The sequence below is a fragment of the Enoplosus armatus genome, chromosome 14, assembly GCF_043641665.1.
Source record: "Enoplosus armatus isolate fEnoArm2 chromosome 14, fEnoArm2.hap1, whole genome shotgun sequence".
In the NCBI taxonomy this organism is placed as follows: Eukaryota; Metazoa; Chordata; class Actinopteri; order Centrarchiformes; family Enoplosidae; genus Enoplosus; species Enoplosus armatus.
Window position 1 is genome coordinate 14348799 of NC_092193.1, and position 72089 is coordinate 14420887.

The window sequence follows — 72089 nt, forward strand, 5'->3', positions numbered from 1 at the left end:
CAAGATGAAAGTGGACCCCTTATTCTATGGTACAACCAGACAAACGCACAGTGTTAAACATCTATCAGTGAAATGAAGGTGGAGTGTTGTTGTTTTGTTTTTTAATTGTGCCTCTTCTTCTGTCCAGTATTTGCAGAGTTTTCCTTCACCTGCATGGTGGGCCTGACTAATGCTTTGGAGCAGGATGGGTTCATCTCTGGCTTCATGGGTTTCTACCTAAAGATGGTAAGAGGACCTAAAGACTATTTCCTAATGATGGTTTGTGTTTCAGAAGTTTAAGTTCATCATGTGATGCCATCTCTTCAGGGTGAGCCTCACCTAAGAGCCGCCTATGCTGTCATGATGTCTTACTGGGAAGGCATTGTTCACTTGGTCCTCTTCCTCGCTATCATCCACCGCATGTTCAAGGGGTAAGCGGTGGCATCGCCATAGCAACTCGTCCGCTGTGTGTTCAGTGTGCCCTCTAATGAAACCCGTTGATTTTCTGTCCACGCAGGAAGTCCTATCGTAGCCTGGGGCTGCTGTGGGCCGGCTCCTCAATCGCCCATCAGATTGTTCTCATCCCAGGAGTGGTCATTGGTGAGAGCTGCCTACGTGAAATGCTTTGCTTCATCACATCTTCAGTGTTGTTTGAGGTTGTTTTCTATTGATGGCGTTCTTGTTTGTGCAGGTAAATATGGGTCTAACATTCGACCGGCCTTCTGGAGAAACGTCCCCTTCTTTTTGGTGCCTTTCTGGGCGGCGTCCCTGCTCTTTAGCAGACCCAGAGAGATGCCAGTCGTCACAGCAGACAAGGTCAGCTTCAGCAGTCGAGACATTTACAAATGTTCTGTGTATCTATGGAGTAGTGGCGTCCAACCATTTTCCTTTTTAGATTGTTTCATTTGAACTATTGTCAAAGGACTAAACGGGTAAAACTGAACGCTATTAATCTTAACAGAAAAAAAGAGATAAAAATGATTAAAGAAACATATGAAAATTAAACAGCATTTTGTGAAGCAGATATTTGTTTTTTTCTTGTTTCCTCACTCTGGTAATAATCTTGCAACCTCCTGTGGAGGTCCCAACCCTCCGGTTGGGAACCTCTGCCTTGTGTTAATTGTATGATGATATCTCAGCCTGACTGATGATGGGTTTTTGCAGCTGACACAGATATTAACCTGTATTTGAGAATGATAAAAATCTTTTTTTACATAAACACAAACTAGGATATAAAAGAGCTGTGATAACGATGTGTCTGGATTAACACGTTTAACAATAGGCTTTATTATGAACGATGACAGTAACAGTAAATATAAGATAATGGAATTTCTTTAACAGTGAACTTAAATGGACATTAAATTATAATAAATAGTAACTAGAAATAAAATCACAAATAAAATAAAACATTTTAAAAACTTAAAAGACCATTTTAAGTAAATGATGTGATTAAATTTACTGAGATTTGTTCTGTGTTGATCAGATTTCCGTGGAACAGAATAAAAGTCTGCTGTCTCGACCTGTCGACCTGCTTCTGTCACTAGTGTTGCTCGGAGCAATGGTCTTCTGTGTTTTCAGAGGCTTTGTGAGTAAAACTACGTGGAAGCCTTTGTATCTGTCCATCATTACTGCATGTGAATGAACTCTGTGCGACATGAGGTCACATGTGCAGCACGGACACTATAACTCGCTCCTCCTGCTGTGCTCCAGGTGGTGCTGGACTGTCCTCTAGACACCTGCTTCACCTACATCTACCAGTACGAGCCCTACCTCAAAGACCCGGTTGGCTTTCCCAGGGTTATGGTCAGTGTGAAGAAACATACACCAACACATTGGATTAAACCAACTATACTGTAAAACTGATCTTTTTGTGCACCTTTACTGCAGATGCTGGTGTATTTGTTCTATGCTCTTCCCCTGCTGACTGTCTTCATCTATGGCCTGAAAACACCTGGATGCAGCTGGATGTTGGACTGGACCATCTTCTTTGCTGGGGCCATGGCTCAGGTAACTGTGGTTATTATGTCTTTGCTGTTATAAATAATCCTTGAAAAAGGAAAATACAGCATCAAGTTGACCTCCTCCTGCTGTGCTCTCAGACCCAGTGGTGCCACATCGGAGCATCTCTGCACTCCCGCACTCCCTTCACGTACAGAGTCCCAGTAGACAAGTGGTGGCCTGTTATCACCCTCAATGTGCTGCTCGCCACTGCGCCGGTCCTGCTGGCCGTGCGCTGCCACACCAACCCCGCTTATTTTATGAAACCTGTTCCCAAGGGACAGACCAACAAGGAGAAGAAGAAAAACTAGACCACACAGCAGCCACGGACTGTCGGGGAATTCTTCACGCTGTGACAAGGCTAATGTTTTCTGGGGACTCTCGTTGACACACAAACTGCATTAAACACAGCATCAATTTTTCAACCTAAAACCCGGAGGAAATCTAAAAACGTTGCTCTCTGAGTCAACTGTGTCAAAATCAGTCACCTCGCGGTGCAGCAGCAGCACTCCCTGCGTGAACTATTGGACCCTGATAAGAAGGCTGCTGATCGAGGTGAGGACTGTGCTCAGTTTGCACAGCTCTTGGGTGATTCATGCAGATTCACAGTTGGTATCTTCTCAAACTGGGACTATTAACCTGGATCATACAGGTTGGCAACTCACTACTGAAGAGTGACAGTCATTATACATCTTTCTATGAAGAAATCTATACCAAAACTCCACAGCTTGAAGTTGATTCAGTCAGTGAAAACTATCACAGCTTTCATTGTTTAAAAACTGTGACTATAAGACGTCTTCATAGGATACAGTGAACGCTTCAAAGGCTGAATAACTACGAGTTGCTGATAAAGGCGATAATAGCAGATGTTACTCAAGCAGAGAATTTGATGGAAGAAAAAGTCCATCTGGTGTTGTTAATGATTGTTTTCTTATTTACTGGTTAATCATTTGGTCTATAAAATATCACAAAATTATGAAAAATGTCCATCACAATTTCCTAAAGCCATTTGAAGTGACATCTTTGAATACTTTGTTTTGTCCAGTTCAGAACCCAAAGATATTCAATTTGCACTGATATATAACAGAGAAAGAGTCCAATCTTCACACGGGAGAAGCTGAAACCAGATATTATTTACTTGATAAATGTCTTACACGAGGAATTGATTATGAGAATAGTTCTATCCTTCAACTCATCGATTCATTGAGTTCTAGTTGTGACTGCAGCTCAGTGTGATTTTCCATGTTTCATGTTCCACTTTATTTTGTACAATAAAAACAAATGGGGCACTGAACTGTGCTTGTTTTTGTATAAGAAATGGGAAACAGATGATTGGAGCCAACCAGGTGTAACAGTGTTTGATTAAATTACAGTCTCATCAACCTTTTCAAGTATTGGCATTATCTGTGTGTCTCAGCTGATGTTAGATTCTGCATTTATTCCCAAACGGAGCAGTTTCCTGTTTTAACAGGACCGTCTCTTCAGATGTCAGTATTGTCTCCTGTTGGTGATGTCATTGTGCCCTGTGTGCTGTGAACTGCAGGCCCAGTAAACTCTGCTGTCAAACTGATAAGAGCTGAACCCTGGATTTAGGCGAGTTGTCTCACAAATGATCACATGACACATCGGTCAGCCCAAACAGTTTTTTTCTCAGATGCCAAAGTGTAATTTTCACATGGTGAATCAAAATTGTCCTCACTGCAGAGGTCAAGTCCTTTGTGTCTTTTTAGGATATTCATAGTAGGTTTTTACGAGAAGGACATAATGTTTGTTTTTTTAGATGCAGTGTTTTGACTTTTAGGCCAAGAAGAATTAAGGAGAAAAGAAGTAATTTTCTCACTAGAATTTAAGCCTGGCAGTGTGAAGACTACTTGTTCAATCAGCATTTTGACTATCGCGCATTAAAAACTATAATAGACCAGTTGAATGAACATCCAGATTAACAGAAAATGTTACAGATTTTGTGCATCTCTTAAAAATGATCTGGGGTTGGAGGGTCTGCTTAGATTTATGACCTTTTTTTATTTCTAAAATCATGGCAAAAAATACCCTTAATAAAGTTTTGCTGAAAAAATACACAATTTAAGTCAACTGTCAAAGATTTATGTTCATTTTTAAGATCGAACTTTGGTATCAGATTAAAATCAAACTAATTCACCTCAAGAAAATGGAATTCATTGTTTGTTTTTTACACTTCTCTGGTAAACACAATCTTTTATGTCCCACTCACCTGGTGGTTCATCCTTCTCTTCCTAAAATATTCTGCTCACAAACACAACAGAGATGAGAAAATTACTTTGTGAACCAAGCAGGATAAAACTATTTCTCGCTGTGTTGACTGCACAACAAAGTCCACACAGCATGACACGACAGAAACAATGTCTCAGCACAACAGCACCGAGGCACTGTAGGATCTATACAAGTAATAAAACGAAACACGAGTCTACAGCCATGCTAACAGCTCTATGTGAGGCTGTAGTGCTTTGAGCTAAATGCTAACTTCATGCTAACATGCTGATGTTTAGCCGGTAATGCAAACCACAAAGGTCAACCTCATGGTGGCGCTAGAGTAAAAGTCAGTAGGTTTCATCCACCGTGAACGTCTCCTTAAAAATGTCATGGCAATCCATCCAATAGTTGGTATTTCAGTCTGGACCGAAGTGGTGGACTGACAGAAGGTGCCATCCCTAAAACAAAAGTACAACTTAGAAGCTGAAAACCAGTTTGTGGTTCGTTGGCTTGAATTAAAAAAAAACATCTGAAATGTTCATTTTATTTTACTTTATTAAGAATGGAATACAACAGCAGGACAAAAAGTCATAAGAACACCAAAAAAGTGGATGACTGATCAAATATCAAAGAGACCAAAGGACAAAAAATTGTGACATTCTACTCATCATGGAAATGTAAATATAGCCGTGCAAAGATCGAAAGTATTTAGCAATTCAGATACAATCAAGTGGTTATCTTGAGAAAGTATTGTATAATCCCATCCACACTGTCTATGTCAATGAGACATATTCATTAGCAGAGAGTGCTTATGGGGATGGGGGGGATCTATTTCATTGGACAAGGTCCAGCTATTGATCAGGGATCAGCCAATAACAAACACCACAATATTTACAATACAGAGATTAGAGGCAATCAAATGATTAATTTTGTTTATTGTTGAGTGCTGGACTTTTTATATTGGTATAGAAAAATGATGTTATATCGGCTCTCGGAAATATAAGTAAAAAAAGAAAGCGTACTCACTAGCAAATGATTCATAATAAATAGTGACATAACACCAAAACATGGCAAATATTAGAAAAAAGCATGTCAGTAGAATAAATCAGACTATTCAGGTGCTCTATGGAAAAAGTAACAACTACAGTACACATACAAAAAGCTGAGGGTTACCAGGGACTGAATGCTATCTTGCATCAATTACATCTGTGCTTTGTAAACAGAATACTAGGATGAGTTGTTAATCATGTCGAACAAGCAAACTTTTACAAAAAAAAAGTGACTCAGCACTTTTTCTCTCTTACATGCATACGCTCACACACACTCACACACTGCTGTCAGTCTGACAGACTGAGGGAGGGCTTTAGTTCATAGACAGGAGGATTCACTGTACTGAGATGTTAGGGGTTAGAGTTAGTGTAGTAACGGTTAGTGTTATAGTTAGTGTTCGCATGGACCTCGGTTAAAGGAAGCAGAGTGGAAACAGAGAGAAGCATCAAAACACCCAAACTCAGGGATAAACTGTAAGAAAACCTTATTCATCAGGAGGAATTAAGCTAAACAGAGCATGGTTAGAAGCAGGGGAGGAAATGGGAGTGATGTGAACTACTGTCTGTCTTTATGGGCCATAGTTAGCACCTAGGCGTTGCGGACGTCGTATCATTTGGTTCAGTAGTAGCTGTGTGCGTCCTCTCTGGCCTTGTGTCCCTCTCCGCCGTGTCTCCGGTGGCTGCGGCGCTCGTGGTGCTGATTGTGGTGGTGGCGTCGGTACCGGTGTGATCGCCGGGCTAAAAGTGGAGGGAAACAAATGGGTTTTACGTTGTACATATGGTGCAGTAGTGCACATCATGTCTATCACCTGGTTCTTTCTTTGCACTCCTCTTTAACATGTTCATTCTGTTCATTTAGGAATATTTTAAGGGACCATAAGTTTGTACTACAGCTTGACTGATGCTGGATTTTCAAGGCTGATGCTGATATGAATAACAGAATTTAAAATCTAATAACAGTAAACTGCAGATACACATTTTGTTTAAAAACATAACTGAAAACGATAAGGATCCATAAAATTTGTTTTTCAAAGAATTGTGACCAAAATATGTAGTGACAAACCTCAAACATATCTTGTTATTTCTGTACTGCAATTTATTGTTGCTAACCAGCCAACATATATCTACAATATCATAATATGAGTTTATATATTCGCGTGGAGGATTTATCTTTATTTGAGTTGATTGTAATTTCAGTGATTTAACTGAATCCTATTTCGCTGCTGCACTCTGGATATGAGCATCAAAAGACCTAAAGACCAGAAATTAGGCTATTGGGAAATATATAACCGGGAAGGCTAACTACAAACAAATCATTATTGACAACAATGACAACCTGACAGGACAGTTCAGGAAAAAATTTAAAGACAAAAATAAACACAAGACATCATTATGGAGCCCCTAAACTGACAAAAGGCAGTAAAAGGTTATCAGATGAGTCAAAAATGTATTACAATTGATTAAAAAACTTAAAATACTTTACTTATTAAATAATACTGTTAGTTAATGTTTACCTTTACATACCTGACAAATGATATAGATATAAAAAACACTCACACTTTGTGCAGATGATCCTGGGTCTCTCCCAGCTGCCGTCGGCCCGGCAACGAGCGGTGGGGATGTGACGCTGGAAGAAGCCTTCGGAGCACTGGTAGCGTACCACCGCGTGGATGTCATAGTGTGACCTCCGTCGACCCACCAAATGGGCATTCTCCACTGCAGGCGGGGTCCCACACAACACTGCCAGAACGATATCATACAGATAAAGGTTGGTGTACACCCAGCATCTAAAATCACATCAATCCAGAGTCGTATATGGTGTGTATGTATGACCTCCCATGATGACCCAGTATAATAGTCTCAACTTCCACTTACAAATACAGCAAAGATACACACATTATAACACTGTCCATATTGTCTGGCAGGTTTGCCTCTAGATGGCAGCCTTGCTGCTGTATCTGAGTGTTGAGGAGAGCTGTGGCGAGGCCAGAAGGAGGTAATGGGTCTCTGCAGTAGACAGGGAGTACAGCCAAACCACAGAGCCATGAGACCACAGCCAGACAAACAAACACTCTCAATCTACTTAATCCTTTTTCTCCCTGTCCTCCTCCATCTTTCTTTTTCCTTCTCTAACTCCTCCTGACCATCCTCTGCTTCTTCAGTGATCCCGTCTTTAGCTTTCTTTGCATCCCACAAGATCTCACCGCTGCATTCACATTCAGGTCGGCTGAGTCAGGTCACAGAGGGAAGGTGTGGGTGAATGTTAGGAAGAAACTGGACCAAGTGGCTCAGAGGAATTTCAGATCATATTTGTGAACAAGGCAGTAACTGGCAATAACTGCAACTACAGTTCTGCTGTGTGGACACGTGTAAGTGACTCCCCAGAGGAGAGAGAGGTGGCAATAAGAGGAAGACTGAGATTGATATTACTCTCAGAAATCAATACAGGTTTGAAACTGGATCAAAACCTTCACTTAAGTTTGTGTTTGTCGTCAATTTTTTTTTTGGGAGCATCTGCTGCAGCTGTGACCTTTAATGGAGACAAAGTGCAAGTGATGTGAAACCAACCACTCTGCGAGAAAGAAACCCTTTCTACATAAAGAGCACGACAACTGATGATCAGCAGTGATGACTAACAGGTGGCCAGCTGGTCAGCGATAACACACAAGCAACCAAATTGTGTGAAGAAGAATTGATTAAGCTTTGATTTGCGGAGAAAGTCATCCTGGACCTGAATGTGTCAAACAGCAAGTTACTGTTTGTTCGCAGTTTTTTGTGTGCTGTTTGGTTACATTATTCAGTCCAGCAGTATTACAGTACCTGTGCCTTTCTTGCAGATGTAGGGCAGGTTGTAGTTGCAGGGCACGTCGTTCCACTTGCCATCCTCATGGGCAATGGTCACCACGCAGTCCTCCCCACCGGCAAAGAAGTTATCTGGCTGGCTCTCCCTCCAGTTCTCATAAACCTGCACAACAGCGAGCAACAGAGTTCAGCTGCATTTGCTTTCATTTGTCACACTGGGAATCTCCAATCTCTCTCTCCAAAGATGAACACTGTTACTTTCAGATGAATGCCATTTGTAAGATTAGACATGAGGTTTTTTCTCACACACAAAAGAGGGACACACTTTTAATTAAAATGATAAAAATGAACAACTTTAAAGGTCCTGAAAACATATTTCCTCAATCAGTTTCTTACTATGAGCAATAGGCTCCTTTATGAATACCACATTTTCTGCCAAAGTTAGAACAGTTTTGGCTAATTCACGAGGGATTTCTTTGTGTTTTTATCTGGGCTCTTCTCACTGGTTTGAAGTGGGCGGGGCTCAGCTGGAAAAGGTGATGTCACATACATCTGCCCACCAATCAGGATTTAGCAGCATTTGAATCAAAATCTGATGCCAGTTGTGGGGGCGTCTGCTTATATCACATCTGATCAAACCATAACCCACACAGTCCTGATGAAGCAGACTATCTTTTAGTTTTTGAGTGTTAAACTTTTAATCAGTAGCTGAGATGGATGTTTTTTTTAAACTTTAGTTTGAAGCTTTCACATTTTTGCATGAATGTTATCAACCAAAACGTAAGATTTGAAGGTTTTCAGGGGCTTTAAAATGAGGAGTTGACAGCACAATTCAAAACTGATCACCGACCAGATCGTTGCTGTCGGTCCACTGAAAGTCCTCCTCCACTGTGCGGTCATTCAGTCCGATCCAGGCGTTGTCATGACCCAGACCTGTAAAAAAACAACATTACAACATGTTCCTCTGACTTAATTACTTAAGTACTTTTGTATAAACTCTAATATCCACACAAACTCTCACTGAAACATATCTCAAGACTACCTGTTCATCCATTTATTCCACCATCTTTTACTCATTTCATTTGTGCATAATTTTGTAAGTTATATTAACTATATGACAGAATAAAACCAAATCAAATCAACAGAAATACACACAAACCATTGATAAACTCCTGCTCCGTAGCAGAGATGATGCTACTGAGATGGGCACTGTGCTCTCTGCAGTCTTTCTCTGCATCCTCCCAGGTGTGTCTGTGGGTGAAGTACCTGTGGGACAAACGCAGTAAAAGTGGATATGAAAAGACACATTTTATATATTATGCAGCCAGACAGGTTTAAATGGTACAGAGCGCTGCAGTAAGTATGTCACAGATAACTCCAGGGTATGAGAGAGTAATGCAGATAGATGAGGCACCTGTGGTTGCAGGAAAATATACCGTGACTCCATCTATTTTAACAGCACAGCCTTCATCCTTCCTACCTGTAGCAGTGGCCATGGAACTTCCTCCAACCGTGCTCGCAACCTTCTATGTCTGTAAAGATGAAGAGAAAGAAAGAGGGGAAATGAGAGAAGCTAAAATAATTGCTTTAGGGGCACATAAGAGCGTAGTTAAGTGCAGGAACACCAAGTAAGATAAAATAGTCTGTATATGATGGGAGGAGATGGGAAGGTTTTTTTTACCGAGCGTTCCATCTTATTTGGCAAATAAAGACTAAAATATATGACTTTGGCATCTTAAGAGGCTAAGTACATGAACTGTAATTATACAGGCTCGTTTTCAATTCACAGCACATGTGGCCCTCTCTCTGCTCTATTAGTATTCATTAATAACACCAAGGCCTGTGGATTCATTTATAACTGCAAAGGTTAGATATTCATTAATTCTCATTACTACGAGTGCACGGCACACGCACACACACACACTCTCATACAAGGAGGACAGATCTGGAGCTGAAGGTGGCTGAAACCAGTGAGGTGATGAATCAGTGCTTGTTTGTGCACATGGGTTTGAGTGTGTGGTGTGGGGGGGTAATTAGTGCCACCTACCACACAGATATACATGTGACTCTTGCCTCATGCTCATGAGACTAGATTGCCTCCGTTTTGTTGTATTGTGGACTGCAGACTCCGTGTTTGCGGGTTGATTGCTGCCATGTATCTCTTCGATTACCAAACAATAATCCAGATTAATCCTTATTTCGATATCAAATCGCCTGCATCAAACTATTTTACACCCGGTCAGTTCATTGCTAGCTTAGCCTGGTTTATATTTAGCAACAAAACCATCCGCCTACTTGTTTTTCCTGGCTTGTTTCTCTGCCCACCAGCCATCGTTTCGACTGTTTACTTATTACCTCACTTATTTACTTTACTTAGCTAATTAATAACTTATAAAGACATTACACCTTGGCAACTCTCAGCAAGACAGCAAATAAGCACATTTCCCAAAGTGTGAAACTATTCCTTTAAATATCATCTTAACATCCATTTGTTTTCTTTGGCTTTTTCTTGATTTTATACATTTTTATTTTGTGGGTTGTCCACTTACTTCTGCTTGTTTTATATACTGTATATTGTCTTTTTTTTATCTCCCTCTTTCCTATTTTCTTTATCCTAACAAACTCTTTATCCTCTGTTTTGAAAACGCTGTAGATGCTTATCTTATGCTGCATAATTTAGAACCATACTAGTTTTTACCTTGGCGACAATTACTATTTCTGGGGTTTATGTAAAAAAAAAAACAAAACCCTGGTATTATCAACAAATGTTTATACGTAAAGGTACCCTGTGGAGTTTATGACCACTAGTAGTGCTATTGAGGTTTATTTTATGCTTATGCACACACACACATCACAAGTTTCACACTGTTTTGCTGATCAATAGACGGCGGCAGTAACACACAAAGAAGCAATGCACCAAAAAAAAGCATGGAAGAAGAAGGTTGCAAGCCAGAAAACATGGGTATAAACAATGTAGGATTGCAATACATTCAACACAGTTTGTTTGACCTTCAGAATACCTCAAGAACAGTGAATGTAAACAACACCTGTTTGTTTGTTAACAGGAAAACTCCACAGGGCACCTTTAAATATAGATAATCTATATTTAAATAACTATAAAAATACAGTTACAGCAATAATCTCCAACCACAAAAAGAGTATTACTATCACACCAAACACATCACAACTGTGTTTATCTACCATGTAGTCCACCACACACATATGGGAATGTGTGCATGTATGTAGGATGCTGACTGAAAACCGTGCAAATACTATCTGATGCTTGGAAAACAGCGTGTACATTGTTGAGCCTGCAGGCGTTTCAGTCAGTATCTGTCACCCTGTAGCCCTGTGACGCACACAGATACACTGTCTGATAGCTGCTGAGAGAAGCGTCTTTGTGATATTGTGTCATGACATATAGCTGTAACAGATGCTGCACACTGATCAAGATTACTTCCACCAGCACAGTTTGCAACAGACCTTTTAATGCTGGTATGAAATGTCTGGGACTCTTAAAAAGTTCACCACTGTGGCAGCACACACAACAATGTGCTGAATTTGTTGGTCCAATAACATTTTATATCAAAGAATGCATGATAGTTCCCCTCACATAGCTTGGAGCAATCTGTTCTGTATATCTATCTATTTGTATGTGTGCAGTTTTCTCACTCTCACCTTTCTCACATGTGTCTCCTCCATAGCTGGGCAGGCAAAGGCAGAGGAATGAATCAATCTTGTCAATACAAGTACCTCCGTTTTCACATGGCTCCGACTGGCAGTCATCAACGTCTGTGAGGACGAAAAAAAACCCAGTAAGGACGGGCGGCTTGCAGATCTCGTTAGGGTTCAAATTCAAAGGGTGTCTTCTGCTTGCAGAGATGTTGTTTGTAAAGAAAGAAAAACTGTGTGGGCGTTTACTGCCATTCAAGCACTGACACAAGATGAGCTGGTCATTAGTCCTGTTTTAGACAGTGAAATGTGTCCATGAGTACAGTATCATAATTCAAACAGGGTGTGAGGAGAACACAGATAGTCTAATCCCCTTTACATTCCTTATTTGTCCTCATTCTCTCTCAGAGGAAGACACAAAGCCTTTCAAGTGTTATAACATCCTTCTTTATGCATTTAAGGTTGACTTGATGTATGTCTAATCTCCTCTTTTGTCTCTTGTTCATTGTCTCCATTTACAAAAGTCTGCATGTTGCATTGCTTTTTCCTTTAAAGCTGTAAAGACATACATTTGGTGGACTAGACAGCAGAGTGTGTGACTTGAGGACCTGGGTTCAAGCCCACATTTTCGCCATCCACCCTGCTGAAGAGGCCTTAAGCAACAACAGATACCCTACAAGCTCCAGGGCTGCTGTGCTAACTGTGCTCTCTAACCTCTCTGTGGAAAAAAATGCAAGCAGAAGGAACATTTCTCTACGGGGATCAATAAAGTATCACTTTATCGTTGTAAATGGAGGGCATGTAATCCTCTTTCACCACTGTGGGGGTTTTCGGACCCAGAATAACAGATATACCCCAGGACTGCAGAAATCTATTAAAACTCACAGCGAGAGTGCAAAGAGAAAGCTACTTATAAGTTCAAACTTGCCCCAAAGTATTTCCTCAGATCTTAACGGTTACTTAGTTCCAAGCAAAAAGCTCAACACTGAAAAAGGTCAGTGGCTGTGAAGAGCTAAATGTGTCAGACGGATCAAAGTAGAATGACCTTTAGCCTTAAAGGAGACTTTCATTTCAGACTGTGAAGGTTGGATTCATCTTCAATCTGGACGAAATTGTGGTCTATCAATAAAGTATGTTGCAGGGTGTGAAACTAAGTCAGATTGTCGTTGAATCTTTTTTTAAAATCCAATTTTCTCAGCTTTACCTTTAGTTTTCGCCGCGGCTTCATGTTTAAGGTTTGATCTAACTTTAATCTGACAGCAGAGGCTGTTTATCTGTTTATTAAAAATGGCAGCTCTTTAAAGATGAATGAAGGAAAGTGAGGCTGTTTTTTGAGGACAGATACAAGAACTGAAACCAGAGGTTTATGCTAATGTGTTTTCTTGTATGATTTCTTATTCTTCCAACAGGCTTGAAGTTGTGATCAATCAAACAATGTTGTTTGTAATATCAAATAGCAATTTGAGAGTTTTTCAAATGTCACTTATTGAAGAAATTACATTCTTTGCCCGGGTAGAATTTGGGAACGTCTTACAAGAATGTATCAAGAGTGAAATCAAACACAAACTTAGTTATTTTAAACACAATTGTACTAAACTCAGATTGTCACTTATTAGAGATTAAAATGAAACTGAGTGGGTACAACTCAGCCATGAGCTTTGATTCAAATTGTGAAACAATCTCCAAATGTTTAGCCATCAGAAAATGCATCTGAAAATCACACATTAGTGTGTTTAGCCAAAATGTCCAGAGGCTTGATTTCCTGCAAAGCGAGGATTCTGTATTATAACGCCAGAGTAACCACATGTTTCTGGAGGAGCCATTTTCTTCAGTGTTGAAAAACAAATAAATACATGTGAAAAACATGCAAGTGAAATAAATGTGAAATTCCCCCAAGCTAAATATGACTGGTGTGACCATGAATGACCTCTAGATGTGGAAGTTCACAGTTAAACACACACCACCAACTTCCTCTCCCCATTAAAATCAGCCCAGCTCTTTGTTGTTCAGTATAAAAAGTCTGATCCCCTCGTCCCTCATCCATTATGCAGAGGGGAAGCTACTCCTCAGAGAGATAATACTGCAAATTCTGCAAATCCATAACAAAGCCTCCCAGCATACCCACGCATCAGCTGCTGGCTGTCAGTTTGATTGTCTGTCTGTCCATCCTTCTGCCTTTCTGTGACACCGAACAGACAAAACTTGGCACTCAGTAAGTATTAAGGTGTTCACAGCCCGAATGGGTTAGCGAATAAAGGTAAGTATTTTACTGTGGTTCATATATTCATAAAGTGATCACTTTCTTGAGGAATTGCTGCCTAATGAGCTAAGCCTATGTTGAGGAACAAATTAGGACCCTCAAGGCAGATTAATACCTGCGTGTCAAAGTGTCACAGTACCTCTGCACAGGTGTCTGCATCGGGACGTAGAGCAAAAATGTCTCTGTATTAGGGGCACAGTTTGGTTTTAAAGTTGGAGGTAGGTATGGATGGATAAAATCTTCAATCACAGGTATGTAATATCTATTGTCTATTGGATAATCCAGTGAATTAAATTCCCGGTATTCATCACATTAATGTAAAAATCCTATTTAAAGCAGGTCTGCTCATGCCAACCACAGACATGAAGGATAGTTATTTCCATATAAACAGTGGCAAAATTACAGTTGACACATTTTGTCTCATATTTAACAATGTGAACCTTAATGTGGGTGGACAAAATAAGACTAGTTTGAGTCAGAATACACTGTATTATATATGAACTGAAACGAACATTAACCCAAATTTGAAATGTTTATACCAATTCAAAGTCCCTGCACACTCACACAGGTGTTTTCAGTTATTCAGATTTGACCTCTGCTGTACCTGAGCTATATGATGTCACCAAACGACATGTGGCCCTTTTTCACAGCAGACATTTTAACTTGTCACAGTAGGAACAGCACAAGTGTTATTAATAATATTAATAATGTCTTGTGTGAAAAAGGCCTATCCAGCGCAGTCATGGTCTAATCAGGCGAGGTAAGTGAAAACACTTGAGTGGAAGTGTCATGGCTGTGTAGTGCTTTTAAATGATTTAGATAAGACATTGCAGTGGAAGTGGAATGAAAGCCTGTGGGTGGAGTTTTGTTAGTGGTATACTTTGCTGCAAACCATGGCTGCGTTTCATTTGTCCATGCCAGTGTGACGCTTGTTATGTGGTGGCAAGGACGGGGAAACCCACTTAAATGCAGTCGCCAAATGGTTAATATCATTCCATTCAGGCTGAGGACCTTAGCTGTATGTCACGCAGTACTCCTCTCTCTCCCCTCATTTCTTCTCTGGCTCTACATGATCAACTATCCAATAAAAGACGCAAATGCCAAAAAAAAAAAGGAGTGCAAGCGACTCACATTTTGGAGCGCAACCAATAACCAAAGTTCAGCTGGTTGTCTGCAGATGTTTATTGTTACCTTGAAGAGACAGGATCACATCTGGCTCCCACATACCACTACAGCACAATACAGATGCATCTCTATGCAGGAGCATAATTCAGACCTGACCTCACCACACTACAGCCAAACAGAAACAAGAAAAACAAAAGGGAAATCAGCAGAAAGAAAGAGAGAGGAAATTACATGTAGATAAGGAATAATTGATCAGGAAGATTTTGAATCTAGATACTGTCTGTCCCTCTTTGTCTTTCAGTTCCTGCAGGTCACAGCTGGTTTTGTGCAACATGGCAGCCTGTTGGCCCTGATCCTGTCCCTCCTGTAGTAAAATGTTCTTATCTCTAACCTCTAAAGGTGTAATCACAAACAACAGTGATCAGCACCTCTCAGCCATCTTTGTACCTGCACAAGGAGGCATTGTTTTATCTACGGTGAGTTGCTCCTTGTGTCAGCAGCATATCACAAAATCCTATGAATGGATTTCTTAGAAGTTCGGTGGGCATGAAGGCCTTCGGGGGAGGAACAATTGATTTGTTTTCGAATCTAGGATTTCCGCCGTTTAACGATTGTTTTCTTTGCCATGACGAAACTAAGAGAGGCCTTGACTTGATTCCAAAACCTTCAGGTATTTTTGCAGTGCAAATAAATCAATTCAGCTTAAAACTTCAAGTGACTGTAAGTAGATAATTTTTTTTCTGTACTACCTGACACTCCTGTACTTCAGCCAAGAAAAAAAAAAACATGGCAGTGAAAGCTACCAGTAGTTTGACCTTGAGGAAGCATCTCCATACTCTGACAGTCCTTTGACCCCAGCCTCCATTCAGCCTCCTCTCAATGTGACAAACAGCTTGGCCTTTGACCTGCCAATTGTTGCTGAAGAGCCTTACATCAGTATGTACAGACTGACGCAGGGCTGACTTTCATATGCCACTGTGTGGATGCATGCATGTGTGTGTGCGTTTGTGTGGGATGTGTGTGTGTGTGTGTGTGTGTGTGTGTGTGTGTGTGTGTGTGTGTGTGTGCATCACTCACCAATCTCACAGTTCTCCCCAGCGTATCCTTGTGGGCAGTAGCAGCTGTAGCCCGTTCCCTGAGGAAGGCACTTTCCTCCGTGCAGACATGGGTTTGTCACGCAGGGCTCCACCTCGACTAACAGAGACAGACGGATGGGGTGGAGGGGGAATTTAGGGATTTACAAATAAAGGAGTTAATTAGAGATACTGTGAAAGAGATTTTTTCTCTGTTTGGAAATGTGATTTATTTTGGAAAGGATAAAACAGGTGTATCTAAGCTCACCGGCTGAATAAAGCTTAAAATATTCATTTCCATGGTGATCCTCTAAAGTTAAAATGAAAAAGCAACAAAAAAAAGAAAAACCATTTCCCAATTTCCCTCACCACTGCTCGGATTTGGGTAAAAATAAAATCTATGTATGACTCAGAAAAAAAACATGGCACCCTAATTTTCCAACATCACAGTTCAGCCAAAACCAGCGGTTACAACACACGCATATCCATTTCACACTCTGTCTCTTTTCAAAGGGATCAGAAGCCAGAGAGCCTCAACCTCGCCATCCACTCACAGCCACAGTTGTCATGGTTACCATATGGAAAGCGAGGCCTTGGCTCACTCCACCGAGCGTAGTGGGCAGCGTGAGAACTTCAGACATTAGCCATCTTCAACAGAAATGAGCAGACCTCCCGCTGAGCGCCTCGGCCCCGCCATTCACCCCTTAAATGTGTGCGTGTGTGTGGTCTCCTTCCACAATTACAAATTTCCATATCAATTGACACACTACCACGTGTTTCTCCCCTGAGCCGCTCATTATAGCAACTTAAGGTCTTTGAAAACCACCACTCATTCATCCTGGCCGCAAAAGCTCGGCTGTGGGAGTCTTTGTTCTGCCAGCTCTCTTTGACACTGAGGACTGCTTAGGAGGGGGTGGTGTATGAGGTTGACAGTGTGTGTGTGTGTGTGTGTGTGTGTGTGTGTGTGTAGGTTTGTGTGTTTGTGTTTACACGATACAATGAGCGAAAATCAATACCATGGCTATGATTAGCCTTGAGGCTGATCCTGTCCAATAACTAACCAGAAGCAGACATCTCAAGCTCACATCCTCTGAATTATCATCATGCCGGCTGCTGCGTGGGGCAAAATAATCGAAAGGGGGACAAAGAAAAAAGACTGAGGGTTTTCAATCAGAGCAAGATTTCTCAATAGCGTCAGCTCTATAGATTTATGTTAAGTTTTTGTGAGCAAATCCTCTGCTCATGGTTTGAATTCTGCTGAAGTCAGGAGCTAAAACCAGCCATGCATTTCATTTAATGTACATCAGTCCGGGCCAAAGCGCACTTGCACCCTCTGCATCAGTCAAGGTCATGGTACGCCTTGACAAATATCAACTGTTATGACAAGCAGATTTACTACTGTATGTGTGTGTGTGTGTGCCCGTGTGTGTGTGAAAGATAAACCCTGTGCGATTGGTCGTTCATTAAAGCGAGTGGTGCAGAAAAATCAATAGGCTGTAGAAGAAGCTGACAGAGTGGACTGTCCCTCGCTCTGCACAGCGGCCGACACCACCGGCACAAACAACAACAATAAGCTGGCAACAGCAAAATCCAGCTAATAAGTTTACAGAGATAGGACAGTAAGGGGATAATACTTTGCAGCGGCAACGCTGGGATACCTCAAAGTATTAATCCACACATCGCACATAGCCCTTGCTTCGAGTAATCACAGCCACAGACACAGTGGAAATATGGTTTACTTTGGAAATATGATTTTCGGATAAGCTCTCTAGACCTCACAGACGGCGTTGGCATTTCTGTGAAGGCAGGAGAGCACGGAGAAGAAGGTGGAAACAAAAAACTGGCTGCAATTTAAATGTTACAAAAAAGATGGTGTGATAAAAATCTGTATAAAAACATCAGACAATGGAAAGAAAGCTGATGGCATTGTGTGTTTGCGCACTGAGCGTGCATCCTCGTGTGTCTGCATGTGTGTGTTTATGTATGAGAACAATGTGTTTTTGCTACTGAAGGTCCTTGAATTCAATCTGAGGCTTCTCTTTTTTCCTTTCTTTCTCATTGATTGAACTGACTGATGAAGTGCTCCGTGATCCAGTCAGGAGAGAAAATACTGACCACCACCATGAAACCCAAACCGCCGGGGACTGAACTGGAGCAGAGCGCATCCACTTCTTCTGTTTGTGTAGCAAAGATATCACTGTGTGTTTATGGCCTTCTGCCTGCGTGACTCCAGGGTCTCAGTCAATCAATCAATCCTCATACTGTACACCAGCAGCCCAGATGGTTGCCCTTGGCTTCTTGTCGATACAGTTTACAGCTGTTTTCCATCCGCAGACTCCTCACACCCCTAGCAGGCAGCTCAGCTATGACTGCCACAGACATGAGCCGCTTTCAAATGGAGCAAAATAAATCACCATAGAAATGTGTGATAGCATGATGCCCATGGGGCTTTCAAACGCTGGGGATGTTTCCTGTATGAGCTCTCATTATCAAGCGAAAAATAAGTAGTAAACCAGGTGGCCAGCCAGGAGCGCCACTGAGATACACCATGCTGCAGACTTAATCAACAGATTGCGTATGGTGGCAGGAATGTGGTCTCTGTGCCTCTGGTGGGAATAAAAGGCATGCAGTCAGGGAATGTACACACTTTTTTGAATAAATATGCCACTGGCGAGGTCAGGGGATTAAATGAAAAGGCAATCTTAGAGGATAGTTGTATTTTTTTACAAACTGGGTCTTATTTTCGGTCTTCATTTCTGTGGGTTATGATAACTGCATGTGTATTTACCAAAGTAATTCCTGAGACATGCAGGCACAACTAAGAGCGACACAAACAGTCAGAGGATCAGACTATAGACAGTTAAATGATCAGATTATAAACAGTTTTTGGCAAGTTACTTGAATCAATTAGTCATAATTTATTACTCATTGAAAAAATAATTCCATTACTTTACTAATTACTCAACGACTGAAGTAATTATTACATTACTCGCCACATTACTTTCTGTTACTCAGCTTCATCACAGATGCTTTTAGACAACATTACAAAGCCTTATGGTGGGTTATATGCCGGACCGTTTCGTGGCCGGTTGCAGTGACTTCCTGCAGTCTCAGCTGGGTGCCTAGCAACTGCTCTCAGCCAAGCAACAGTGTAAAACTGTAAATTATCGTTTCTACGCTTGGGTTTCAAGATATAACGTGTTAATTAGTGAGCTTTAGAGGTGCTAATAGGCAGATTTTGTTACCTTCGGACTGAGCAGGCTAGCCGTTTCCCCCTGTTTCCAGTCTTTGTGCTAAGCTAACCAGCTACTTACTTTAGCAACACATTTGATGAGCAGACACGACAGTGGTATCATCTAACTAAAGCGAATAAACATAGGTTCACACACCCTCAGACTCTTTTCTGAATGTAGGCTAATCAGTGCTTAATATTAGCAGGCCAGCTGAGAAGACACAACATATACATTTGGTCCCCTAGGAATAAAGCACACAGACAAAATATCAACGTCCATCAAACTCCTGGTAAGACAGGAAAAAAGGGACCACCTCAAAATGTTAATGATGTATTGGTAAGTGTAATGTAATCACTGAACTGTTTTCCTCTTCCAAATTTGGTTAACCCTGGGGTTTGTTTAAAACCTGTATGATCATCTGACTGCTCGTGTTTCCTGCCCCATCAGACTTCCTTTTAGAGATGTTGCAGCATTCACAGATCTCAGCAATTGACTTGATGAATACAATCTTACTATTCCCAATAGAAATGATGGTCAAAAGTACAAAAATAAGACACAATTTGTAATTAATCATAATCATCCTTTAAGGCCATCAAATGAAAATATTGCTTTAGTGGAATAATATCAAAATCGTGGAGTTTACCAACAGGATGATGAAACATCTGAAAACAGACATGCAATGCTAACCTGTTGGGCTGAGAGTTATGGTGCTGATGTTGACTCCTCCTCTGTTGCTCTCCTCCTCCATGTTGCCAGGTAACAGGGCCCCCGAGCCCACAGCGTGTGACCAAGCGGGCTCCTCCTCATCTGGAGGTCCCGACAGTAATGGAGGATAATCCATAGAGCTGTTCAAAACAGCTTTCTCCACTGGAACCCAGTTAAGAGGTGTCAGGGGGTTAGTGGAGCTGTCCTGGTTGTCTGAGTGAGGAGATGGAGTGGGGTCTCCTGATCCGACTGTTTGAGATGGGGATTGGGAAGGGGGTGAGGGTGAGAGGGATGAGGTTTGGGAATTGGATGGAGGTGAGGTAGTGGATGGAGATGGGGAGGAGGAAGATGGAAGAGACGGAGATGGGGAGGGAGATTGGGATTCAAACAGGGATGGAGACGGGGACATGGACGCTGTGACAGACGGCAACGGTGGTGGAGATGAGGAGAGGGACTGGTGTGGATCTGGTGAGATTGACGGCGACAGGGTTTCTACTGGTGAGGTGGACGGGGATTCAGTCGTAGATAAGTCGGTGCTTTCCGACCCAGTTGTGGTCATCACCGTCAGCTCCACAGGACTAGCAGAGGTAGTGGTTGTGGTGGTAGTGGTGGACTGTCCCTTCCTGTGACCCCTCTCTCTGGATCTTTCTCTGGATCTTTCTCTTGGTTTACTTGTTCCAACTGGTCGGCGTGAAACTTGAATCTCCCCCTTCGCTTCCACGCCGGTGATTTCTCCACTCCCTTCGTCCTCTCCTTTCCCCTTATCCTCTCCTCTCCCCTTCTCTTCTCCTCTGCCCCTGTCCTCCCCTCGGTTCTTCTTCCCCCTTCCTCTGCCTCCTCTACCACTGGCTCTAGAGGTCACCGTCTCCTCCCGCTTGTTGCCCGGCCGGGTAGTGGTCTCCGCTTCAACGCGGATCCAGGTTTCTCCGCCAGCCGTGGTGATTTCAGGTGCAGAGCTGGAGGTGGTGGACATGTGCATCTCTGAATCCTCCCGGCTCTTGGTGCTCTCTGTAGTCATATACTTACTGGAGGCAGCCAGAGTAGATGCCAGACGAGTGGGTGATTCTTCACTAGCTGGAGTTGAGTTTTCCCCCGAGGGACTGCTGAACCATGAACTTTTCCAAGAAAACAAACCTGCGGAGGGCACAAAACAAACAAAATGAAAAGAACTGGGGGGAGTCAGGAGCACAATTATTGCAGACAGAGAGAATAGTGCAAAAGATGGAGCCAAGAGTGACAAAGTAAAAATCATCTTATGGATTCTCTCTGCTTTGCAGAGGGAGACAAAACAAACACTTCTAAGCTGTCTGAGCAGACCGTCAGCTGTTTTTCTCTATCACTGTACCAGCACCGTCGCCAGCAAGCAAACTTACTTGAAGAAATACGTTTAAAGAAAATGTCTGAACAGTGCTGAACATTTCCCTCCACAGTATGTTAAATATTAGTGCCACATGGATAAATATAACCAGGGAACACGGTACATAAGGAGGGAGGAGAGACTGATGAAAACTATGTTATTATACTTACAAAGGCAGTGAGACAGGTGAGCTGTGTTGAATTATTTGCCAATTAACACAGGTTGTAGCCCCTTCATGCTACACACATATACAAATATTTTGTGTATAAGACTTTGGTTTATAGTGGGAATGTGCAAAAGGTAGTGGTATTCAATTTGTAAACATTTCTACCATCTATGACCTGAACGCAGCATCAGGCAACAGTTGAACTCTGCTTCATTCATGTTACTGCCATCTGAAGCTCACTAACAGATACTAGTGATACAATTTTAAATACATGTGTCATGTCATGTTCACATTTAAAGCACGAATAAACCCATGAAGACATGGGTTATGGTCTAAGACCTCTCTGGACACACATACAGACAAAAACACACACACACACATATACACAGTCAGGCCAAGCAGAGTGAAACTACAGACCACCGCAGCCCCACATATTGCCTCAGAATTGAATCAACAACTCTGTAATACAGTTTCAACAAACACTGAGCAGAGATGCCTGCCATTTGGAAACCACTTTTATCCGCGGCCAGCACATAAAGACCTGTAAACCTGCTGGACCCCTGAGTCATGGGAAAGAGGAGTACAGGTTGATGAGTTGGATTTAACTCTTCATCTGCCTGCGTCCATGTTTGAAGGAAACCTGATGTTTCCAACCCACAATACCTGAGCCTCACTGTTAATAATGGGCATCCAGCTCCAGGGAGCCATTTGGAGACATGGTTTCTTTGCATTGAAATATAGTAACAATATCCCACTACATATGCAATAGTTTAGGAAGCCACAGGACACCTACAGTCACAAAAACAATAAATTATAAAAAAGCTTCATCTGAATCCCTGTGAGATGACAAAATTAGACTTTTTAATAAATGTCAATGCCATTTGGTAAAAAGTGCTTCCCAAATTCCTGCAATTAATGAAAGGCAAATATGCAAATTATTTCTCATAAAGCTGAATACATAAATGTCAGTGTTTACCACTAGCGTTTATTTGTGTTACCATTTCTTTTTGTTTAATTGAAACAGACCTAGAACTTATCTAATTATAATTTTAATTCATTTTTAAGGCATGATTGCTTGTATGGCAGGTTTTCTGGCTGCTCAGTACCCATAAGACCTTGTACACATATGCTTTTACTATTTCATTTTATGTTTTTAATTATCAAATAATCACTGTAATATTTCCCATGGAAGTCAGTGACAAGTCAAAGTTAAAAGAACAGAATCTACCTACATTGTATCCAGATGTGAGGGAGGTCATTGGCCACAGCTGGAGCTCGTCACACCTGGTGTCAATCACAGCTCGTCAGTGGCGATACAGGAGCTCCAGCTTGAGCTACTGTGGCTTCAGTTCGTCTCCAGACTTCAAGACTTGAAGCTGGACACACTCTACTCACCACACGCTGGGCCTTCAAGGCCTCTGCTCTCCCAGTTTTACTCCTTATTAGTTCTGTGTTTCTCTAATGAACCTCATTCCAGAGGCTTCTTTGTACTGTAATTAATGTAACATCATGTTGTGTTGCCCAACCGATGTTTCCCCGACATCACAGACCTGAGCCAATTAGTGAACAGAAATATGTTCATAATACTGTACATGCTCTTAAACATACACTGCCATCAAACCTTGTGGTTGCTTTATAACTCAAATCCTGTGGCTGTGTCCTTATTCCATACGACATACTGTGATAACTGTAACATGTACTGTGTTATGTCAACACAGGGAATGTTACCAAATGGAGTATACTCAAAGACGTAAGTTGGCGCGCTAAATTGTGCTGTTGATGGACACTGTTCCACAATGCACACAGGAACTGATTACGGATGAACTAAATTAAAGTATTAAAGAGTTTCCACATTTTACACTCTCTTTTCACCATTTTTCCTCTGTTATTCCCTTTACAGAAAGGGACATAGGCACCGTCAGGGGTTAGATTCCAGATGATAGGCCATGTTAGCTCACACATTGGAAACAGTACAAATCTACTCACCAGGTGATGTATTTGAGCCCTCATCTGTATTTTTCGTGGCCGTCTCCTCTTCCCCTGCCCGTCCACTTGGTGTTTGAGTTCCTTCCTCATCAGTCCCCGCCAGGTAGTTCCAAGGCTTCCAAATGGACTTGACAATCTTTGAGATCGCCTAAAATGACGTTAAAAAAAAACGTATCTGGTTCAGTGATGCTGCTTCAGTTTTTTTGTTTTTTTTTCAAAATAAAAAGCTTAAACCCAAATCAACCTTCTTCTCAGCAGGAGTAGGGTGGACTGGCGGTCGGAGAAACTCCTCTGAGTCGGGGCCAGGCTCCAGTGTCTCTCCCCAGTCGAAGAAGCTCTGTCCTGGGATAAGTTGGAGGGTCACGAATGACCCTGAAGACTCTGAGGACCACGGGTCTGAGGCTGAGGACACAATCAGTTGGATTATTATCACAGATCCTCACTGTTCTGTGATCAATATTCATAATTAATTCAATATTAGAAATCAGCCTTACAAGTGCTGTGAAGGGAGGCCTCCTCTTCTAGGTCAACCAACCCTGTCCAGTTTGAAGGTTTGACATCACTGCCATCGGAGGACCCTGCAAAGATGTATTTGAAAAAAAAAACATATCTTAAATTTGTGTTTACTGATTGGATGGTTGACTCGCTGATTAATCAGCTGGTTCATGCTGCCACAGATCTGCTAATCGTAGACAAATGTACCTCTGCTAGTGGTGGTTTGAAGTGTAGTCAGGTCGGGACTGTTTGTCCCTGTGGAGTCAGCATCACTTGAGCCTGAGAGGTAGCTCCAGGGCTTCCACAGGGAGCTGTAGATCTGAGAGATGGAGCCCGAATTCTTCACTTTACCTAGGAGACAAGTCGGAGAGATTTGCTGCTCACATTGCAAAGGATTTTGGCCAGTTTGTCTCAAAGCTTTACTGTGTTTTCACTTTGCAGAAATTGGCCAATATCAGTCGACAAATAGAACAAAAGCTGAGCGTCAAGATATTTAACTTCAACACATCCTGTCCTCTTTGTCTCTCTCTCTCTCCCACTGCTTCTGTCAATCCAGCGGCTTCACAGATACATGACGGTGGGAAAGACAATATGGATCAGTGTTGCCATAGCTACAACAGTGGCAATGACATTTATTGTCATTGTCACAACATTAAGAGCACTCAGTGCTTCCACAGCAACACCAACACTTCTATTAGGAGTGACACGGCTGTAATATCGATATATATTCATCAATCTTTGTAGTCATTCGATCTGCACCTTTCAGTTTAATACTGCTGTAAAACCGTTATTTCATATGATTGTAAAACATTATTGAGAGAATGCTGTAGATTCACCGTATTCATGTTCAGTGCTGTCTAATCAATAATGACTTAACTCTTATGGTAATAATACCTCTGTAGCAGTAAGCATCATATAGTGCTGTGCTGTTGTCAACAGTGCTGTTGGGTGTGACGGTGCGGACTCCCAGCTGGCTCCCACCACAGTCCGGGCGAGGCCAAGTCACCGGGTAGCGGACGCTGCCATCAGACAACCAGCCTGGGGCGCAGCTGTCCAGGCCGGCCCTCCAGGCCAGATAAAGCTGCCCCACTGTGGCCAGCTGCCCCCCGAGGGACACACAGCGGTCTGAGGCCGAGGACAGAGACAGCCTGCCTGGGACTGAGGAGTGAAACACCTCACCTGGAGGAGGGAGACATGAGACAGGTCTCAGCTAGCATGAGACACCTGGGGTGAATACTGTAACTTTATGTGAAGGCTTTGAAATCACACATGATATTGTCTGATTTTATGGTACTTAAAGGATGAGTCTGGTGATATTCTATATGTTTGTTATTCTCAACAAATCTCATCCGTCAAAACTTTCTGACTTCACTACCCTGTCTGTGGCCTCAGCCCCAAGCCCATTGGTTGCCAGTGAAGACATATATTTTCTAAAAACAGGTCTCAAATGTATAGTTTCTCAGAGTCTCAGTAATTTTCTAAAAAAGCTGGACACTGCAGTTTTTAGCAAACATTACTCAAACAGGTGTAATTGGTGTATTTGTTGGGGACTATTTACAGCCGTGGATTACTACACATTTGTTGTAATAGCAAGGGCTTTTTTGTCTTTTCACTGAATTTATTGAAAGTTAGAAAAAGACTTACAAAAAAAAAGAAAAGAATATTGTCAGACTTATTGTTTTTCATGTTGTAGCAGAATATGATGCAAACACTGTGACAGGTTTTGATGTCTTTTGTTGTGTCTGTGTGTGTCTGTGGGTGTGTGTGTGTGTGTGTGTGTGTGCATGCATGTGTACCATCCAGTTCTTTTGCAAAACAGTACACATCAAACAGCTCTTTCGGGTCCCTCTTCCCATAATTCCTCACTCCAGCAGAGTACTCTTTGTGTCCATAGCAACCAAGCTCTGGCAACTGGACAGAATAGCTGTGGAGACAACCATGTGGGAGTCATAAATGGGAATGAACCTCTTTTTTATTAATCACAGGAAATAAGTAGCACTGTCTTTCGGACATTTCACAGTATGAACATTATCTCACATATCGCAACATTTATTTTCATTAAGACTTTAAATGTCAGTTTAAGAATGCATTGTATTTGCATTCTCTTTTAAAGGGCAATCAGATTAGAATAAATTAAAATACAATTAACAGCAAAGAAACAACAGCGGTAAAAAGAAGAACTGAAGCAGATGAGGTGACAAAACAAGAACTGAATATTAATTGAGACAACAGATGATCCAAGAAGAGAGGGAACAAACAGTACAAAAACAAAACAAATGTCTTCATATTAGAGAAGTAGCAGGCATATTAAACAATATAGCAGTCTTCAATATAGATCTGAAATGAGCAGTTGATTAATCGGTTAGTCAATTGACAATTTTGATAATTGATTATCTACTATTACTATCTTACTATTAATGTTATTACCATCTAATAACCATCTACCAACTAAGGTATAGTTTGACATTTTGTGAAATATACTCATTCGCTTTCCTTGTTGAGAGTTAGATGAGAAGATCATGTTTGTACGGTCAATAGCTAGCTTAGCATAAAGACTGGAATCAGGGGGAAACGGCTAGCCTGGCTCTGCCTACTGGTACCTCTAAAGCTTACTAACACATTACATCTTGTTTGTTTAATCGGTACAAAAACTGAAGTATGAAAACGAAAGAGGCAGTCTAGCCGTTTCCTCCTGATTCCAGTCTTTATGCTAAGCTAAACTGAGTGGCGTCTAGCCTCATATTTAGCATACAGAAAGAGTTGAATTCATCTTTTCATCTAACTCTCAGCAAGAAAGCAAATAAGTGTGTTTCCCAAAATGTTGAACTATTCAGCAAAAAAGTCTATAATTCACAGATTCCAGCTTTCCAAATGCAAAGCTTTCTTTGTCTTCTATGATAGCAAACTATTTATCCATAGGTTTTGGACCAGCTGTCCAGCAAAACAAGCAATTTAAATAAGAAAAGCTGTACTCTAATCAATCTAGTCACTAATCAATGAATTGAGAAAAGAATGCAGATTAATCGATAATAAATATCATCGTTAGTTGCAACCTTGCTTCAAAGCACAGCAGGACTCACTGCAACTAGCGGGCAACACTCGAAGGTTGTGACAAGCAGAAGGAAGCTATTGAACATCTCCTCACCGGACGGTCTGATCATCCAGCCAGCCGGCTGCACAGCTGGCGAAGCCGTCATAGTACGCTGCCCACAGCTGGGCCGGAGTCGCCATCTGAGCCGAGATTTCCTGGCAGGCCCGCTGAGCGTCGGTAAATGAGAGGGCGTAGCGGGCGCTGAGAGCCTGGTAGTGAAACACCACACCTACACGGGCAGACACAGAGGCAGGTGGTGAAATGTTTGTGAATTTGTTTGAGAGACATCCCAACACATCCAAGTTTAAAATCAATGAATCAGTAGGATGTACTCAATAAACATGTTATTGTGGCCACAAACAGATCAATCAAACTCTCTGTGAGTTTTAGATGATTATTTCACAGATGAACACACAGAAAAATTATCATTGGTATTCAGTCCAAATACTTTAATTAAAAGACTGACACAATTACTCAAGTGGAAAACTAGATAACAAAAACAACACAAACACATAGAGCAGTAAGCTACAATAATTAAGTCAGTCATTATGACATTGATATGGTGAATCAATGGTATTAATGTTTAATTAAATAAATAAGCTGAAAGGGGTCTGGCAGTGCTCTTGTTTTAAAGCTGCCCTTATCTGTCTTACATTAGCAAAACAAGCCTGGAATGCAATAAAACCCAAAAATCAATTAAATTAGAAGAAGAATTTTAAAGCCTGTTGTGTTACTGCTGCTCAGTCTGTCAGCAGCGTTTCTGCTTAGTTCAAATGTTTCCTTTAGAGGAGTTGTGGCACTAAACTTTTCTCACAATGAAATCTCTAACCAAGGCTGCTGCACTTACCGGAGACCACCAGGGGTACAGTGTCTCTCTCATAGTCGTTACCCATGACAACCTGACAGTGGTAAGTGCCTGAGTCGTTGGTACGGAGACTGGAGATCTCCATGGTAGCATTCAGAGGATTGGCAGTGTATCCTGGCAGCATGACGCGTCCGCTGAAAGCCTTATTCACCTTGATTACATCACCTTTGGCACAGAAAGAGAGGTTGCTTCATTAAAAGTGTCTGCAGATTTTAGAGATAAAAAATAAACTTATAAGGGGATCTAGATGGAGAGATGGAGTTCAAGGTCCCGGCCTCTTAATATTAGTGATTGGGTCCTACATGAACACACAAGTGTCTCCCAAAGTTAGAACAGTTTTGGTTACTTCCCATGAAAGACTTTTGTATTTGTGTCTTTTTCTTTACTTTTCCCAATGGTTGGAAGTGGGCGGGGCTCAGTTGGATCAACGTGATGTCATGTATTTCTGTGGACCAATCAGGATTTAGCACGTCGCTTCCCAATCAAAATCTTACAGTTGTGAGGTTGTTTGCATCTGTTTCAAGGCCAATCAATCAAATGTGATCGAACCACCACCCACACAGTTCTGACAAAGCAGATAAGCTCAGTTTTTGAGAGTTAAACTCCTAATAAATAACAAATATACAAATATACATTTTATAGCTGCTTGTAAAAAGAATTAAAAATCAACTTTTCAGGGACTTTAAAATAGGATCAAGAATTTCATTCAGTTTGAGTGGTTTAGTTTAAAGTAATAAACTGCAGACTAACTCCAATAAATGAATTCCAACTGCACACGGCCTAGACTTGGCTTTGTGTTTGCTGTTCGGTGCTGAGCAGGTGTAGTGTACAGTTGGTTTTTAGAGCTTTTTCACTGAAAACAGCTGCCTGCTGCTTCTGAAAACCAGGTTGATGAGAGCAGTGAGAGTGAACCAAAACAGTAACGTTGCGAGCCATAAGACCAAAACAATGAACTAAAAGACGCTAAGACTTTAAAGAGGCCCCAAATAGATGAATTCAATCTGCACCTTGCATTGACTTGCTAAAATCCTTCCACTTAGGGAGGTTTATAGCGTTTACAAGTACACTGGTAAACCTCTACTAAGAAGGTTTATCTAATTTTAATTCCAGGAGCTGCTGTTGTCAGCTTGTCAAGTACTTTGTCATTGCTGTACTTGTGGAGCCTTCAGATTAATTCATTAAACACTCTGAGCTGAGCAGAACTGCAGAGTCGGGTGATAATTGTCTGTGAATGAGCCCTTTCACAAACACAGTCATTTGATCCAGTGTTAATATAAAGATATTGATTATTGCACCTTTAAGTGCACTCTCTAAGTGTTTGTACGAATGTTATAGGACTGGGTAAAGTAGAGTAATGTAGGTCCTAATCAACAGCTAAACCAGGTCATCTTGTCTTCATTGTACCTTTAGCAGAAAGCACAATCTGCTCCAGAGGAGCAGCTTTTCCTCCTGCTGGTAGCCTGACGTGAGTCCACAGGAGCTGGGGAGGCTGGCTGGAGGAGCTGGTCTGGAGGGTGAAGACACAGCGGAGGACGGCTTTGCCTGCCAGCGTTTGTTGTACTGTAGGATGGATGATCCTACGCATGTTCACTATGGAGGAGGCTGCACCTGAGAGTGCGAACAAGACAACAGAACATAATTAGATTATGCAATTGAATATGTTGGACAAGGGAGGAAAACAATTGACAGAAAAAACACGGTAAATATATTTCCTGTAATGATGACTCACCAGATGTATTGCATGCTGTATGTCTACTTTGTCACGGGATCAGCAGAAAAATGACGGACATGAATAAGTCTGCTGTTCGATTAGAGGGTAAATGCCGTACAGTATTCTCCACTAAGCAACAGAGGACTGCAGCTTCTAACCGAGGTGTCTGCTAACAAGACCTCAGGGAATCATTAGCAATCTCACACTCATATTTCCACACAAGAACGAGGAACTTGTTTTATCATTCCAGCAAAGGAACGTAATAAGGATCCCAGGCACTTACACACAATAATATACACACAGACATGAGTAGAAAAACACACAATGGCTCACAGGCTCCAACTTTATTATCTAAATTTCTATGTATTCCTTTTATTTCTAACCTATGTTTTCTCCCTCTGTGTTCACATCAATGAGTCCAACTGTCACTCAAACTAGTTCATTTATAGTTATTTCACGCAAGAGAAGCATCAATGTAAAGGCAATGTCACTATATGTTCATGGTTCTGCAGAGTGATATCAGCAATTCACTCTGTCTGGTTGCCATGACATACAGGTTCAATGTAACCATGACAACAGGATCACCTGTACAGACATTATCCTCCAACCAACCAAATCCTCTATACACTTGGTATGTAACATACCAAGCAAGATTATTTTATTATATTTCATTTAATAACCATAAAGGTTCATGTCCTTGCATATAGTGTAATGACAACTGAGCTATCGCCATGACAGCTTATGACCGCTAATGAAAATTGTAACATGGACTGTAGGGTGTGAGAGTCTCTGTCAACATACCAACACAAAGGCAGAAGACATAATTACAAAGCTTCAATAAGCTTAAAACAAATTTGCTCAGGGATTTTTGAGTTTGTTTTCTTTTCTGGCCCTCTCCATTCAGATTTTCACTGTTAGTCAAACGCACCAAAGAAATTGTAGAAAACTAATATGAGCGTAACAAGAGAACCTGTGTAAAAAAACAAAAAACAAAGCCTCATTTGAAATATTGCACATGGTGGAATTGAATCCCCAAAAGATATTTCCATCTGCATTTAGATTGGACGGCTTTCACAAGCTGAGCCCCCTGAGAGCATCTCTCCGTGCTGAAGAACGCCCCCGCTGCCTTCCCCCCAAATCAGATGTAATCACAGAATCACAAATACCAGGGAAAAAAGCATGGGAGCCAGAAGAGAGCGGGAATGAGAGAGGGATGGAGGAAGAAGGTAAAAGAGAGGGAAAACTGGAGAGGAAGATGGAGGAAAAAAGGAAGTCTAAGAAACTGAAAGGAGGAAATTGAGAGACTTTGGATGACAAGTGTAGCCTGTAGCATGGTGGTGACAGATGGGACAAAAGAAAAACAGCCTAAAAAGAGGAAGAGAAAGCTGGAAGTGACATGAAAGGACACTCTCTATCATTAACAGATGCCATCTCTACTCCTGTCAGTCCTCCACCAGAGTCCAACGAGCTGTTTGGATTACAGATAAACTGCAAAAGAGGGACGACATCAGTGGTTCTCAGACTGAGTCTGTAAACTGTGCTGGCTAATTGAATTTGATCACTTCATACATTTTGTTGTATTATTCTTGCCCAAAAACATATAATGGCATACTAACAGATACTACAAATTATACTTGTATGTATTTAAAAGGCTGAGTATGAATGTTTACTTCCACAGCTTTTAACTGCATCTCATAATCTTCCTTGTTGGTTTGCTCAGTTGTTAAATTGTTGAAAAGCAAAACAAATGAAATATTTCTTTCTCAAGTGAAATAATCAATATTGTTCCACCGGTTATGCGGTTCAAATCTCTAGGAAAAGCTAGTATACTGTATTTGAAATACTCATGGATTTGGCTTGCAGTCATTTCTATATCCACTTATCCTTTTCAGGGTCACATGGGGCTGGATTCTATCCCAGCATGCTTTAGGTGAGGGGCAAAGTGTACTGCATGGACAGATTGCCAGTCACAAGGCTGAGTGGTCAACATTTTAAAGGAATAGTCTGACATTTTGGGAAATGCGCTTTTTTTCTTTCTAGGACTAGGTGAGATGAGAAAATCGATACCACTCTCATGTCTGTGCGTTAGATATTAGCTGAAGTCAGCAGCCAGTTAGTTTAGCATAGCATAAAGACTGGAAACAAGGGGAAACAGCTAGCCTTGCTCTGGCCAATTCATATTTATTGTACAGACATGAGAGTGGTGTCTATATTGTTGTGTAACTCTCTGCAAGAAAGCGAATAAACGTATTTCCCAAAATGTGAAACTTCTCCTTTAAGAACAAATATGAACATCATCAGGCTGATAAGATGATCCAGAGGCTCCTCTTGCACTGTATCTCCTGCAGGTTTACTGACACATTCAGGTGATACTTATCAACTCATAACAGAAATTTCTAGCAATCTGCCACAGAGTTGTGATACCATTACCGAGAATTGCCAAGGTCAAAACATTTTTAAATCCTAAACAAAGAGCTTTAAACTCTGTCAGTACAGAGAAGTTTGATATACGGTATTTATCATTAATCTGATACACTGTTTGCCAGCTATCCATCATCACAACTCATACGGTAAACCGTTATCCAGATGTCCCAGTTTTGTATGTTGTGGTATTTTGTTGACTGCTTGAGGGCAACGTTGTGGTGATGAACTTGGAAGATTACTGGCTCAAAAGTGAAGTAATTCAAAATATAAATGTTTTCACAACAACTTAAAACATGAGAATGATGTCTAGTCTTGTATTTGAGAGCAAGAGCAGGTTCCAATCCCGCTGTGAATTTTAGTAGATCCTGCAGATCCAGTTGTTTACTTTTGGATCCTGGATTGTGCAACAAAAACATGATTGAATGTGCAGTGATAACTTTCTGATGTCAGAGCGCAATGACTACTAACGTAATGTTTTAATTTTGGAAATGAGCGGTGCAGTTTCTCCTTTTAATGAAAATCCAGGCTGACCAGCTACCACCATGCATGCCAATTGCATGGAAAGTAATTAAGGAGAGGAACTTATCTTTACTACAGGCAACCTGCGATACTATCCACCAGAGACCAGCGGCTCTGAGATGTTTTGTCTTTTTGTTCCATAATTGTGAATTTTATGCATCGTTGTAATGGAACAGATGGTCGACTAAACTTGCATAAATGGGTTTGGAGTTGTTCCAGCTCAATCCTATCGAGCATGTCTGAAAACATCCTCAGCATGTCAGCTCTCACTTACAACACTCAAATTAGTACAGACCTGCCGTGTGTATTTATGCCTATGGAAAAATGTGTGTGAGAACTAATTTTTTTTTTCTTCTGTGTTCTGGTCCAGCTGTTCCTCCTCTCTTACATCTTTCTTTTCATCTGTTTTCTGTCCCTTCTCTTTTGCTCTTGTGTGCTGACATTATCTGTTGCCATTGACTGCCTTTTCTGTAGGTCAGAAACTGCTGGTTGATTTCTGCAGCGCTTTAAGGAAACAAAGAGTTAAGGTAGGAGACATAGAGAACTTACCCATGCCTAAATAGAGCAGCAGCATCCGAGCAAAGAGGATCTGCCGCCCAGCTGCACTCTGAGTGAGCGCCATCCTGGACCTGCAGAGAGAGAGTGGAGAAATCAGAATCAGTCATAAGTACATACATAGTCGTATATGCATAAATTATGCATTATTTTTTATGTATTGTAAATATGTGTTTATCTTTCGGTTTAAGTTTCTCCATATTTGACAGTTATTAGTGTCTCCATCTTCCCAAATGTAAACATATAATCATCATAAAGCATTTCTTCATCCATGACACAATAAGATGATGCAATTGTGCATGCATCTGTGTTGTCACCCAACGCATTAACGCGCTTAAGACAAACTGTTTTTGTACAAACATGAAGAAACAATGATATGAATCAAACTACATGCCATTAAACCATTACAAAACTCACCAAAAAGTATTCTGGTCTTCCCATCATCAAACCTACAGTCGTGTACAGTACCTTAGCTAATGTCCTGAATTAGATGTAACTGAGGTTGTCTATAAACTTGTATGCTTTAAAGTTTCACTGAACCCCAAATATCTCCTGGTGTTAGACCACTGACTTGCATCGTAGCTCACTGCTCACTGAATGAGAGGCAGATTATAAAGTGCTATATAAATGCAGTCCATTTTCCTGTCAGGTGAAACAGTTTCAAAGTGATTGTCATGTTTGAACAGATGAAGGGCAGCTTGCTCCTGTGTGTGCCTGAAAAGCTGTTTGGTTTATAAAACCTTTTCAGAGTTAATTAGACCAACTCAAATCCATGGCAACTGTCATAGAAAACAAAGCTGTGTTTCTTAGTTACTAAAAGCTAACAAAATTGGAGGAAGTTTGGAATTAAATGTTCGTTTTCACCCTCTTCTAACTGATGTTCAACACACGTCATTCAAGAGCTGTCTGCCAGTAGCCGGTATGTGTGAAGCAACCACAGGTGTTAAAGCTGCAGCATGAAATCTTACTGACACAAAAACTAATGCTGACCTTCACAAGGTTTTTGAATAGGCAAATTACTCATACTTTATTTAGTTTTTCCTCTCATCTATTGTCGTTGCAATGACTTCCCTGCACTGTGTCCTCCCCTATAAAATAAAATACACAAATTGCCTTGAACACTGAATCCTTGAAAAGCCAATCTCAGGCAAATGGGGTGATTTAGTAGCATGCTCGCAGCATCACAGACAGGGACAGATAATGTATGATATCCATTTTATTTATTGGTGTTATAGTGTAATAATAAATAAACAATATTGCATCTGTAAGGGCACTTTAAGGCCCAGACACAGTTCACTGGAGCTTATATTGAATGCTTTCCATTTAGCAGATGCCTTTGTCCACAGCAATTTGCATTTTTCACCCAAGACACACTCTACAACCAGAGCTACAGCTGCCCATATAACTAATACCAATATCATTATCCAGTACCGGTCTCATAATTGGTTAAAAGAGGCCATCAGACATTGTTAAGTCTGATTTGATCTCATGCCACACACAGAGTGATAAATCTTACTCCAAAACTAAAAGATTGGATTAACTTTTTAGTATACTGCAGTGAAAAAAGTGACTCTGGTGCATTCCCACTGCACAACATAAAGGAAATCCTACTACACATCAGAAATGAGCTGCTGACTTTGCCAGAGGATTTGGCTCGGGCCCGAAGCTTCTCAGCTCAATGGAAAGACGCCTGAAACAGAGCTTTATGGCGCCGCACTGGTATGAAATGAAGATGAAGTGGAGAATATGCTGTTTGAAGAAACCACAGCTTTGTTTAACAATGCTGATTTCAAGGAGAGTTAAGCTACATAAATAATTCTAACTCATTCATTTACTTGAGGATTAAAAAATGGTTCTTTGTATATATAAAGGTTCTAGGTATCATTTGAAGATTTTGAAATAGTTTGAGCAGAAATTAGTCCGACATGTCTAGACTTCAGTTACATAAAGTAAATAATTTATCCAGAAAAGCAAAAGACTTCTTTGCATACACCAAGGTAACAGCAACTCATGCCAACAGCATCCCTGATGCTCAGAAAGAAGATTATGCAACACCAGTTCAACCCTTTATAAATTACAGGAATAATGGCCACTCTCTTCTCTGACCATGTGAAAGCTCAGTAAAACCTTCAACCGTATAAAACTGGAGCGTGTGAGGCAAAGAAAAACATTCCTCTCAGATAGTAAAAGCACTCTGTGACATCTGCCAAACTATACTGTCATTAAACAACAATTTGTTGGGCGATTTTTAATGGTGGGCAACCAAGTTGGTCTCTGGACTCTTGAAAAATGGGGATCCTGGTGCAGGTGGGACCCCGCTGTGCCACACACTTTGAGGCATCCCATCTCTAAAGGTGGGTTAGGACCTTGTGATGGGCTGTGACAGATTGGGGTCGAGCCGTTGGACTCTTTGCATGTTGAAGGCCAGAACCATTGGTTGAGCTAGCTGGGTGGGTGACAAGAGATTTCTTAAGGCTTGGAGAGGGTCATGACACCGAGGAGTTTGCCCAGTCTTGTAAGCGGAGAGCATTAGAGAGTGTTGTATTGGAGGGCCTGGGACTGGCAGGGGCCCAACAGCCACTATCCACAGCAACAGAATACAGAGTGCAGCCTATGGACATCTCTATGGATGCTATACAACATACAACAGTGTGCCTATAGACAGCTGCCTTTCAAAGTTTTACCAGAGGGGATTTACAACATACAGTGCACCGGTCATCCAATCACACCAGCTGCATACTAACCAGCAGCACCTTTTGTTTAGGACGAGACATCAGATGTCGTGAACGCCTCCCTCTAAATCGCCCCTCTTCACTTTCACAGGCACAGTTGTGTCTTGAGGAGAAAAGAGCCAGAAGTCTCTAAAATGCTTCAGTGGACTTCAATGTGGATGTCCATCCGACACATTTTCACGATGTCGTCTGAATAGGACGCATTCTCGGCTCATTGTGAGAGCCAGCGAGCGGAGTGACAGAGATCCAAAGAGAGCTAAGAGACAAGGCTGGCAGACCTACATTACAGCTCAGCACTAAGCTGTCAATCTGCTGGAGCAGGAGACCAACTGGCCGCATGATCGGCATGACGCAGGCAAGACGGGCCCCTCGACCCAAATCTCCCTCAGTGGTGGGAAAATTGCTTGAAGGAAAAACGTGAAAAGTGTGGAATACATCATGCGAGCTGCTGCTGTGGTTACAGGATAAATCATGTTTGTGAGCACAGCACGACAGCTTTATGCTTACAATGCCTCCATCATGCTACACTGAAGTGTGTCTGTGTGTGTGTGTGTGTGTGTGTGTGTGTGTGTGTGTGTGTGTGTGTGTGTTTCCAGACTGCAAAGGTTTACTTAATCAGGCCAGGTTGGGTCCCATGTTGATTCATGACACACACACACACACACACACACACATATGCCGCTGTAATGGTACAGCTACTATACAGCCCCACATCAAACCTCAGACAAGGTAGGTCACTGAATCTCACCTTCTGCATTCATGTTGAACAAACATGCAGTAAAACACACACACCAACACAAGCACACACACTGGCAGCTGGCATCTCTGTTAGACAACAAATAAACTTCATGTATTATAGTTTGTGAATCATGTAATGCAGTTTACATAGATACAAGTGGCAGATTTACTCTTTAGTACTTTAGTACCACATTTACTTTAGTAATTTTTGAAATAACAGCTCCTGGATTTCAGACAGAGAAGCAGACTTCTCACTTTTAACAGGCGACTGTTGATTTCCCTGGCTAACTTTATACGCATGAGTTGGGTGAAACTCATTTTAAACAGGAAGGGTCATATATATGCATTTGATGGTTACAGAACATATATTATGCTAAAAGCAGCATTTAGCATTCTTGGCAAAAAGTCAGCATCCTCACCAGCTGATGATACATATAGAAACAAATGAAAGAGGAGCATTGTTTTTGTATTATAGTAGAGCTAGTTAGCTCTAGTATAGTACAGTGTTATGATAAAAATGAAATTTAAATGTAAATAAAATAACCCTGTTTGGATGCTTACTATAGAAAAACAAGCAACACAGAGGTTATATGTAAGTTTTGTTGTTTCATATACAAGTGAAAATCATCTGAAGATGAGGGCAAATCAATGACTTGTAATCAATGTAGCGCTATCTCCTGTAATAGGTTTATAGCTGTGAAACAACCCAAACAAAAAAGCAGAGCAGGACAAAGCAGCTAACGTTAGCCTAAACTCCATTATAGTAGCATTTTGGTTTCCACACAGTAGATGTGTCGGTCCTGAACAGGGCTTTTTGTAACATAACCTGTAACCCCACAGAATAATGCAGTCAGCTAATAATATGGTCTTTGGACTATGCTTGCTTGTGTGTTGGTTTTGGAAACTCTTGAGATCTTGTTTATATGCAATATTTTTCTTTCTATAGTCAAAAAGAAGAAAATAAAATAATGTTGTCTCTCTGTTTGGTATTTGACAGAATATCGCTCTCCACCCAACAGAGAAGAGCTCAAGCTTTTGCCCCTCTGGGAAATGAATTTCTGATAGAGGAAAAAATCCAAGAGTTTCTCTTTTTATTTTTACAGGAAGTTCCAAAACCTTTCTTGGGCAACAGCATGATGACGAGAACAAGCAGCAGAATTAGTATTTAAAAATATAACATAGCTTGAGAGGAAAGGCTGAGGACTTCAGATAAATCTGAAACAGAGCCGGTTTTACAGTAAAGAGTCAAACTGTCAGTCTTGTTTCCCCCTTCTGGGATCTGACAGGAGAGGGTGATTTCTCTCCTTCCCTTTTTCTTTAACCATGTCTCGCAAAACTATTACCTCCAGAGAGTGGTGGAATAACAGCAGAATAACAGCTTCAGATGAGTGACAGACAAAGTGGTGAGCTGGAAGACGAAGAAGATGAAGAAAGAGGAATGAAAGGAAGGTCATTTTATCACCGTTGTGACAATACTACACTGCCATGATGAAAGCTCTTCAGAAAAGCTGCGTTGGAAGCTCTATAATTCTGCTTAATTTGCTGTTTGCTGAGAAAAAGGCTGCAGTCGGTCCATCCTGAATAGATTTGTGGCTGAAATTTGAACTCCCGTGTTCTTACACAGAAGCAATTTTCACTCATGAAGAAGAAAATACAGTGGTAGCATGTTGCAGTGGTGATTTGGTGCCATAAAAGAGACATTAAACCAGAGTGCATGAACGTGAATTGCTCAAGAAATGAAAAGTAGAAGGAGAGTGAGCTGAGCTGAATCAGGTATTCACTTCCTGCTCCCTTCATGCATCATGCACACTCTCTCTCTCACAAACACACATACCCTTTGTGTTCGGTGTGCCTGTGTGGTGACTAATCACACTCAAAGCAACTAATGACTCATGCAGTTCTGGCCTGGGCTTCAGATGGAGAGAGGACTCTGGAAAGCTGCTGGTCCATCCGATTCAAGATTACACACTCCTTCCTCTCACACTGACACCATTGATCTCACTGGGCGTGGGGACAGAGGTTATTTAAACTGGCTTGATAGCGCTTAGGAGAAGCCAAGCTAAGATTTGGCTAGATGTGTGTGCAGTAAAGCGCAGAGAGGAGGCAATTTAGATCACTCTGAAGAATCCTTGACTGACATGTCTGAGAGACAGAGAGGGGTAACTCTTTGCAGTAACTGTAACTAGGGTAGTTACAACTTTTCTGTTCTTTTCCTTAATTATTTAGTATTGAACAGGTTCCCGAGAGGAAATGATACAATTTTTTATATCATCAATCGGTGCATACCTGTGAGAGATTGACAGCTCTTATAACATCCATCTGTTTCCAACCTTCCTGTAGAGCTATTCAGCTGCTGAGGAGTTGCACTCAACAGACCTGCAGCAGATCTGATCTCAGACATGCTCATTTTCTCTCTCCACCTCTTCATGCTCAGCCTCTTTCTGGCAACCTCGTATGTGTGTTTTTGTTGTGTGTGCAAAAGCTGTAAGATTCAGTATATGTCATCCAGCTGCGAGTTGGACAAAAACATCTATTTAAATGCATTTGATTAACATATTAGGGAGATGTGCTGTTTGTAGGTGTGCACATAAATGTGTGAGAACAGAGTATTGAAACAGCTTTTAGAGGAAATAGAAACCAGGGAGCGCCAGACAGCAGCCTTGGTGTAATCAATCATTGCTCATTTCTGTAATGCATCAAAAAGGATCAAATCACACCGACATCAATTGATTTGTTACTACTGAATCTTTTACTGGAAGAGGAAAAGTGTTATTATTTTACTTAAAGAGCGACTTCAGGGAAAAAAACAAGTGGATTTGTAGAAAGTCTGTAAATAGTGAGTGAGTCTGTATGAATTTGTCCTTGGAGTGATTTTATCCAAAGCACTCTGAGGTGGGCCATTTCTGCCAGGAAAAATAAAAACAGTTGAAAATTAACATTGATTAAAAAAAAGAAAACTAAATTATTAAATACTACATTTTGAGGTACTAGAATTTGGACTTATTACTGTATTCCACTATGTATTTGTTTTTCTTTTCCAATCAGAAATATACTTTTATATATGTAGGTTTTCATGTCATGTTAAAACAGCTCAGGAAAACCAAAAAGAAACAGTGTCCTTTTAAACTAACTAATCATATTTTATGTGAAGAACTTTGCACATTAATTTTAAATCAAATCATTAACTAAATCCAAAGAAATCCCTTTTAAACCTGCATTAATTGGCCAATTGGGGGCATAACTATGACATATTATCACTTTATAACTTGATATAGCGAATGTTTTAGCAAATGGTCACTAATTTACACATCCAGCAGACACAGGGCAACATTAGTGTTCATTTGGAGTAGTGTGTCTTTCGCTGCTAAATGCTCCACTGTGTACTCCAGTTAGTCGCTAACTTTGTCTGTCTGTCGTTTGGTGCTGGAAAGGTAGCGTACAGTGGGTTTTAAGAGCTTTTTCACTGAAAAAGACATCTGCCTGCTGCCTGCTTGGAACAAAGCTGATGAGAGTGAACCAAAACAGTAAAGTCGTGGGACATAAAACCAAAACAATGAGCTTGGGGGGGATGCTAAAGCACTCGGATTATGATTCTCTGTGGGTTCATCACTATTTACACCCCCTTTCACATCCATTGTTGTTTAAAGCTTTAAAGAATCAGTTCCATTGAAACTATGAGGTTCAGATGTATTGTAGGTAAAATGTTTGCATAAGTAAATAGCAATACTGAAGGGGATAATGATTTTTAGGGTCAGAGGTCAAATATATGTAGCTAGGGACCATCTAAGTAGCCACTACACCAGCTGTGCCTAAAAGACACCAGAGGTCAAAGGTGAAGGTGCTGAGGTTAGCTCTTGGTAACAAAGTCAATAAAGGATCAGGTGCATGAGACGCAGCCGTCATCTTGAGTATATTAATCTATGGCTCCACACACACACACACACACACACTTACTGGGTTGTGAGAGCTACCTTAAAACAGGCCACCACAGTACAACCACATTTCCATCCACAGGGAAAGGTGGTCAGAAAAGCAGAGTGTCTGTGAAATGAAACATAATAATAGACACAAACACAGATGCTGGTGGGACTTCATCCAAGAATTCCTCATCTTTAATGATGTGCTGAGTCTGTGGAATATCAACTAGGTGAGGCAAGAAGAAACAGAAAGCTCTGTCCTTCAGGTGTTTATCACCAGTGCCCGGAGAGGCAGACGCTAACTCCTCATCTTCACATCAGCAGTTAACAATAACAACAAAGAAGTGCTGAGTGCACATATAAAAAAAAAACATATCAAAAAGTAGCTCAACTGCAGTGACTATTAGCTATCTCTTTGAAAGTGACTAATCATGCTAATCCTTTCTACGTTGCAGAGGCTGATAAAACTTCAGTGCTGCCTTCAAGAGCTCCTCCTCAGCCAAGTGTAAAGCCAAACATTTGTCTTCCACCAGTCACTACCTTAGAGGAGAGCCCCTGGCCAAAGACAAAGAGAGGGACCTTTCTCTTTGTGTGGGTGAGCTGTTCAGCTGTGGTCTCATCTACGCTTGTAATGATTGGCCTGGTGGGCTGCTTTAGTCCCTCCCAGGCTACAGACTGAAGTTGATTGATGGATTGGTTTGTCCAATCCTCTTTTTTGGGGGGGTTTGGTGGCTGGGGACTGACTCTGTGAGAGGGCTCCAGGGAGAAAGGGAGACGGAGTTCGACATCACCTCCCCAACCAGCAGCTCCAAGCAGAACTATTCGCTGCTCTTTTTCTATTTGGACAAATGTTTGTGGTCGGATCATTGGGCTCTGAGATTTGGGAGCTGTCCAGTGCTGAAAACGTGGACAGCTTTAGCTCCAGTCACTGTGAAGTCATTGTTAGTCTAAAGCCTATTCCCCTTCTGGCTGTAAACGGACCGCAAAGTTCAAAGAGATCATAAAATTCCCACTTAAGTTCACAGTCTTGTTCACAGTTGGATTGGCTGTTTATGAATTATTGCTAGGACAAAAAAAAGAAGAAAGAATTTATTTGCAGCAACATTACCCATCACACTCTGATCCAAACAAAGTCAACACATTTTCAGGGCAGAATAACCATAAAGCAACAAGCCTGTGGCTGACTCCGAGGTGAAGCTTATTTTGATCGAGTGCTGGGTGCTGATTTGCATTTATATGGTGCTATTATGTTAACTATTAGCACTGTAGTGGGGGAGAATAGACCCCATAATCAAGTGAAAGTAAAAAAGTGACACATCGGAGTGGGCACTTTCATTCCATAGAGAACAATACTGAAATACACCATGAGCAAGACTTGTGAAATACATTTATACCAGCAGCCTGGAGGAAAAAACTGCTCACTTATGACCAGCAGGGATGAACTATCTGCTTTATTTCTACAGCACTTCAGGGGTGCAACTAATGACTATTTTCATCATCGATTAGTCTATGAAATGTCAGAAAATGGTGAAGAATGCCCACCACAATTTTCTCAGCCCAAGGAGACGTCTTTAAATCGTTTGTTTTGTTTGACCAGCAGCCCAAAACACAAAAGGTATTCAATTTACAATTATATAAAACAGAGAAAAGCAGCAAAACATCATCTTAGAGAATCTGCCAGCAAATGTTGGCCATTTCTGCTCGAAAACTAACCATGCTGATTCATTACTTTTCTGTCGATCGACTAATCGATTAATCTACTGAGTGTTTCAGCTCTAATCTGCGGACTATTTTCCTCATTTAACTGGTTCAGTCTGGTGTATAAAATGCTAGAAAATTGTGAAAAACATGTCCAACCAAAACTAATAAAACAAAAGCTTCAAATCATCACAACAAAGAGAAACAAGGGAATGTTTGGCGATTATTTTTCTGTCGATCGACTAATCGATAAATTGACTCATTGTCTCACTTCTACAGTATTTCATCTATCTAAAAGCATCAAGCGTTACTCCTTCTCCATCTTCCACTGATGCAAAGTGACTCCAGGCTCAGGCTCAGAGCCAGACGTGATAAACAATACTGAGGCTGATTGAGTGCAAAGTGTGCAGCAACAGACAGCGAGGCAGCTGAACTGAGCTCGTACTCTATTTTAGAATCGGACCTTTTTCTCCCCCACAACACCGCTCTCTGATCGCTCTGCTCGTATGAGTGCAGTCACCTACATGCACACATGAGCACACACAAACATACACAGTGTGCGTGCCCCGGCACACACACTTACACACACAGAATGAAAAATGCATGCTGTAAACTTTCAGCTGGGTCTCTTAGCCTCATTCCTCACTATTCTTCCTCTCTCCTCATCCCACAGGCACTTCTCTCCTCCTCTGTTATCTCACACACACACACACACACACACACATTTTCCTCAGCTCGGGCTCGTCTTTAGCGTGGCGTTGCCTAGTTAACCACGTCCTGCTTTATGGCACTGACACACAGCTGGTGGTGGGCGCTCTAACAAGGCCAAAGAAGAAAAGACTTGGACTCCTCCAGACTGGAGTGGTGAATGGGAAACAGAATGGGCTTTATTGGGCTGCAGGGGCTCTCATATCTCAGACAAAACAGCTCATTTGTCAAGGTGACCCAAACTGTTCTCCTCCTTCACTGTGATTTGTACATGCCAGTGTTTGTTTACAGAGCAGGAAGTCATCAACAGAAGACTTTCAAACATCCTTTCACCCATTTTACCCTCATTTGGTTGTTTCTTGTATTCATTTTATATTTTCAGGAGCAAAGCAAAGTTAGTTTACAAGGCGCAGAGATATGTGGGACTTGCAAAGATAAAACACTGTGTGAAGCAGTGATCACTGATAAATCCGGTTTCTATACATAACAGCGTATTTGATGTCATGCCCAGGTGCTCTGGAGGTGGACCAACATAAGATCTGATCCTGGCAGTTATTCAGCACATGTTGTTTGTTCACCAAAGGACTCTGATTTACATAATAGATTTCACAAACACCTGTTCAAGTGTTCAGATCTGCTTCCACAATCACATCACTGAACAGAAGGCATCGTCCCCTTTGATTTCTTTTAACTGTGTCGTCTGTAAATGAAGATTTGGAAGATGTATGTGTGTGTGTGTGTGTGTGTGTGTAAACCAAAGCATAAAGTTCTCATGAAGACAAGATCTCCTGAGATGAAACCATGTAAAGGACACACTAACAAGGTTACTTGGTGAGTTGATGATTTATGCATGCCTCTACATGGGTCGTAAATATAGACCAACATTAAAAGCTTTGACCTGTAAATAATTAAAGATATCCCAAACGGGATTTGTGTGGGTCTCAAAAGCTGAGACGGGAAACACTTATAACCCACACACATACCTGCATATGCATATAATTAAAATAGTGCAGGGCTGTGCAATGTGAAAATAATAGTAATAACAATTTCCATAAATTGCAAGCTCCGTTTTTGCTCCAGTTCAACCTAAAGTGCTTTTTTTATGTTGCAGCCAAGAAATTCAAACACTTGAAATCGTCCTCCAGCAGCTGAGCGGGCTCAGGCGCCTCCTGCCACCCGGTGACTTGAGATATCACACGCTGACCAAATGACTGATTTCATGAGGCATGCACGCGAAGCGGATTATTCACGCGCTTTCACTCTTACCTTTTTCTGACAAAAACGAGATGCGTCTCAGCGGTGCAATCCTCAGGAATGTGAGCGAAAGCTTTGCGCCTCCGTGCAGGTGCTCTCCAAAGCTCCCAGAGGGTGCAGAGACGGCAAGCGACGAAACAAGGGTGAAACAGCACTTTGCAGAGGAGACCAGGGTGAGTGTGTGCACAAGCGCTCCGCGTCCTGGACTTTCCGCTCCTTCTCCAGCGTTATATCCTCTCCTCACTGAGCAGCAGCCTGTGCGCCGTTCATCCTCTCACATTTGATATCTAGAGGTGCACACACACACACGCGCGCGCGCACAACAGCAAGGTGCTCCCTCCGTCCGTCCCCCTCCTCGCCAGCAGCTACGCTGAGGGAGAGAAGCAAGATCAGTTTGAACAAAGAGGCAAGCGGTGACAGGCAGACGGCTCCAGCGCCCCCATCCAAAGAGGGGGAGACGAGGGTGGTGGTGTGGGTGGGAGGGGGGAGGGTGGTGGGGTGTAAGAGAGAGAGAGAGAGAGAGAGAGAGAGAGAGAGGTGGGGGTGCACTTTATATGAGCATAATCCGATTCCTGCATAAACCTCAAAGGTTGATCCGGTGTCTGTGAATTCAATTAAAATTTACCCATGAGCTTACAATGACAGTCTGACCACCAGCTAACCCCCCCGTGTCACATCCTCGTGTCCTCTATTTCCACACATGTCCACACACCTCCCTGTGAACCAGCCCCACTCCTGTAATCACACATAACCCTCAGGCCTTCTGTTTTAATGAGGCAAAAAATAAAGATCATACTGTATCCTTCCAATTAACGCGTGCAGGAGTCACATTTGACTGATGCTGAAGCAGAATTAATTGTAACAACTGCTGAGTGGAAAAACACAGCTGCCTCAGATGCACCCCACAACCTGGCAACAGCCAACATCTCATCACTGCAGCGGGGTCAATACAGACCCAACAGGCATCAGTCTTCATGAGCACATTATAAAGAGAGTTTGTTGCGGCTGGAAGCTCTGACCAAGATCCCTCCGACCGCAGGTTCAGCTCCTACACTGATTTCTCTCAATGATAATGTGAGTAGAAGAGCAGCACACTCTCTCTTTGTTATTCATCATCCTGAAGGTCTGCTGTCTGTTGCTCCGTGCTCAAGATGGGTTTGAATTATGCATCTTCCCTCGTGTAATGGAGGCAGGAGTTGGTTTTGGAATCTTAGCAGAGCCACTAATCATGGGAATCACAAATATCTTTATTAATGGAAAATAGTTCATTTAATTCATTCAAATAGTATGTTTATTTGGAGAATTGGGGCCTTTTAGAGAGAGAGAATAAAAGGTGAAATGTTTAATTCAAACTTTAGATACTAAGTGATGAAGCTGGTTTTTGAACTTAATGCAACTTTTACTCACACAACCCTCCTGTGGGTCATTCATTAGAAACCTAATGAAGGGGGGGGGGGCAGAGTACACCCTGGACAGGTCTTCTTCAAACCAGCATATGTTTATTTCAAATTCTAGCTGACATCTCAAAGTTTCTGTAGGTACCAGGCTGGATTTTGCACAAGACATCTAAAAAAGAATAAATACGAGGGTGTTTTCACATGTGAGCAGTTCCCTGAGGCCTCTGCAGTAAAACTTTCAGAGTTTAGTGCTTCTGCGCCTCCTTCCACTGCTCCTCTCGCTGTGTTCTGAGGGAATCGGAGATGCAATAAGCAACAGATGAATCCCCCACTGACCTGTTTGTCTCTGTTTTCCACATCACTCTCACAGCGCCGATGAGGGCCCCGTCAACAAACTTGTCATGTAAACGTGTCTGGTTGTAAAATAAACACAAAGACTGGATCGGGAGCATCAGTGGTGGGCCTTAACCGCTGCTACTGTTTCTGATCCTGTTAGTTTCTGTGTCTTTGGGTGAGCCAGTGACTGCAATTTGCATATATTTCCTCCTTTTGTCTCCCAAAAGTATTACAAAACACGCTATGGTGTTATGATGCCAACAAAACCAAAGCCAAGAACTAACGTTTGCAACAGGATTAGAGACAAATGCAGCTCTGTTTACACACTAAAGACAATTAAATATGAGGAATATTCTAAATTAATGTTTTTTGTGTGACAAAGAATAACACATAAACACCAAGAGAGCAAGATGAGGTATTTAGATGGTTGAATGAACTAACATTTATAGCTAGCTCAGGCCTTGTTTTCACAAATAGCGTGTCTCGTCGAGTCACTCAGTACAGCAGCCGCTCTCCTCTAGATTTATGTGCTGACAAAAAGAAAAGGCTTTTGCGTTAACCAGCGGTGCACTTCTCATATCTGCACTTCAGTGTCAGCCCTGCCGACAACAACCAGAGGGTCAGGCAATGTCCATGAATATCTGTAATATTTATGTCATACAACCACAAACTGTAAGTCTACACTGTTCAATAACTGTAATGGACTGGATCAATACTTGTTATTGGAAACTCCCATACCTCTGTGGACTGCGAACAGATCAGTGCCACAGCGGACAGACAATCTGCCCTCAGCTTCAATTCCAGAGGATCAATTTCCGGCTGAATTATAACAAGTCTTTCCCCATACAGTCGACCTTGTTTATCACCCTCCCTCCTCCAGTCAACTCCTCGCTGTTAGAACTACGAGTACCCACAAACACACAGTAAAAAAGATGTGTCATATTTCTGTAGGTGTCTGCAGTTTATAAAAGAAACACTGCATCATCTTTCAAACCAGAGTGTTTCAGCAAAGCTTCTATGCATTAAAATGTAAAAACATAACAGGCTTCAGGAAATACCACTGCCAACACATTTTAAGAATGTTTTAACATCCAGTTTTACCCTTGTTTCTCCTTAAAACTGCTCTAATTCTTATTTTAATATTAAAAATAGATGAAAAGACTAAGTGTACTCTGATGAACCCACAGGCTCTGCAGTGCCCCTCAGCTCTATGGAGCTTGTTAACGTCTTTCAGCTCATTGTTTTGGTTCTTACGGTCACTGCAAGTGGCAGACAGGCAAAGTTAGTGACATTTAGCGACATTTAGAAGCTAAAGAACCTTCCCTCCAGAGTTGGTGGAGCCCAAAACAAAGCTAAAACAAGAGCAAATGTTGTATTTACATTGATCGCATGGAACACAACTAAAATGAATGCTAATGTTGCTCCATGTCTGCTGGATGTGGGTAACACATTCACCATTACAACTGACACACCTGAACATATACAGTGGCTCATCCAAACCAAATAATGCACAATGTGTAAACAAGATGGACTCCAACTACAACTAAATACAAAGCAAAACTTAATAAACCCAAATCCCCCCCATGACATGGCAGCACATGGTCTAGCCTGATGAGCTGGCTCCAGGATTTAAGAGTCTTCGGCCCTCGGCCACACCTTTTGCTCCACCAGGAAGGAACCTCCCCCAACAACCAGGTAGAGACAAATGGTTAATGTAAAGAATTACAAATCAAACAAACTGTGATATTAATCGTTTGTGTTGTTGACCGCAAATGAAATGAAGGTACGAATGAGGTGAGAGAGTTTGAACTGGGGTCTTATTACCATGTGTGGCCATCACAGAGTGACTTATTTAAAGTTGCAGCAGATCAGTCTATTGACAAAATATTCTAAATTATGAGTATGAGGAAGTGAAAGTGGATATCTGAGAAAACGTTGGATTACACAGTTTCACAGCACATACATGTACTGCACATGCTCTGCACATAGTCACCAGTTCATGCACACACATACACGTGCAAGGAGTCTTGGCTCAGCCTTAATGTGAGCTGTGACTTTTAGAAATGTCAGGCGCCTCGCCAAACAGACAAACAATGTCAATCACTCTCCAGCAAGGGAGCAGCCATCCACGCACAATGGAGAACACACAATACACAAGGGAGGTAGGATGAGGACGACGACACAAAAAACGACTTCTGGAAAGCTATTATGGCATCTTAACAGGAGCTAAATAACACTGCCAAGTAACGCACGCTGCCCTCGGTAGGAGACAGGGAGCGTAATGAGGCTTTCAGTAGCGTCATGATTTCTCCTCGCTGGTAGAGATTGTGTGGTGTGTTTAGGTTCATGTGTTTGCTTATTATTTGCTGGGCAGACTCATTCGTCACAGGTTTGTTTTCATGGTGATGCTGTTAATGTGAAGAGATCAAACAGAGCACTCTGACCAAGCCTCATAAAAAGAGGGGAAAACAGGATATGTCCCAGTAGAGATAAGTCTAAACTAAACTGGATTTTGTAAACTGCCAGTGTTTGTGCTGATAAAACAGTTTTTTCAGACTCTGTTTAGCCAACATGCTGCGTTTAAGTGTTTCCGAGCCAAGAGGCCCCATCTGGGTGGCAGCAGGGCAGTCATGGAGGAAGTCAGGGAGACGTGGCGGGCACCGATGATAACCACATGGAATACTTCCACACTGTCTAACCACAGGCCGAATACTTAATGTTTGCTTTGGCCTCGTGTTTCCTTCGCTGTGTGTAAGATTTATGGAACCACGTAGATTGTCATTACAGGCAGAAATTAATTTTTTTTCATCTGTGGTGGCTGCACAGTAGAAGTTTTTCCTTATAAGGTTTGAAGCTTTGCTCTGGGTTACTGGAAAGGCCGGCTTTTATTTCAGTGAATACGTGGAACGTTTGCTGTGAAACTTTGTTGTGAAAGTTAAAAAATTAACTCAAGGTCTGCCAAAGTTTACTTACAAAACTAATGACATTCTCAGCTGTACTTTGCTACTTAGCAACACTAAACTAATATGGTGAACATGGTAAACATTATACCTGCTTAATATCAGCATGTTAGCATTGTCATTGTGAGCATGTTAGCATTAGCTCAAACCACTGCTGAGCCACAGCGTCACAGAGCAGCTAGCATGTCTGCAGACTCTTGGTCCTCTCTGACTTCAGTTAACTTCACACCTTTCACTCAATCAGACCTCTTTGAGCCTTGATCATCTTGTTGCTGTCAATCTGTTCCTTTCGTTGCTGCTGTCTGCTGTCATTTCAGCGTCTGATCGATGCGATCCACCTCCACTTTCATCATGACCAGCTGTCCAATGTTGTCTTTGAGTGAACTCATAGGAATCCAGATCGCTTCTATCCAGATCTCTTTCTCTCTGTTCTTCACCACCGTCAGTGTGTTGACTCCATCGCAGGGGATATTCCTGTATGGCTTATGGCATGAAAACTCACATAAAATTATGTCACAATAACCTTAAGTCTCTGCACTTATCTGTTTTAACACTGTGCCAAATAAATACATTTAAGCCCTTCCTTGAATTAGTCCCTCACGGCCATTGCAATGGTTTACTTGTCATCACATGACATAGTATGTTTGTGACCTAAGTACCAACCTGTAAGTGAACAGACGGCTGAAGAAAGAGCAAGGAGGCAGAGACCATTTGAAAAATATTAGTAATCAAAGAGAAAGGAGGTCTTGGCAGCCTGGAAGAGAGTAATTGTGAAGTAAAAAAGATCATACACAGCAGGAAAGGGACAATTAGCAAACAAGAGAACAAAAGAAGCTACAAACTCCCAAATCAGAAATAGTTTTATAGTGATAATAAAAAGCTCCATTCTGTGACAGAATGGGACTATTTTTTTCTTTTGAATGTATTGTTCAGTTTCAGAGTTGGTTTGTTTGTGCATGTGCACATCTGTGCTTTGTCTTACAGTTTGGTGGATGTGTGAGGGCTTTTAATTTTAGACTGCATGACAGCTTTAACGCCCCAACCCCCCCCCCCCCCCCAACAACACAAACACACACACACACACACACACACACACACACACACACACACGTAAGCACACACAGAAAAGAAAAAACCCCAACCTTTTACATGCTCAATTAAGCACTGATCTACCTTGGCAGTTAAAATTCAGGTCATGTGTGGAGGAGCAGCTGTGTGTGTGTGTGTGTGTGTGTGTGTGTGTGTGTGTGTGTGTGTGTGTGTGTGTTGTGTGCCCGTGTCTTTGTATGTAATTGTGTACATTCTCAAGCACGATTGCGGTGTGTAAGTGTGACTGAAATTATGTGTGTGTGTGTGTGAGTCTCTAATGAGCTCTCCTGTGTAGCATCTGTGGTCTGTGTCACACTCAGCCTTCGTCCTCCTCCTCCTCCTCCTGCTTTCATCAGGTATCTGTGGCAGTCGCTCTCTTCACAGCAGCAGATTGAAAAAAACAACAACAGAGCTTTGAAAACAAGAAGCTCTGCTGTCAAAGCTTTCGGCTATTACACGATCCTTCACACACATGAATGTATAGAGAGAGAGAAACAAACACACACCACAGGTTTATTATGTTGATTAACATCTTCACAGGTATACAACAACTCTTACATATTGTCTACTCTGCCTTAACTCTGCTGAAACTCTTCCTTGCTCTACTCTACTGGGACTGTACACAGCTGTACTCTTCTCCGCTTTACAGTAATAACTCTACTTGCTCTTTTCTGCTCTGCTCTATTCTAAAAAGCTTTTAAATCCACTTTTCTCTCCTCTACTCTTCTCTTTTCTATTCTACAGTACTTTGCTGTAACTCTACTCAAATCAACTATTAACTCTACAAAAGAAAAAATGCAGTTTATTACAACTTGGGTAACTTTAGCTGAGCTATATTGATTTTGATGATATTGTTTCACCAATGTAGATGCTGAGATATGAGAACGCGGCTGCAGCGTTGCTAAAAATAGGTCGAACGGGGCAACAAGCATGAGTGATCAGAAAACAAAGGCCACTCAACCACAGCTTACAGACCAACTTCCAGGTTCAACTTTGACCGAATATACGTTCCGTGGGTGTGAGTGTGAGTGTTCACGTTTTTCCTGTGCAATGAGGGATCATGAGCAACATTATGGGTCCGTTCACTTTTACCTGCACTTAAAGTGGTAGCTAATCTGGCAAAACTGTTGACTTTCATTTGACTCTGCTTTAAAGTAGCACTTCAACGATTTAGAATTGCACTTCCAAAAAGTTGAGGAACTCACAAGAGACATATTTGAAAGAAGAAAAGATAAAATCGAAAAAACAAAACAAATCATACATTAGCTTTCTGATTTAGAAAAGGTCTCTGAGCGTCTGGTAGCCAAATAGTTGAGATGCATACCATGTAACGGCAACATCCTCGCCCTTTCACTCTCCTTGCATTTCCTGTCTGTATCTCTACTATCTCTATCAAATAAAAATGCAATAAATACATACAGCCAGTTATTAGGTACACCTAGCTAAAACTAATGCAGTCTAATACAACTAAATGAAGGTTATAATTTTTTGTTGAAACTCTTTTAGAGATATCTTTATTCAACTTCATGGTCATTTTGGAGAATGTAGCTCAGTGTTGAAATGTATTGCATTATACTGAGAGGTGTTTGTTACTTTGACCACCCCACTTCAATCAATAAGTGTAAGCTAAGGGCACACTACTTTATTCTGCTGTAACCCCACTTCACTCTGTTCTCCTCTACTCATCACTACTTCTCTCTCCTGTAATTCAGCTATTTTCTATCGTAACTCCACACGGTAATAGAAATTGTAACGTAATGAAAGACTGAAACGAGTTGGTGAACTCTTTATTACTTCATTGCTGCAGGTAAGACTTGCCCTAGTTGGCCTGATAATAGTGTGTTTCAGTCGTATTGCCTCACTCTGCCTCTGTGACACTGTGGGGAATCTGACTAAATGATCACGTTGATCTGCAGACTCACTCCTCAACCTACTTTTACTCCAGTTTTAACCCCATTTCATCATCCAGGTCTTCTGTCTGTGTGTTGTTTTTTCCAGCCTCATTCTGTTTTAAACGCAAGTTACTAAAAAACATGCTCCACATTCTCTCTGTGCCGACTGATGACGCCTCAGTATGTTCAAGGTCTCTATTTCATAACAGAGTAAACACACCTCTCATGAAGCCTTTCATAATGCACCGTCCCTGTCTGTTATCTGCCTTCTCTCTGCTGCTTCCTGTTGAAATGGAAAACATGCACCTTAGCTACTTCCAATCACTGTAAACACAGAATGCCTTGCACAGAAATGCATGTAATAGAGGGTGAAAAAGCAAATCAGATAAAATTATAATAAAGGCCATAACAGATTGCTTCTAGAGACTAAACTATCCTGCATAGCGGACCTATCCACATCAGGATTAATGCTGAAATAAATGGGATTTAAAGGACAATTTCACAGTATTTAGCAGTGAGAAATAAGGCACCTTCTATAGAAATGTTTTGTAATAACAAAAAAGCTTCATGAAGAAGCTTTAAAACTGTTTTGTTAGTGATGTTGATTATATTTTTTCACAAACCTGTAAATTAACTCAGAAAACATAAATGAACTCTCTCTCTCTCTCTCTCTCTCCAGCTCTCTCTTTCACACACACACACCCACGTTTAACGCCTCTAATGAAAATGCCCATCTGTTTGTTTTTCCTAATTACAACACATTTGGCTTGTCAGAACATTAACACAGCGTGAATCCAACATATTTTTTAAAGCACATAACTCGCCTGGAAATATTGTGCATCTTGAAGGCACGCGGCTGCTAAAGTGCCAATTAGTTCTGTACAATCCCATATACCGGCTCTAGCTACACAGTCACGTTGATGTAACAGGAAATCTGTGAGCGTCCTTAAAGGAAACGTTCAACATTCAGGGAAATAACGCTCAGTCGCTGCCTGGCCCAGAGTTAGATGGAGACTGTCTTCTTGTCTCCCAAGAAGAACGACAAGCCAACAGCTCTAACCCTAACTCTAACCCCTAACCCTTATGTAGCTATATTACTGTAACCATGACGACTTAGCTCCCCTAACTTTAGTCGTCTTAACCCAAACCATAATCTATCCCTCAACCTAACCAGGTCATTTTTGTGCCTAAACCTAACCAAACCTTAACCATGGTTTCGTCACATCATAAAACAAATTTATTTTTCAACTGTGATTGTGATGCATGACGTATTTTGTGTTTAATTTGGAGGACTTGTTGATAATGAGAAGATTGATACCACTTTCATGTTTGTACAGTAAATATGAAGCTTTACCGCGAGCAGCAGGTTAGCTTACAGTAGCACAAAGACAAGGGGAACAGCTAGTCTGGCTGTGTCCAAAGGTAACCAAATCCACCTACCAGCACCTCTAAAGCTCACTAATCAACACGTTATATCTCATTTGTTTATCCGTGCAGTGTGTACAAATTGAATTTGCCTTTTTACCGGGGGTTATGTGTTTCAGCTTTGTTGCCAGGCAACAAGCAGAGACACCAGGAAGTTACTGCTCAGAGTAAAGATATGGTTTGGCCCGTAACCCCCCATAAAACAGCAAGATGTCGTTTTTACGTTTTGGTTTTAGATATAGAATAATTCCAGAGCTTCAAAGGAGCTGGTAGGTGGGTTTTGTTATCTTTGGACAGAGCCAGAGGCTGCACGTAATGTTAGTGGTACTAAATTTCCCAAAATACAGCTGCTTGCAGACGAAGAGCTGAGGATGAGTGATTAGAGAATAAGTGATGCTGTTATTCAAATCCTCCATCCCTCACACACACACACACACACAAACACACACACACACACACACACACACACACACACACACACACACACACACACACACACACACACACACACACACACACACACAATTAATTCTAAAATTTGCCCTTCATGCCTCATTGTCATGCTGAGGAACCTGGTCGTCCTTCTTTTGTCCACTAGACTCTTAACATCTTTCTCCTCTGTCTCTGCTGTGTTGTTGCTGTCTGTCTGTCTGGTGAGGGGGACGTGTTGTGTGAGGATTATGCAGACAGGTCTGTAAATCCTTCAGTAGCAGAAATATCTCTGTTTCACACTGCTGCAAATCACAGCACCATCGTATCGTCCTTGAACGCTCAGATACCTTAAAGCAAAACAACAGTACATTCACCTTTATTTTCCCCCAGATTTTATTGATTTTTAGGTTTAAGGCTGGCATACCTACAGACACACACATACACACCTGGCCAGCTGGCTAACAATCCCATTGATCCCTGGTCTTTAACCTCCTGGGTAAAAAGGTCAATCTAATTGAAACCTCAGCAGAGCCTCAGGAGGGCTGAACTGTGCTGAACTGTGACATTCACTGAGTCCAGACACCAGGTCGCCTCCTTGTGCCCCCTTGTTTCTTCCCCTCCGCAGCACTAATGGTCTCCTCACTGCAATGCAAGCACTGTTTCTCACACCCACAGCTCCCTTTTCTTGCTCTCTGCTGTCACTTCTGCGCTAATAAATGTTTGGAGGAACTTTCTTGAAGGACACCAAGTTGCTGCTGCTCATCCTCGGAGCTCCAGTAAATTACACCTCAGCATTAGTTTGACTCAGGTGACAGACAGAGAGCGATGAGCAAGGCTTCTCAAGCTTTTGTAACACCTGAAGACTGAATTAAATATGGGAAGTAACCTTGAGAAATTTCTGGTATGCAGCCCAGTTGTTAAAGGTGAAATTCTTTGTTGTTGCTGTGTTTTAAAATTATTTTCTGTCCATTCACATGACATTCGACAAAACTTCAGATAAGGGAACAAGAAGAGGGAAAAATATTCAGGATGATGTAGTAACAGCTCAGATAGTGATGTTTTAGGGCCATCTAGTGGAGATAATTGGTGTCACATGATACGTGATACTCTAAACCAGTGGTTCTCAAACTTATTCTGTCACTCTCCCTTCAGATGCCGAAAGACGTCCATGCCCCCCAGTTTGAGAATCACTGCTCTGAGCCACCAAGCAAACTTTTCTGCATATTGTCAAAGTGGAAGTTACAAAGTGCTTCACAGGAAGGAGGAAAGAGGAAAGAAGGAGATAAAAAGACAATGTACATTAAAAAGGAGGATTAAGGGCACAACCAACCAAATAAAAGTTATAAAACAAAGAGAAAACCGAAGAAAACATGCAGTTTTTCATTCCTGGATCAAATATGTACATATGATTGATAAAGAACAAGACGTGATTATGAACTTTAGTTGGTCTTTAGAAAAAGCACCAGAATAAAAATGAGATGTTGTGTCATATCAACAAAGCAATGAATAGATATGACATATTTAATTTTAATTGTTGAATGTGTTTTCAGTATACAATAACATGCCAGTTTTTTTGCTTTTATTCAATGGTGGTAGTGCAATTCAGTGCAAATGTAAGTATTTCCATAGTACTTTGTACTTTTGCATTAGTTACTTGTTATTTTGCAGATTCAGATTGATAATTCAAAATGTAATCAACAAATACATTAGGATGTATTATTATAGATTTTTTTTTAAATCACAAGCTACCCTGCAAGAAATGTACACATTAATACATCGATAATTATAATCCAATAATATGATCAGAATCAGAATCAGAAATACTTTATAGATCCCGGGGAGAAATTGTACAGTACCCATTCAAGAGTAGAAAGTAGCATAAATTTAGAACTAAAGTATGTGCAAAATATAAAAATAAGAAATGGAAAATAAAAATATACACATTTGCAATATCTAAGTGAAAAATAAAAGTAAAAAATATACACAATAACAATGTATATGTACATATATGTATATATATGTATATATGTAAGTATATATGTATATGTATGTGTAAATATTGTACTGTTGTGTATGACTATATATGTATTGCACTGAAACGTTGAAAGAATAAATAATAGTGAGGTAGTATGTGTAGAAGCAGGTCCAGATTTCCAGTCTCTTTCTTCTGAGTGTCTGACACTCAGAGGGAGGAGTTGAACAGTTTGATGGCCACAGGCAGGAATGACTTCCTTTGGCGCTCAGTTGTACATTTGGGAGGAATGAGTCTCCCACTGAACATTATTCTGAAATAGGCCAATCGGCATAGTGAGTACTTTTTGTATAAGTATATTTTGATGCTAATACTTTTGCACTTTTACTTAAGTAAAATTTAAGTAAAATCTGAGTATTTCTCCCACCACTGCCAACGGAATACAAAGTAGTTTACATTGTCTCCACCTTGACCAACTACACCAATAACATGCTACTTAAACATTAAGGCACCAGCTAAATTAATATCATTATATAGTGGCCATATTTCTGTAATACAAGTACTTTTACGTTTGATCATCAAGGTACATTATACCAATAATACTTACATACTTTTACATAAATAACATTCTCAATACAGACCTTTTACTTTTGAGTTCGTATTTTTACAGTGTGGTATTGCTACATTTACTTATAAATAATAATAAATCATCTGTATACTGGTGGACAATGTTATAGGTTAAACTGCTTAATATATGAAGCAGTTAAACTATTGTTTCACACATCCCAGCATGAAGGAAAAACCTGTAATTTAAATATTCAGTCAACATCCTCTGTACATATCTGAAGTCACAAATAAGAGCCCCAGCCTCCAGTTAAAGTCATAAGGAGTTTTGTCTGCTGTTCACATCTTGTCCAGCAGGGGTCACCTGCTACCTCTGTAGCTGCCTCTTCATGAGGGTCCCTCAGATGGAGCTGCAGACCATTCATCAATCTTCTTTTATTCACATTGACAAAAGAGACATCAAATAGGGAGGTGTGGGAAAACACAACAATGCATTTCAGAACACAGACACTGGCTAATATATGCAAAGTGGGAATAAAGCGGGTCCAGGCCCTGTGTGTGTGTGTGTGTGTGTGGGTGTGTGTGTGTGTGTGTGTAAATAAGTAAGTTAGTATTTATGATTTACTTGCATTGTCTTGCGTTATTTTAACTGTGTAAATTTAATATAATTTAACCTCTAAATCTCACAAAGTTAACCACAACTAAGTTAACTATTTTTTTAGGATATGTTCCTACAGAGAAATGTGGGACTCATGAAACGGGGACCAGCACTCAGTGATACAGTATTCTTGCACCAAAATCCGTTTTGCACCAAAAACTGTTTTTGCTCCCAGCCATTTTTGTCAGTCTCACAGGATCCGAACCCACAGTCCACAAAATGAACCTGAAATGATCTGTCTCTCTCCTGGCTGGCTGCTTGCTGTTTCCCACCCAAATCAAAAGGGGCGAGTCGTGGGGGGTCATGTCTGGCCACCCCTCAGGAGAATAACGGGGTCTCTGTCTGCCCCCAAAACCACCAACGGTTCTCCACCATCCCTATGGCAACAGCCAAGGACCCTGGAAGGCCCCCAGACTGGGGCGTCCAAGCAGATGCCCATAATTAACGTTGCTATACGGAGGTGTCAGTCCTGCCAGTCTGCCTTACATGGAGGCAGACCCTCTCCCAGACCTGTCAGAGGCCCATAGGGCTGGGTGAAAAATGACTGCCCTGCGGTGTGTGTCTCTGAGTGTGTGTGTGTGTGGTGGGCTGGGGGTGGGTAATGACTGCCCACCAGTATCTGCCCAGTCCTGCTTAAGGCTGACCTCATGCAGTGGCACAATATAAAATGGATTTTTTACTCAAGACGACCTTTATCACAAAGAAGCATCTGACAAATGTGTCATTTGTGCAAAAATCAAACGGAAAACAAAACAGCCATAAAAAAAAGATTTGATTTTAATCAGTGAAGCCCTGAAATCAATAGTACATATGTGAAATCATTTGTAAAATCATCTTGGTGTATTGTTATATGTTAAGTCGGTGTTCTCGCTGACTCGCTGTCGTGACTCTGACTGAATGTCTGGCTGACACGGTTGGCTGAGGATGAGATTGTGTCCCATCATCCTTTCAGACGTCCAACCTAAAGATCTCGAGGCACCACATCAGAAATCTCCATAAGTACTGAAACAACCAGACGCTGGTAATAAACATCAGACCTTTAGACATGAATCATTTCACTAGCAAGATTCATTATTATATACCAAAAAACACTTTTGACCACTGTAAGTTCAGAAAAGCCTTTTCAGGAAACACTTGAACACTTTATTTTAACCCCTCGTATTTAGCATTTATAAGCAGTATATAAACTATTAAAAAACACACACTACAATGTAGTTATACGTAGATATAAGGACATTTCTGAGTGTTTATGAATGTATTAACAACTAAAACTCCTCCAATGAAGCATCAGTAACTTATAAAGAGATAGTGACTGATTGATGTAAAATATGTCATCATGTGTATTTATTTATATATCTATCAATACTTTCTGAGACAACTTAAGAAACTCTGCTTATGAAGGTCAGGGGATGCACCTGAAAGCTCCAGAAGAAATCTAGAAAGTGGGCCTTGAGTTAAGATTTTCTTTCAAACTATTGCCAAACTACATTAAGAGTTTTAAACACATGTATAAACATGATTTGTATGTCTTTATAAACAGCTAATAAATGCTTTATAACACAAGTGTAAGGATTTCTTCATAAGATTACAGCTGCGTTATACTGAGTTCATCAATTATTTGTTAAATTTTTATACACCAGTTATGAATGCTTCGTAGAAGAAGTTATTTTCATTTTACAAATCATTATTAAATAGTTAGAAATGTCCTTACATATACAAGTACATTATAGATTCTTATCTATTAAGTGTGCATATACTGGTTATAAATGATAAATGGTGGGGTTAAAATAAAGTGTGACAGTATGTTCTCCTCCATCAGATTGATCAGATTCAATGATCCACTGAGACGACATCGTCCCTGTGGTTTCCTGCCTCGAAAGGTCAACTGATCAGTGCTGATTGGGTTAAAGACACATCCGCCTGCTGTCCGGCAAGTGACACCAAAGGTCACCAAATGCACTGTCCACTAGTCCACGAGTTCATCAACAGCCCCGTGGTCACCGGCACACTCCGGCGGCTCACAGGGGTCAGGGGGTCATCTCCCCTCTGACCTGGCCGGCCCTCTTTGTCGTCATTACATAACAAGATGTTTCCCTTCACTCTGATGAATCTGTGTCTGTTTGTAGGACCACTGAGAGTTGCAAGTAAAACGTCTTTATGGGGTTGTTCAGCCGTTAAAGCCAGACTGAAGAGGTCTGTAAAAAGGAGGCTAGTGAAAAAGTATACTGGCTTGTAAATGTGGAACAAAGCTACACGCTGGTTCAGAGGTGCAGCGAGTCGCTTAATTTTGTTGTTAGCTGCAGGATTGTGATTGTGACAGTTGTACTGGCTTAAATTGCAGATGTGAATGTGAACTTTTTAAAATCTATACAACACATTATGGCAGAACATAACACATTATAACACAAAAGAACGTTGAAATATAAGTAGGTGAAATAAGGATACTGGTGAAATAACTTCCTGATATGTTAAACTCTCTCACTTCATGATCTCAGACAGAACTACACTGTCCAAATCATGAGTGGGGGATTTATTCCCTCAGGGGTCGTGGGATCAGCGAGCCAGACACTGTTTTATGAGACCTCAAATGCAGGAACATGGGGAGGTGGGACAGGGCTGTCTGGGACTGAGCCAGCCAATTATACTCTGGCTAGACACATCACACTTACATGCCGTGCATGTGGGTATCTTCTGCCTCTGACATCCAGCTCACACTGAGCTCCTGGTCCTGTGGACAGACACCTGGTCCTGGCTGATTCCCACAATCTCATGTGAATGGTGTAAAATATAAATACATGAATAATGTACGAATTGGAAGAAATACAAAGCTTAGCAAGCAGTTTGAGCTGATACAAAGACACGCTGTTCGGTGTGTGTTTTGTTCATATATGGGACAATAAGGCATTTCATCATCCTGCACTGAAACATGTTTTTTGGGGTTTTGTGACACTGAGACAAGTCCCGTCTTTTTGAAGATAAATTAACTTTATTTCTTGATTTTGTTGTGTGTGAATTAACTTAAGTTATCATAATGCAAGTGCTAGTTGTCTCACTTACTCTTTAATCAAGGATAATATGTGGGAAATGTCACAAGCTAGGCTGTAAGAATATGCATCATTACAATGACGCCACATCATAAACTGTAAAACATATGTTTTAGAAAACTGAATAAATCCCCTGACGGTCTTTGAGCTATAACGTCTGTTACTGATCTGCTGTCCTAATATCACTTATATCACTCTGATGATAATGAACATTCATTTATTATTTATTTCTATTATTATTCCTCAGTGTTCCTGTCTTTTACAAACAAAACTCTTCAACTTCCAACTTTAACTTTACTGTCCTCAGAGGGAAATGTATCTTGCAACCATGAAACTAGAACACACACAAACCTGAACATGAGACACATAAAATATAATGAAACATGCAAACATGTCAAACACACTGTTCGATAAAACCCGCCGTGAAATACGACGCTGTAACTAGACCAGAAATACTTTTTTTTTTGTCATAGCTTACATTTCTTTTATTTCTTGTCAAAGCCCCCCCCCCCCCCCCCCCCCCCACACACACACACACACACACACTGCTGAGTTTTTATAAACATATTCATTATCTGTTCATATGTTCATATATATTTACTGCAGTCTGTAGGCTATATATATATATATACACATATATAACTATACAAAAAGAGCTCTTGCTCCTCCAGTCCTTAAAACATTTTCAGGAATTTGTTTCCTTGGAAATAAAAAATGTACATTAACTAAATTATTCTTAACTTTTTCTTGACGTTTTCTGTAAAACCTTTCTTTCTTTTAAGCCAGTGAATTTCAGTTTCATTGCTGTAAAGATTTTACATGCTCATGGTTGTTGGCTGCAACAAATCACCATCTAAAGAATAAAAACCAGGCAACAACCATTAATATGCATTATATGAGCATGCTGGGCTCTGACTATCAGTCTTATTTTGTCCATATTTGGGCCCACTATGATCAGTAGAGTCTACTCCAAAAAAGTTCAACAAATCCTACAAAACAAAGATGTGTAATAAATCTTCAAATGGAGACACAAATGGAGACCGAATGTTTCTTGGAGTTATTTAAGGAACCTTGTAATTTTTCGTTTGAGGAAACACTCGAAATGAAACTGATTTATTTACTTATTTACTGTTTTAGTGTAAGTGACTGTTTGTTTCAGAGGGTTGATGACAGCCACACAGAGGGCCGATCTATCTCTCTGCTGCTGCATTTGAATACAAGGTGACGAACTCTCCCACGGCGGGGAGTGCGCGCCTTTTTGGAATTAGCCACGCGGCACGCCTCGCATAGTAATGGTGGCTCGCGCTTTGAGCTTGAACTTGACCGTAGGAATGCGGCTCGTGGGAACGCAGGCTCGAGGGTGCCCTCCTCTATTCATGGCGCACAGGTCGGTGTCAGCTCTGATTATCATAAAACCCAGCCTGCTTCAAATTAAGGCACGAGGGCGCAGGCTCGCTCTCCCTCTTTCACACCAGGCAGAGGAGGAATTAACAGGTCTCTGCACGAGCCTGCTGTGGTAAGAAGTTTATTCTGTTTACTGAATTTATACACACAAGTTTAGCTAACGTCTATTGTACAGCGCCTCTCTAATGCTAATGACACGTTTCTACAAAATGTCTGTAATTTTACTGCGTGTAGTTTGTAACTCTAGTTTTGTTGGCAGGAGGAAGTTAATAGTGACCTTCTTGTACTAAAAAGGCTTTAAGTTTTATCTTGAAAAGCTGCTACAAGCCGCACAATTATCTAACTTTTACCATTTCTTCTTTTTCAAATAAATAGCATTTTTTATAATTGTTGAAATGTAAAATCTATTCCTACATTTAAGTGATCATTGGCTAAAAGTAACATTTCATTTTGTTAATCCCCATCCCTAATGGTGTTTTACTGACATCTTAACATACTGTAGGTCCACAAGATGCTTTGAATGCACCTGCCTTGTATTTGTTATGTTGTTGTCTTGTTGTTGAAAGGCTGAATTTACAGTGTACATGTGACAATATATATTTATATATATATATATATATATATATATATATATATATATACATATATATAACTTGTAACTTGTGTTTTTTTAAATATTTAAATATGGTTCTCAGTGTTGCCAATGCACACAAATTGAGAAATTGTGTATTGTAATAGAACATATACATTTATTGTTTATCCTGAAATTATATTATATTATTGTAAATCATAAACGGTACATGTCAGAAATATGTTATTAATCTTAATCTCCGTCTTTAAAAATCCAACAGTACAATCGTATTGACTTGGAAATTAAACTACTTGTTGTAGTCACGACACTTGTACAAGATTCTACCACCCAGCCTATAACCAATGTACAAACAAGATTTTGATGGGAACATGCTGATAGCCTAATATCAGATCAGAATGTAAAGATTACCTGTTTGAAACACTCATCCATGTGTGTTTCTTAGATTAAGTGAATTCTTGTCATACAGGCCAGACTTGAGCCTGATTCTGTATCTGGAGTCGGTCAGAGTGGATTCAGTCTAATGTGAGGCCTGCGAGCTTCAACATGAAACATTAACACTAATACTGTTCATAAAAGAGACTCGGCCCACTAGAACAGAAAGACGTGAAACATTTGCATGGTTCTGTCACAGATCGTTCTCAGTTACTTTGTTTTGTGACATTTAATTCAAACTGCAGATGAACTGTGGAAAAATATAAAATTCACAAAGATGATAAGTGAAAAATTAATATGGTACTCAATATTTAACTAATTTAAAACCTGATTGTTCACAATAGTGTCTTAAAACAACCATCACATTTATCTCACATATTTAGAAGCTGGAAAATAAAAATACTATACATACTTTCTGTTCTGTTTCTTTGTGACTGACAAAGTCACAATCATTTTAAAAATAACTGAGTTCAGTGAGTTCAAAATGTATTCTAAATGGACATACACGTATGTTTAAGGTACATCAGCCACAGACTGTGAAATACTCTTTAATTCATTTCTTCTGCACTAAATGATTGATTATTATACAGTGTGGAGAACTCGTCTGATCATGTATCAGCAATAAAATGTATAATAAGGTATAAAAGCAAAATAAAAGAAAACGTGCAGAGTTTATATAGATATTTGCTAGAAAACACGCAACATGAAATCTCATAGATAACTGTCAAAATATTTATTTGCAGACATCAAAAGTTGAATATAAACTAATAATTCAAACAGTATTGAACTACTTTTAAATATTTACTCAGCTGAATGACCAGAATGGTGGTCATATTTGACAGGTAGACTTTGTTGAATTAGATAAACATGTCAACATGTAACAAATTTCATAGAAGAAACTGGGACATGTTGCCCAACACTTTGTAATTATAAGAAATTACGTCAGCCTCACGAATATTGTGAAAGAAAAAAATGATGATATGAATTCTGTTTTATTAATTCATATAATATATTAATTAATATAACTGCTGTGTTAGAAAGATTAGAAATGTATCGTTTTGTAGCTGCGTCAATTAAACATCTTCACACTCATCATCTAGGTTATATCAGCCTGTGTTGTATGTTCATCATCTAAAATAATAATGATAATAATTATTATTATAATAGCCTATTGATAATAAAAATCATGATAATAAGATAATAATGTACTATTTACAATATTAAGTGTTTCAACCTTTGTTTGAGTGAATCTTTTAACCTTTCAACCTTTTATTTCAGTTTCAGTTTCAACAAGTTACCTTGTCTGATAAAAACTAAAATAAATTATTTCAACAGTTTTTAATGTAATAATAATGTAAACTTATCAAACACCTTCTCTCTCCACATGTTTTATACAAATCCTGTAAAGCTGGTTTCTGATTATGGCTTTAATTCCTTCACACATTGTTTTCATAATGATCTATAAACTTTCCAATGAGTAACCTTTTCTTATAATTAAAATGTTTATTCCACGAAGGAGCTGATTGGCTGTTAAATTCTAGACTTGAATGTAAAACGTTTTCATTTAAATGTTTAGACTTTTTCTGCACCAGGATAACTTTTAGGTTCCTCACTTTTTCTTTCGTTTCCTTCCTTTAATCTCTGTGCAAACACCTACCAGCTTTATGCAACAAATAAATAACCTTATAAAGCAAAACCGTAGTGTCGCGGTGCTGTGAGCAGTTTTGACGAGGTGACCCTGTTCCCTCTCGCCAAAGTGTGTCGCTGTTTCGTTTCTGCAGCAGACGCATTTTACTGTACACTGTATTTCTTTATGCATGTGCCTTTTAAAAAACGAGGCTTGCAGCATGTCGTTTGTTTTTAAGATCTAAACTGTTCAATCTAATTTCTCCCGCTCCTGAAACAGCCACCATGTTGGTCTGCAGGTGAGAAGCGGCCAATAATATCTGTAACTGACAAGCCCGTTATTTACATAGCAATAATAATAAATGCAGTTACAGGTCGATCATAAACAGGCTGTAAACACATGGACAAGTTACATATATCATATAGTGCCTTCTTGGATGGTTTTCTAAAGTATTTATATAAAGTATTTATATCACAGGGTCGCAGCTTTGTCCCATTTAACACTAAAACAAGCCAACAAGTCTGTGATGTTGAAAATGTCCTTCCCTGTCTTCACTGTATCGATTGTAAATCTGAATAGAGCGTGAATAAAACTGTTGATCCTGGATGCTGGAGGATACACCCAGCCCAACTTGAAAGAGTGGCTTCTCCTACACATATAAAGGCGTATAAGAGGCACCACATAATGTAAATTACTGTACATTATGTCAATGAGGCAATAACATACGAGTTTGGGTTCAGTAAAAATCACGTATTTAAAGAAAAGTAACACGAATATTTTTTTCTAAAGAAAATACGATCAGCTTTTACACTGGTTGTTATTCGTCTATAAAGCTGACCTCGAGGTTATACATTACATTATTTTATCAAACAGGAACAGATTTGTGGGTCTGAGCAGTGAAGCAGCAGGATTGTGTCGATGTGATTCTGATTTCAAAACACAACCAGCAGCAACCTACTTTCAGCCTGTTTTATATTCCCGTTTATTCCCCCCAAATATCATAGGGCCTGTTTGGCAAATTTGATAGGCCGTGAGCCGGCTCTACTCCCTCCTCCTCCTCCTCATCATCATCATCATCATCCTCATCATCATCATCATCATCATCCTCCCTCCCCTCGCCTCTCTCGCTGTCTGCAGCCGCAGCTCTCACACTCGTGTCTGACCCGCTTTATCCGGTAAGAGAGGATTTTTCTACATAATATGTTAGACAGCTATCCGTTAATGCAGCAGCTGAAACACATTTAAGATTTGAAGGAAAACAGCTTCTAACAACAACAGGCGGCCACGCGGGGCAGGAGGTAGACCTCTCTCTCTCTCTCTCTCTCTCTCTCTCTCTCTCTCTGAATATCGACCAGAGTTTATTTGTTTATTTGGATGGAGTGCAGAAAGGACGTATTTGGGGACAAATTATAATTCATGAAATTATTCATTTTCAATTATCCAGCGAATCTATTTGGACGTAATTTTTGGGTTGAACTCAAGTAAATTGTAAGTATATTTTGACATGCATAGTGTATTGTGGTGCACATTAACTTGGTTTTAATTTTTATAGTTTCCTGTTTTCTATAATGATGCTATTTCAACACGAGGAGGACATCTTTTGTTGTGTGTTACTTTACTAGAGAAGATATGATAAACTAACAATTTTAGCAAAGCCTAAAAATCCTTCTAAACACCTGTTTATTCTGGCAAGTATTTGTGTTACTGATATATCAGTCAGTTACTGATAAAATCAGGTCAGAACTATAAACAAACTGTTACTGGAATATTGTAAAGATTTTATAGTAACATCATAACATTAAAAATACTATAAAGTACGATGAGCATTACAGGCTCACTTTAAATCATCAGAAAAATCTCACTAAAGTTTAGACTCTTTTTTTATTAACATACAGGGAAGAATGTCAATTAGCCTATGCAAACTCCGGGATATTTAATGAGGCTCCTCGCTGCCATGTGCTCATGTGAGAAGTATTCATGTCGTCGAGAAGGAGGAGGTGGTGGTGAAGGAGGAGGAGGAGGAGGAGGAGGAGGAGGCCCCTGGCAGCGCTGCAGTGCAGAGTTCAGCAGGGAGATATTGTTGTGAGCCTGGGAAAGTGTAGCGGGGCTGACGCCAGACTCTGTTGTGCAGGGTGGGGGGACCTCGAGGATCCCAGACCTGATTGTCATGTAAATTTCTCTCCAGCACGTTGTTGAACTTGATGTTGACTTCTTTCTTTTTTTTTCTTTTTGTGGGGGGGGGTGAGACAGGGGCGAGATGGGGGGTTAAATTTTCCCTGTCACTTGTTTGTGGGAAAATCCTTCTGAGGACACACACACACACACACACCTCGTTCAGATCTTCAGTACAATTTTAGTGTGATATTTTTGAACAGTTTAACTAAACATGTACAAAATAGTTGTAATGTTTTTTCAAATGTAAAAGTCTTCTAAGATTGTACTTACATGGTAAAAACAATTAATGCAACAATTGTAGGAGACAAAATGTGGACAATATTAAGTCCAATGTCTCATATTTTTAAATACATTTTAGTTTTAATTACACCAGTGATTGTGGATGTGCACGAACTATATCTCTTTATTTATACATCTTTATTTTTGCAAGCAAACACGCTACTATTATAAGGGATGCACGTGTACTCTAACGCCCTGGTCGCGCATGCTCAGGAGCAATGAGGATTGTGCATCCAATCAAAATGAGCACCGCACTCATGCTAATATAGCAACAATGATTTGTTTAAAGGATAGTCTCGGCCTTCCCGCTCTTCTTGAACCTCACCGACAGCACGACGTGCTGTAAGTTCAATTACAGGGTGGCAGCAGAGGCCACAGCTGATTGCATCTACTTACAAATGATGCAGAGTAGAAAAGGATTCATACAGTAGAGGCGGACCTGTGCTGCAGTCTGACAGGAGAGCTGCACCTCCATGATACTAACAGATTGCCCATGCGCAATAATCAGATATATAACTGCTATCTGATGCAAGCTTCGTTTGGAAACCCAGACTGCAGCTCCCTGCTCTTTTATTGGTTTACCTGCGCACACACACACACACACACACACACACACACACACACACACACACCACTGATCCCAGCACCTTTTTAAATATCCTTTCAAACTTTGAGAGATATTGCAAGTTGCTATTCAGGTCTTGTCTCTGCCACTGGCTTCTTTTATCAAAGGGTGTGATTGTTATCGCGCCCACTATCTCATCTCCTCAGCCCAGATATCACTCATATCATAATATCACTATCGATAAGGCTGCATATTGCCTGAATATGCTATCAGGGTTTGGCTAGGCGTGGGCCTTTTTCTGCAGCACGGACAGAAACCCTGAATTCCTCTGCTCGGTGCCTGAACAGCGAATTGTTGTATTATTATTATTATTATTATTATTATTACTATATAGAATAAAAATCCTAACATTTGCAACACTTTGTCTTCCTTTATGGAGTCTATGCCTCCTGGAAACAGCATTGATCAGAAGCTATGCTTTAAGATTTGGTTTAAATGCTCTCACGAGGCTCTTGTAGGAATAATTGTTGAAATAATGTAACAATCGTGAAACTATAATCCATAGCAGCCATAATCAGGTTACATTAACAAGTAAGGTAATGTAGGCCAGCTAATTATTCCGCTACTGTGTAGAGACGTGCAGAAGAGTAGCGCTGACAGCGCAGTATCTAAAATATCTTATAGCCAACTTTCGTCTTTTTAAGAGTTGATTTTGAAATGATAATAATAAATGAAAATCAACTAAAGCTTTTATGGCTAATGATTTCAAACTCATAACAGCTCTAATCAAAATAAGTATTTTGCAGAATATTGTTAATAATTAAAAGTATTTTATGATGTTTGTTCTCCCTCTGTACAGGATTATTTATTTAAAAAAAGAAAAATCTTCTGTAAATGTGACAGTGAAGCTGACAGAATAATGTCAGTTTTTCTAAATCTAAAAATAAATGAAGAGAAGTTTTTAAAAATGTCTAATTCATTTCTCAAATGCAGCCATTGCTCTCAAATTATATCATGTTTGACGCTGCTCCATGTCCACCAGCCCCCATTTGCTTTTTGGAATATTTTACTCCTCTGTATTTACACAACCTGACTAATAAGGATAACTGCGGTAATAAACTCCTGATTGACACACACCTGCGTTCATTTTCAAATTGGCTTTAATGATTTCAGATTCCCGCCTCTCTCTCTCTCTCTCCCTCTGTCTCCCCCTCCCTCCCTCCCTCCCTCCCTCTGAGGCGGAGTTTATCCCCTCTCTGCTCACCGTGTGGACTCTCCGCACTTGTCAGTCGCAGCTCGCATGTGTGAGGGAGAGGACACATGCAAGTCCATGGAGAGATAGGACACTTTGTAGCCTTAATACTCGCTCTGTTTTTCACTGTTTTCTCTCATCGGATGCGATCAGACCAGGCTCTGATTAAAAACGGAATTGAAATTGCTGGAGGATATTGACTGTAGTGGAGTGGAGTTAGCCTGATGTGCAAGTAAGTGTGATGCTGGCTTTCTATGACTGCTATAGTTGGCTTGGGAATAGCCTTAATTCTCATTAAGAGGGCTGTTGTGTAATTTATAACCTGCTGTTATACAGTCATCACGTTGTTTTTTCCAGTCGCTGTGGTTTTGTGTTTCCCAGAAATTTAAACCACAACTGTGACATTATTGAAGGCTGCTTGATGGGAACTTTGCTTGTCTGTGAGGCCTGATGCGGTACAATAATGGCTCAATTGTAGCAGCTGTAAACCCACGATGTTGACAGAAGGCAACTCCTAAAAATGCATTTATATACTACTAAATGTTTTTGACAGGGTTGCAAAAGGACGAGGTGATGTGTCCGGCCTATAGCTGCATGCACTTGTGGTGTTTTGCAAAACAAAATGCTGCTTTAGCACCAAATGCTGTGATACTTTTGCAGCATGCTTTGTTTTTATTTTGGTAACTGTGTTTATTTAAAGCAAAGTTGAATTTGATGGTGATGGTGAATTTGAGGAACTACTGGGCTCATGTCAATCAATGTGTGTGTGTGTGTGTGTGTGTGTGTGTGTGTGTGTAGATGTGTGACAAACAGAAGTCATGGGAGCCGATGCAACTTGCGTGTTTTAACCTTCACCTCCATATGATAAATATAAAGATGAATGAATGCGTTTCTGCTGCTCTTTCTCTCTCTCTCTCTCTATATATATATATATATATATGTGTGTGTGTGTGTGTGTAAGTGAGGGGGCTCTCAGTGCAATGTGACCACAGGCAGGCTCTCTCTCTCTCTCTCTCTCTCTCTCTCTCTCTCTCTCTCTCTCTCTCTCTCTCTCTCTCTCTCTCCTCTCTTCTCTCTGTTTGTATCGGCGAGGCGGCCCCTTTAAGAGACGACGGGTTAGTTTGTGTCTTTGGTTATCTAGCTGTATGAGTTTTAATTTCATAAAGCTAGAGAACCGAAAGTACGAACTGACGCCGAGCACTTCGGAGCCGGGGGGGGGGGGTCCTCTCGCTCGGCATGGAGGAGGAGGAGGAGATGATGCCGGGGCGGTCAGCAGCAGCAACAGCAGCGGCGGCGGCGGCAGCAGGAGGAAGCGGGAGGGACGGATGCTGAGGGAGGCTGCACGCCGCGGCTGCCGATGAGGAGGAGGAGGAGTGGTGTAGGTGGAGGTGATGGTGGGGAGGGGGTGAGGAAGCAACACCGGCGTGGTTTTAACGTTGGTTATCCACCTCTTCTGGATAGCTGTTGGCACGTTCAGAGGAGCCACCTGCGTGTCTGTGAGCGCGTGAATGTTGCTGCTTTTAGGGGTTCGTGTTCTGGGCATCGCGGCGAGGCTGGGGCCTATTGAGGATCAATAAATCGGCTGTTCGTTCAACTTTAGGACATGAGAGAGTGATGCACGTGGGAAAAAAACACACCGAAAAGCCACAGCGTGTGCTGTTGTGTAGTTGTCAAAACTGTGTGGGTGTTACAGCATTAATATCTTTAGGGGTTAGACAGAAATAGTTAAAGGATGCATGGGATTGGTCAATCCGGGGCTCACGTGACGGTGTTGGCAGCAGCCGCAGATCGCTCTCTGAGATCTCACATGTTGGCTGTGGTGGTGTCCGTAGGCCCAGAAGTTGGAGTAGCCTTCATTGAAGCCAATAATTCCTCTGCATGACTTTATCCTGCAGAGCTGCATCCAGTGCAAGTGCAGACTCCCTGACTCCTCGGATACTCAGTGTATCTCCTTTATGAGTGGTGTAGGCTAAGTGACGTCCCCTGGCTGTAATTAACTTGACATTAGCAGTGTGATGTGGCCTATGATTGGATGCACATGTACATCACTTGGTGCAAGATGAAGCCTTTGTAGAGCACGGAGACTGAACTACTGTGTGCTAACAGGCCTGATAACAACACAAAAAGTGTTTTCCCATCATTTCAGTGTCAGCTAGAGTGGGATGTTTGGTTCTTTGCTACTCAACCAGAACCTGCAGGGTACAACACATCAAAATCACATTGCATCAGTCGTTTAGAGCAAAAGAGACTGGCCTGTATAGACGGCCGTCTTCAGCCTAGTTCCAACACGCTTTCATCAGTGAAGCTGAGCCCGAGTTAGACATGGCAGATATGTTCAAATTTGTGTGTCGCTGGGTGGATTATTTTTGTGTTTGCCTGCTAGATAAGAACAAAATAGGACATCGGCTGAGAGTTTGATCTATTCTTAGAGCAGAATCAGCAAGCCTGGGAGATGACTGAATATCCCTGAAGTCCCAGCATGCTCTATTTAGACCATGACTGACAATATTTGATGTGCGCCGTTAAACAAGAGAGCCTGGATGGCGTGTGACTGTGTGTGTGACTGTGTGTGTGTTGTTGACGTTTGCATGTGAGAGCCGATACAGTTTGAGCCAGTACATATACGATTTGACCTCCATGTCCTCCATCTTGGAGTGAAAATCAGGGATTAAATATATTATTATGTAATCCCTATCTGTCTGTTTGATCCCACCGTTATAGTGATGAATTTTAGAATTTATACTTGATTTTATTTTGTATACAACATTTTTTAATTCCATAGCTTAGCAACTGATGGCTTTTCCATCATATTTTACAATCTTTGGCTTTTCACAAACATTTTCATCAAGCTCGACGTATGGTTCATGCAACAGAACATATACTAAACCTTGCAAAGATGCAAAATAATGAGAAGTGCAGGGGAGAAAACGCTAAACAAGTTTGGTGGAGTGCTGTTAGCTACAAGGTCAACAAAGCTGCATTAATTTCCCCCCTTATATTTCCTCCACTGCCTTACAAGCCACTTATTTATTCATGAAAAATGTTGTTTTATTAAAAATGAGAGTGCCAGCTGTGATTTCACACAAACTGATTCTCTACTCTTTTGTCTTAAAAGGAAAATGCAGACAACGTCAGCCCTAAAGTTTGAAGACAAACTGCCACCAGACAGGATGAGGAGCAGCAGTCAGCCTGCAGGTAAATATCTTAAGTAAGAGCACATGCATGTAGAGAAGTGGTTCACCTGTCATTTCCATATGAGCAACAACCCACGACGTCACAAGCAGTTTGCTCATCCTGCATCGTATATTTCAGGTATGACAATAAGTCTGTGGAGTTGAGAGGCAGGTTGAGGACAAACGTTAAGATGCTGAAGGTTTCCAAATAGTTTTGTTTCAGCAGCGGTAGTGCAGCGTTGATTGTTGTCCATATTTTGTAGAGCTGTGAGGATGGAGTTGGTTGTGTGTGTGTGTGTGTGTGTGTGTGTGTGGGTGGGTGTGAAAATGACAGAGAAAGAGAGACACCCTGAGCCTGAATTTTGAAATATTGAGGATTTAGTATTTTGCATCAAGGGTGATTTTTAAAGTGTGCAGCACTGTAATAATCCTCACCGTCTTATTCAAATGACAAGGGGCATTAAGAGGGACATTAACTGC

General features: G+C 40.9%; 2 protein-coding genes across 2 annotated transcripts in view; one reads left to right on the top strand and one right to left on the bottom strand.

Moving 5' to 3' along the window:
• The window catches only part of tm6sf2a (transmembrane 6 superfamily member 2a), a 3128-nt gene extending 840 nt beyond the window's left edge, over positions 1 to 2288 (top strand). Inside the window, exons 2-10 of the mRNA XM_070919476.1 lie at positions 1 to 29; positions 128 to 225; positions 307 to 410; positions 497 to 579; positions 671 to 795; positions 1463 to 1564; positions 1690 to 1782; positions 1867 to 1986; positions 2079 to 2288. The exon at positions 1 to 29 is cut by the window's left edge and continues 78 nt beyond it. Coding sequence (XP_070775577.1) covers positions 1 to 29; positions 128 to 225; positions 307 to 410; positions 497 to 579; positions 671 to 795; positions 1463 to 1564; positions 1690 to 1782; positions 1867 to 1986; positions 2079 to 2288 — 964 coding nt within the window. The remainder of the gene's footprint in view (positions 30 to 127; positions 226 to 306; positions 411 to 496; positions 580 to 670; positions 796 to 1462; positions 1565 to 1689; positions 1783 to 1866; positions 1987 to 2078) is intronic.
• Positions 2289 to 5874: 3586 nt separating this feature from the next.
• Positions 5875 to 33361, bottom strand: LOC139296722 (neurocan core protein-like). Its single transcript, XM_070919203.1, has 19 exons — positions 33289 to 33361; positions 29490 to 29693; positions 28068 to 28250; positions 27275 to 27449; positions 25926 to 26053; positions 25024 to 25308; positions 24337 to 24480; positions 24129 to 24212; positions 23879 to 24036; positions 23635 to 23782; positions 20108 to 21259; positions 16192 to 16308; positions 11736 to 11849; positions 9538 to 9589; positions 9217 to 9323; positions 8908 to 8990; positions 8076 to 8220; positions 6813 to 6995; positions 5875 to 5993 (listed from the first exon to the last, which is right to left on the bottom strand). The coding sequence occupies exons 1-19, from the start codon at positions 33359 to 33361 to the stop codon at positions 5875 to 5877; spliced, it is 3654 nt and encodes a 1217-aa protein (XP_070775304.1).
• Between the last annotated feature and the right edge of the window lie 38728 nt (positions 33362 to 72089).

Bases quoted from the DNA above. Each gene is read 5' to 3' on its own strand.
- LOC139296722 (XM_070919203.1), bottom strand. From the start codon at position 33,361: ATGGCGCTCACTCAGAGTGCAGCTGGGCGGCAGATCCTCTTTGCTCGG. The intron at 24,037-24,128 runs GTAAGGCTGATT...TTGTGTCCTCAG, and splicing joins GGCCTCCCTTCACAGCACTT to CCTCAGACCCGTGGTCCTCA. The intron at 5,994-6,812 runs GTGAGTGTTTTT...CTCCACTTTTAG, and splicing joins CAGGATCATCTGCACAAAGT to CCCGGCGATCACACCGGTAC.